Source organism: Gossypium hirsutum, chromosome D10, assembly GCF_007990345.1.
Source record: "Gossypium hirsutum isolate 1008001.06 chromosome D10, Gossypium_hirsutum_v2.1, whole genome shotgun sequence".
Taxonomy (NCBI): Eukaryota; Viridiplantae; Streptophyta; class Magnoliopsida; order Malvales; family Malvaceae; genus Gossypium; species Gossypium hirsutum.
In genome coordinates, this window is record NC_053446.1 from 42,505,237 (window position 1) to 42,577,325 (window position 72,089).

Genomic DNA, 72,089 nt, shown 5'->3' on the forward strand with positions numbered 1-72,089 from the left:
TGTATGAAAGGAGTAGACTAGTTACAGATTAAGAGAAAACAAGAAGAAGTCGAGTGCTCTTACCGATTTGTTAGAGAATAGTCGCTACATCGAGGACACAATAGTGATAGGGGAATGAAGTAATCTTCCTAGATACCAAGATGATAAGGGAAATCAGTTTAGAAGAGAAAGAGCAAAAAACACGAAGGAATGGTAGAAGGTATATTCGGTCAGCAACAGAAAAAGAAGAGAAGAGGACTAGCCGAACACACACCTTGCACAATTCAGAAAAAAAAGAAAGAAGAGAGATACGGTAGACTTGAGTAGAGAAAGAAATTACAAACGAGAGAAAAGATAGGAGACACTTGGAGTAATTTCAGCCAAAAAGGAAGGTTGTCAAAAGTGGAACAGAAGAATATGCCAAAAACTCCTACCACATTCGCCCGAAGAGAAGAAGAAAGAAAAAAAATGGAATGAAGCATACCAAATTTGAAGTACCACTCTGGCCAAAATTTTTGAGTGTCAGAGTCCACTTCCTACATAACACTCCCTCTCCCCTCATCTCCCTTGATTTTCTCCTAAAATCCCTCTTCAAATCTCTCCACCTGATCACAACTCCCCTCAACCACTCAATTTGAATTCTACTCAACCAATTCAGTGTTTTAGTCAAACTCCAACACTCCCCCCACGGCTCAACAGCAAAATAAACACTCCCTTGCCGCCAGCAAGATTCGAACCTTAGACCACTGGCATAGGTAACACGCCACTTACCCCCTAGACCAGCAGGCTTTTTATGTCATGCTTCGCCCATAATAATTTAAAAGCCTACTAGCCATAGGCAAGGGTTTCCTTCCTTAAAAACAAAATTTTTTGCACAAGCCCAGGCTTGAACCTAAGACTTCTCAGACACTCCCAAACACACCCAAATCACTTAACCACTGAAGCAAACAAGTAGTTGCATTACAAACATGCAAAAATAAATACTTGGATTTTTAGGGCGTTACAGTTGAGGAATCAGATTTGCAAATGGAGTAGCAGAATTTGTGAAGTCGAATGGAATTTAGGTGGTACCATCACTAGAAGGAGAACACCTTCTCTTAACATGATGGGAGTGTTGTTGCATTAGAGCTTTCACCTGTATCTCATATTTTTTTAGTAAACATACAGACTAGATTCATCAATAGCCATACCATCTAGCTTTGCCCCGTTTTCATTAATGTCAGCTTGAGGAGATGAAATTCTATCGATAGCAGCATTTCTTGAGTCATAAAGGCATACAATACATTTGTGCTTGGACTCACAGTGGCCCATGAAGTGTTAGAGTTAGAATAAGGAGTCAGACAATTTCTACTTGGGAATTGTTGAGATGATCCATGAGGACTAAAATTGTCACACTCAGTTTCCTCTAAGTTTGGAAATTAAAGAATAATTGAGGGGTTAAGTTGAAAGAAGCCATAAGTTGGAGGCCTCTAGTAAAAAATCAGGAAAACTTAGTGATTGATTTTGGGACGTGGTTGAGACTCAATTCTGGTTTGGTTGGATTAAAACTAGCTGGTTCGTTAGTGGGAGAAAAAAAATTATCAACGGATGATTTCTATAGGGTTGATAATCGAGCATAAAGGGCTATAAATAGCTAGGAAATAACTTCTCGGGGAGAATTCTTCTAATTTCTATTCTATTTCTTCTCTTCTTTATCTTCTTCTTTGGTTGCTCCAAAGAAGAGACACTCAAGGGAAGCTCTACATGGAGCGATGATCATGAGGTTTGAGTTGGAAAAGTGGAGAATCTGGTGAATTGGTAAGGTTTTAAGTTCTTTGGTGATTGTATGTTTAAGAAATAAAGTTAAGAATTTACAAAATCTTGAGGGGGTTTTATGTGTTTCTGGTAATTTGAGTTTTAAAAAAAAATTCTGAGCTCAACTCATAATTTTGGGTTATAATGCTTAGTTGCTAGCGAAATGGAAGCTCTAGCGTTTGAGAAAGCTAACTGTTGGAGGAAAGAGTAATCAAGTGAGTTTCTTTACTCTATTTCTGGGATGTTGTATGACTTGCATGAATCTATGCTAAGACCAAAATGAGTTCTATGATGATGTATGATCTCTATTGTTTAAGCGTGATATATATACACATAATCAAGTAGGTAATTCAATATTCGCAAGTGTGTCTTTAAGCATAAAACAAATGTGGTAACACATAGTTAAGTTTGGCGTGCCCCATTGTTATTATGTTTTCATGCTCATGTGCTTATGCTTGCGTGCTTATAAACTGTGGAATATAGAGGGAAATTATTGACAAGATAGATGAGGATAAGACTTAGGAATGGGAAGTTCGTTAGATACCGCCATGCTGTGTTGTTGAGTGCAAATCGTGATGTGTGAATCTCTAGGCCTTATGGAGGGAACATTGTGGTGTTTGAGCATCAAGTTTAGCAATGGTGAAATGGAAGACTGAGTGAATGGATAGGGAAAATGGAATTCCTGTTACATACCGCTATACGGTGTTGCTGAGTGCAAACTTTGATGTGCAAAGCTCTAGTTCTTGTGGAGGGGATACTTCGTTGTTTGAGCATCAAGTTGGATATGAGATGGATCAATATTGATGATTATTAGGTTCAATAGCGCAACACCATGATGGCATTCAATAGGCTCTATAGGGTAACACTGTGACGACGATAAAGACCTATGGGGAAACAATTCAAAAGAGGTCTGATGTGTAAGACCATAACTCGACCATGACAACCAACAGAGTCCATCGGTATAGTAAACACGAGGATTATGATGTATAATAAACATATGGAGCTTATAATCTCGACTATGGCAACCTAGAGAGTTTGCCAGGACATTAAACATGGGGATTATTGGTGTAAGACCTTAGCTCGGCTAGGACAACTTATGGAATTCACCGAGACTTTAAATGCAAGGTAGTCCACCTAGACATTAATCACCGGGTGGATTACTAGGACAGTGATTATGGAAAATTTATAAACATGGAAAAAGGTTTAGAGGAAAATGTCAGAGTTGTTGAGCCATAGCTAACAAGTGGATTCTGAGGAATCCTTCAAACAAGGAAAATGTAACAAAAATAGGATCAATTTGCTAGATCAAAAAATAAAAAAGTAGTAGGGCACGTGGATGGTAACCCAGCAAGATTCAGACATGGGAAAGGACCAGTAAAGCATAGATTACAGGCAAATGAAAGAGGACCCATTCGAGGATCGCAGTTAAGGATCCACCATTAACAAACACCAAAAGGTGCTTAGAGAAACTTGGTAAGGTAGGGGTTTAATCATAAGTGTTCCAGATAGTCTATTAGGTAAAGAGAGGTTAGCTAGAACCCATTGAAAGAAAGAGGTATGAAGAAAGAGAATTCAGGTGACAAATACATCTATCAAGACTATTCCTCTATAATGAAAATTTATTGCAAGATATCCACCAAGGAAATGTTCCATAACAAACCTTCATATAAAGGAAATCGAGACATAGAACAGTTATACATGTAATAGTTTGATAGAAAACTGTAAGTCCAATACAGATGGATTTCTTACACCTTAAAAGTAAGGTATCGTGAATAAGCAGGGTTACAAGAAAGTAATACAGTAACATCTTGACTCGAGTAAAAGGGTAGAAGTGGGTAGGATGAAATAGGGTTAAGTCTATCAAAATGGCATGGATTTACACTAGCAGTCTTTTTAGGGGACTGTCAGCAATTACGCCAGTGTTTTATGAGAATAAGAGAATTAACAAAAAGGAAACCACATAAAGGAATATTCATTTAGGAATGTAAGAATCCACAAGTATGATGAAACGACTAGGAATCACCACAACATGTTGATCGGTCATAAACTGACCAAGTAATGTTTGCTAAATGATCGATCTGCCAAGAAAGAAACACGAAAATGTCTCAAATTCTACCACCTCGGATGAAGCATGAAAATCTAAACCAAAAGATAGTAGCATGTTTGTTCACTTTAAGTTAAAGCCTTGCCAAGATGGGGTTTAGTTATGTTTTGTATATATAACATCAAAGAAACTCACTAGGTTTATTCAAACTTACAAGGGTTTGACCTGTGCTTGCAAGGATCCCAAGATACGGAACTTGAGAAGGGACTAAGCCAGACCGTGTTAGATTAAGGATCAATGCCAGTAAGGTGTCATAAACATAGGAAATGGGGTAAATTTAGAGGCTTCGCCTCGGGGGTAGAATGTATTGCATTTAAATAGTTCCCTTAGAATTTGAAATTGGGGACAACAAATAGTTTTATTTTAAATTAAATTTTCTAATGTAAAGAGTATTTATTGTTACTCAATCAAGTCAGTACTCAAGCAATTAAGTTTAAAAACTTTTATTAGTCTAACCCAATTCATTTTAGGCACCCTATACCCGGATTCAGTGATTGGTTCAGGTGAGGGTGTTATAAAAATTCTCTAGACTAAGAACATCATTGGGCTCTAATTCAAAAATTGGAATAATATTGGGCCAATCAAGGGCTTCAATCTCAATAGGGTTAGTTCCAACAATCAAGTCAATATTGATTTCGTCAAAAGAGCCTTGAATATTTTGGTCATCAACATAAATAATAAAGTTAAAAGAATTTCTCAAAAAAGAATTTCAAAAAACGGCAGTGTAACGCCTTCGATCGGATCCAAATCTCGGGTCTTACGTCCTTATTACAGATATAACTTAAAATTTATTTATTATTCATTAATGTAAATTTCTATCTTTGTATGACAAACTCTCTTATTGTTGTACATTGTATGGTTACTTATACATTTATCCTATGTACAGATGACTATTTATGGCTACTACAAAGTTCCTTGTAAAAAATTCCTTTACATACTTGAAAACAAAAAAAAATTATAATCTTGTAAGAACTTAGTGAGCTAAACCTTAAGATACCTTTTGCATTCATTCTACATTGCACATGTTGTTTTGCGCATCCTTGTAGTATTCTTGGCCTTTCTAACTTTTCTTTTGGAATACATTACTAAGGCTACCCTCATTCTTCCTTCAGAACCATTTTTCTTCTCTTGAGCATACTATACTTAACATCTCTTTACCTTCTATATCCTTTCTTAGATATTATCTTTACATGATCCTCAACATCTTCACTTACCTTATTATCAGACTTAAAACCTTATTCCATAATTACTAGTCTTATCATGATCTTCGGGCGGGGTAGACTGTACCCAATCTTTAACTCAGAATTCACCCATATATTCCTTACTTTATGGCACTCTCTATTCTTACTCTTATCTCATATCTTTGTTTCACCATGTAATCTATCACACACTAGCCTTTCTACTCATCCCTTGTAACTATACAAGGTTCGCCATTCATTCGGTGTCTGCCCAAAGGTGTTGTCTTTAGATAGTCATCATTAGATCTATTTTTCATATTCTGTCACAAAGCCATCCTTTTAACACAGTTTGAAACAAGGCATTCCTTTAATAGAGATGGCCAAAAAGGCATCTTTTTAACAGAGATAGCAACAAATGAATTCTTTTAATAGAGATAGCCATAAAGGCCTCCTTTGAATAGAGGTAGCCTCAAAGGCATTCTTTTAACAGAGATAGCCATAAAGACATTCTTTTAACAAAGATACCCACTGATGTGATCCGGCCCAGGTTAATCGAGTCGTTTCACAAAGTTGCCCGATCGTCGACGAGAAGTTCGTTCGAAATTGTTTTAAGATGAAGATTGTTTTCAGTTTAAGCGGAAGACTTTTAAAAGGGTTCAAAAGATAGGCTAAATTCGGATATTTTGTAGGTTCGGTTTAATAAGAAAAGAAATAAAGTTTATATTTAATAAATAGGATGGAGATGAAAAAAAAATGAACTTAAGTATTAAGAACGATTCAATACTATGTAAAGTATTGCCCCGGGACTTATATTGCTTAAGGTGAAATTTGTGGAAGGATAGAAGCGAACCTTGACCCAATACCTATATAGAGGTAAGAACCAAAGGTATAAAAATATGGTTGAACGCCACACCGATTCGGTGATAAGTTCAATGGAGTTCGGATTGACACCACTAGCAAGCTAGATAAGTCGCTTCGAGACTCGAACGAAAGAAGAGAGGAGGTAACCTCACAAGAACAATAGTTCATTCAAAAATTTGACAAAAAGTCCTCTCACAAAATGAAATAGCAAACTATTTATAGACTAAGTACTAGCTAGCCGAATGGTCATCTTCATGGCTAAGCAAATTAAGCTAGAAAATTCTAGAATTGAAGCATTAAGTTGTTGTAGCTAAATTCAGCTGATTGAAGTCCAATAGGCAGCTTCTTGACTAAGCAAATGAACTTGGAATGCTTGGAAAGGTGCATGGCAGCAGCTAGGTTCGGCCAATGAGCTTAAATGAGCTCATTAAGATGCAACTCTTGGCTGAAAAAATACCAGCATTAAAGGAGAACGTGAATGGCCAAAATAAGTGTGAAAAGTCAGCCTTGAAGAGTCCTTTAGGTGTGAACATGGCCAACTGAATAGACATGGGTGTGAACTCCAAGTGTGAACGGCATTATGCTGTTTTGGGGAATGAATTCGGTCAGCTGAACATTCACTTGAAGATCCATGTATGTGTCATCAAGTTCATTGAATCTGATGTGAATGCACCTTGCTAAATGTCTCTTCCAAATTCGGCTCACTTGAGGGCTGATGAATGCATGGGATGCCAATAGCTTTGTCTAGATTCGGCCAAGGTGTGAATGGACACTTCAAAAGATATCTTTTGGCCGAATAGGTGCATAGGAAATTCAATGGTCAGCCACCGATGCATGTAGGTGGATATTCATGCACTCTTCCATTCATTGTATTGAATCATTCATGCATCATCTTTAAGGCAACCATTCGTTGTAGGTAGTCATGCATGTACCCGAACATACATTGAACCAGAAATGTTCATGAATCCTCATTAATTGTGTTCCCACATGTGGATGTACCTACAAAAGATATAAACAAATTAGATTCAAGGTACATTCAGCTTAAATTAAATAATATCAAGACATATTTAACAAATTAAAATAAAGACATAAATAAAATATAATTAATAATAAATTCGGCTAGCTCAATGATAGTCAAAATTCTTGATGAGCTGAATTGAGCTAGAAAATTCAGTTATGAGCTGTAGTAAAAATAATTAAAATAAAACTATCACTCAAATTATTCAAATAATAAAATTAACGAGCTGGAAAGAAGCTAAATTGAGCTCGATTGAGCTGACTTGAGCTCGAGTGAGCTGGAAACGAGCTAAACGGAGCTCAACGAAAAGAAATTGAACTATTTCAGCTTGCATGGATTTGCAAGCAATGCTTAGGGAGCTGGTCCAAAAGTGTGCCCGAGGCGTGGCCGTATCATCCCCTCCCTCTTTAAAGCGATTTGTCCCCAAATCGAGCCATTGGTTCATTCGATCGCAGCAACTTTTACTTAGCTTTCCTCGGTCAAACGGGATGGATTGGAATTGGGACAACTGAAAGGAATAACCATGAGTTAACAAAAATGGTTTCAAATAAATTTGTAATCCAAATGCAAGCAAAATAGAATAAGAAAATCCCATGGGAGTGGACGGATGCAAAACAACATGTTCACAACCATGCAAACAAACTAATGTACTCGTTAATGCCTCGTCAATTATTCGAAACGAAAATGAACATGTTCTAAGGCATTCAAATGTCTCAAATCGTTTCCACAAGTCATAACCAATATGTGAATAACGAATCAAATCAACAAAACAATCTTTGGCACCACCTAAAGAGAACAACGATGTTTCAAAAAGTTCATGAGCCTTACCTTTAAAAGTAGTAAAACAAAGATCATTTTTAAATAAAGCTGAACAGTTAAACACATCACAATTTAAATTCCTTGCAACAACCAATTCTTCAACAAAAATTTTATTACCAACCGAATAGGGCAGAGAAATTTTAAAGTTATCGTAAATCATACCTTGTTTACCTCGAGGGATGGAAAAACAAGGATCATTTTTACCTTTGTCAATCATCATAAATCTTCTCTCCTCGGAAATGTAGTCTAGTCGAATCTCTGTGGCTGAATTAACCTTAACGAAATGAAATGCGAACTTCAAATACAACCACAAAAATGGATTAAGGAATGAATTTAAATTGAAATCAAATTTTTCATACCTCAGTTCCTTATTCAACACCCAATTATCAAAACAATAGAAATTGTTCACACAAAATTGATGAAGCTTGACTTTCCCATAAAACGAACCAAAATAGATTCCGGGTTTAAAAACTTGATTTTGAGTATTCATGCCAAAATGTAGCAAAAATTTCATTAAACCAAACACGTTAAACCAATGGGATTTTTGCATACACAGGGACAAACAATTAAAACTTTTTACATTCATCAATTCATACTTGCACAAATTCATGGATTTTCCACAAAGCGTTAATTGGTGCACAAAATTGTCACAAATGAAGAATTTAATCGCCTTTCGTGAAAAACCGTCATCACGCAAAATTAAACCTTTGGTTTGTTGATTGGAACAAAAATCAACCACATTCAGGGAGTAGCAATTAATCAGACCAAAATAAGGAGAGCGTTTAGAAATTAAGTCACTAAAAAGTATTTCAATAATTTTCAAACCTGGGGGTCGTGACTCGATCGTTAACATTTCCTCACCTCTCTTACCTTTGAACTCTTGAGGCACGTTTTCATCTTCAACCTTACCTATACTGACCATATGAAAATGTCTTTCATCGGAAAGGTAGTGAAGTTGAAAATTATCGTTTGATATCTCGGGCACCTGGAAAGAAGAAACAGAACAAGAACAAGTTTCATATGGATTAGTCGAAATGCTCCTCACTTTTTCTGGTTCGTTTATCTCTTTTTCTCTCGTTTCTTTTCTAATCTCAACTTCTTTTTTTCTCTTTTCATTTCCTCTCTCATTTTCACTTTTATTTTCGACCTCACTCTCTTTTTGGATTTCTTTTTCTTTTTCAATCTCTTTTTCTTTTCTTTCGATTTCTTTTTCTCGCTCGTACTCTTGTACAATCTCAATTTCTTTTTCGAATTCTTTCTCTTCATTTTCTTTTTCTCTCGCTTTTTCGATTTCATTACAATGTGCAGTCGACACGAAAGAATCAAAAATATAATCATTTGCCCCGAAGGAAGAGAAAATATTTTCATAGGCTTCTCGTCCATTTCTTCGGGAATAATCCTCCGGGAAGGACTTATTTGAGTCATACGATGAATAACTCATCCTCTCTCGTTTGTCATGTCGAGAAGTTGCAAGCTCTAGGTTGTCGCGTCTTGAATTCCTTGACGAATAGGAATCCCGATAAGAATCTCTTAGCGAGTAGTCTTTGGACGCGTATCGCCGTGATGATCTCAACTCCGTTTCTCGACTTGGTGGATTTTGTTTTCGTCTGGCTCTTTCCTCCACTCGATCCAATCGATCATGCAATTTATCAAAATTTGATTTCACAATTCTACGTATCTCTTGCTTCAAATATTGGAAATCTGATTCAGAAAATTCTTGTGACATTTTTTTTTAAAATGATTAAAATAAAATAGAAAGTAAATACCTCACCACAAAAAATCTCACGTTTCACTCACAATGAAAATTGGATAACACTCCACTCGTGTTTACACTCTTCTAGGCTTTTTCTTTGATGTAAAAACACACGTGCCTTTTACCTCTCGACCTCGTCTCACAATTTCGTAATTCGTCTCGATAGACTTAATTTGCTGCTTGAGGGTCGGTTTCAAAATAGGTTACAAAGGAATGATGTGGGTGTAGGGTAGGCTAAACAAAATAAAATCAAGGCTAAGTGTGGCGTTGGGATGGTAAATAATGGTAGGAAGGGAAACTTGATGATTGGAGCAAATAAGAGGGAAAAAAAATAAAAAACTCGCAAGACTTTTCACTTTTTTTTAACTTGATTTTTTTTTTGCTCACCTTTTTTTTTTGCTCGATTTTTTTTTTCACTTTTTTTTTTGAATTTTTTTTTCAATCAATTTTTTTTTCGAATTTTTTTTTTTGATTTTTTTTTGTTACTCCAATACAATAGTAAGCTAAATACAAGGAAAAAAAAATTTAAATTACAACTCAAACTTTTTTTTTTGATTTTTTTTTTCACGTTTCGAACCTATTCCGAGCTTGATACGAACATCGGTACTCCTCGTTTTAGTAGCTCTGATACCAAATGATGTGATCCGGCCCAGGTTAATCGAGTCGTTTCACAAAGTTGCCCGATCGTCGACGAGAAGTTCGTTCGAAATTGTTTTAAGATGAAGATTGTTTTCAGTTTAAGCGGAAGACTTTTAAAAGGGTTCAAAAGATAGGCTAAATTCGGATATTTTGTAGGTTCGGTTTAATAAGAAAAGAAATAAAGTTTATATTTAATAAATAGGATGGAGATGAAAAAAAAAATGAACTTAAGTATTAAGAACGATTCAATACTATGTAAAGTATTGCCCCAGGACTTATATTGCTTAAGGTGAAATTTGTGGAAGGATAGAAGCGAACCTTGACCCAATACCTATATAGAGGTAAGAACCAAAGGTATAAAAATATGGTTGAACGCCACACCGATTCGGTGATAAGTTCAATGGAGTTCGGATTGACACCACTAGCAAGCTAGATAAGTCGCTTCGAGACTCGAACGAAAGAAGAGAGGAGGTAACCTCACAAGAACAATAGTTCATTCAAAAATTTGACAAAAAGTCCTCTCACAAAATGAAATAGCAAACTATTTATAGACTAAGTACTAGCTAGCCGAATGGTCATCTTCATGGCTAAGCAAATTAAGCTAGAAAATTCTAGAATTGAAGCATTAAGTTGTTGTAGCTAAATTCAGCTGATTGAAGTCCAATAGGCAGCTTCTTGACTAAGCAAATGAACTTGGAATGCTTGGAAAGGTGCATGGCAGCAGCTAGGTTCGGCCAATGAGCTTAAATGAGCTCATTAAGATGCAACTCTTGGCTGAAAAAATACCAGCATTAAAGGAGAACGTGAATGGCCAAAATAAGTGTGAAAAGTCAGCCTTGAAGAGTCCTTTAGGTGTGAACATGGCCAACTGAATAGACATGGGTGTGAACTCCAAGTGTGAACGGCATTATGCTGTTTTGGGGAATGAATTCGGTCAGCTGAACATTCACTTGAAGATCCATGTATGTGTCATCAAGTTCATTGAATCTGATGTGAATGCACCTTGCTAAATGTCTCTTCCAAATTCGGCTCACTTGAGGGCTGATGAATGCATGGGATGCCAATAGCTTTGTCTAGATTCGGCCAAGGTGTGAATGGACACTTCAAAAGATATCTTTTGGCCGAATAGGTGCATAGGAAATTCAATGGTCAGCCACCGATGCATGTAGGTGGATATTCATGCACTCTTCCATTCATTGTATTGAATCATTCATGCATCATCTTTAAGGCAACCATTCGTTGTAGGTAGTCATGCATGTACCCGAACATACATTGAACCAGAAATGTTCATGAATCCTCATTAATTGTGTTCCCACATGTGGATGTACCTACAAAAGATATAAACAAATTAGATTCAAGGTACATTCAGCTTAAATTAAATAATATCAAGACATATTTAACAAATTAAAATAAAGACATAAATAAAATATAATTAATAATAAATTCGGCTAGCTCAATGATAGTCAAAATTCTTGATGAGCTGAATTGAGCTAGAAAATTCAGTTATGAGCTGTAGTAAAAATAATTAAAATAAAACTATCACTCAAATTATTCAAATAATAAAATTAACGAGCTGGAAAGAAGCTAAATTGAGCTCGATTGAGCTGACTTGAGCTCGAGTGAGCTGGAAACGAGCTAAACGGAGCTCAACGAAAAGAAATTGAACTATTTCAGCTTGCATGGATTTGCAAGCAATGCTTAGGGAGCTGGTCCAAAAGTGTGCCCGAGGCGTGGCCGTATCACCCACAAAGGATTCCTAATAACAAAGTTCGCCACAAAGGCTTCTTTACAACAGAGTTCGCCACAGAGGCTTTTTTATAATAGAGATCACCACAAAGGCTCTTTTATAACAGAGATCACAGCAAAGGATTTCTTATAGTAGAGATTACCACAAACGCTTCATTTTAGAGATAGCCACAAAGGAATCCATTCAGAGTTCACAAGAAGGTGGGAACTGTTACGGTATGCCCAAAGACCAATCATGAGATGATTGTAATAACATACTTATTTTACCTCATTTATTAATATGAGGCATAGCCATTATTATTTCAGTTTGTTTTCTGTGTATATAAATAAAATTTTTTCTAAAAATGTAGGCTAAATGTTGTAGGTGTATGTATGAGGTCTTGGGTTCAAGTCCCACTTTCTGGAAATTTTTTCTATTTTTGATCCTAGCCTATCCCTTGGTGATTTGCCTTGTATTCTATTGTTAGTCAAATAATATTAGAATGAGCCTGCTGGTTCGAGTGGTAAGATGTTGGCTTGCCTTAGGGCTCGTGTTCAAATCCCCATATGAGTGTGAATGTTAATTTTTACGTTGATTGTGTGATAGAGGTTCGGTGGAAGTGAAATTCTAAGGTAGTTAAGAGTTAGTGGGTCGATTAGTTAGTGGGATAATGTGGGGGTTAAGATATTGTGGGAGTTAATTTAATTTTAATTTAATTTCTCTTTTCCTAAAAAAAAATATTTTCCTCCCCTAGTTTTGACATTCTTCTTCTTTGTTTCTTAAATTTTTTTCATGTTCTTCATTTCACTCCTTTCTTTTGCAAAAATTCTACTGTTGCTCTCCTCTTGGATTCTGATTATCATCCCTGTGCTTTTGGTGTTCTTGATTTGTGTTGATTAGGTAAGTTTGTGTTACTAGTTCATTTCAGTTTTATGTTGTGGCGGATTTCAATTTTGTTTTATGGAATCCATTGATGGTGTTCGTTAATTCTCGTTTAGGGGAAAGGCAAGAGGCAAGACAAGAAAATAAGGTTCGACGAAGGCCAAAATTGTGGCCTATCGATGCCACACAGGTGTGTGCCCGGCCATGTGGCTCACCATGTGTGACACACAGCCGTGTGAGGGGCAATTTTATGGTCATGTGAGCCACACGTGCTATGTTAATTTGGACGTGTGGGCCACATAGGTGTGTAGGCTTTGGGCCACACGGGTAAGGCCAATTTAGGATTGTAGGTGACACAGGCGTGTGGGCCTACACGGGCATGTAGGCCCAAAATTTTGACATTTTCCCTAGGGTCGCACGTGTCGTTCCGATCAACTGTGGGCCTTCAGTGAGGTTGGTAAGGGATAACCAAATTCTAATGCATGATATCTGTTAATTTGATAGACTGGTTGAGTTTAGAAAAATTGATATATATGTCTGATTGATTTGTATACGAGAATGTTAATTCTATTATACTCGTACATCTGTATTCTGTATTTGTGTATGGGAAGGGATTTGTAAATGTGGAGGAAGTGTTCTGTAAGGTGACATATCGCTGATATACTGGCAGCTTGTTTGCATACTGTTCCGATAAGTGTCATTTAGACACTATGTGGTGTGTAGGGATGGGTGAGTGTTTTATACCCCACATGGTGTGTTGGGATGGACGGATATGGTATGTAGAGGATAGGGGGTAGAACTTTGTATATCTGTACGTTCGAAAAATCTAATTCTGATATGATCTGACTCTGTTAGGGACTTATGTCTGCTTCTGTTCTGAAATACTAGAAATATTAATTTTATGCATGTATATGTTCGTGAGTTACACACTTAGTTTTTAAAAACTCAATACGTTTGTCTATTCTGTTCAGGTGATCCTCACACATAGGAGGGTCGGTGCAACGAAGGCTCAGTGTTGACCACTAGTATATAAACTATCTTTTAATTATCGTCATATTTTATAATTTTGTTTTTTTAGAGTTTTGTAAATTTTGAACTTCCCAAACTTTTGGACAATTTTTTTAAAATTTTTGGATTTGGATGCATTTATGATTTCTAAATTGCGATGATTGAAAAAAACCAGATTTTACGAAAACAAATGTTTTTTTTAAATACGAACTGGTTTCCAAGATAATAACGATTTTTAAGATTTTCGATACAAATTATTTTCAGTAATGAATATGTAAGTGAATATTTTTTGCAATGTTCGAACTCTTTTTAACAAGTTACGATACAAGGTTTTTATCGAAGTGACAATAGTTTCGAAACCCTTTCTCGTAACCCTCCCTGATTCAACCATAACGTCTAGGCTGGGTTTTGGGTATTACATTTAGTTGTATCAGAGCCAAGTTGCAAAACTTGGTAAGTTTTTTTTGAGTAAATTATGCGGTACATTGAGTCTACGACCCCGATCTTGTAAGTACTTCTAAACTTAGAAATACTGTAGTTAGAATTGTCTAAAACTATACTGACTTAGTTAGAAACTAAGACTTCTAAAATATTTTTGAAACTTCTGATACATGTCTGAAGCATAAAACATTTGCTAATAAACACTGAAATTGATACATAAAATTTTGTAATGTAGATAAAACTTGAAACGATGAGTGCTCGTGGAACTCATGGTTGAGGTACTCATAGGCGCGGGGGTTACTGTAGGGGGACTCGAGCTGAGTCTTCTTCTTTGGGGAGTATGCAAAATCTAGATACGAGTGAGACGCTGGTTTCACCTGCTACAAAGCTTAAGGCTTAGCTTCAAGAGCTTCTGAATCGTGGATTCATCTGTCCTAATGCTTCTCCGTGGAGGGCACTGATTTTGTTTATGAAGAAAAATGAGGGTAGCATGAGGATGTGCATCGACTATCGAAAATTGAATAAATTAACTGTGAAGAATAAGTACCCAGTTTAGAGAATCGACAGTTTGTTAGATAAGTTTCATGTGGAATTTTAGAGTAGTGCTTCAGATACTTCAAGAGAAATAGCTCTACGTTAAGTTGAGCAAGTGTGAATTCTGGTTGAGAGAAGTAACATTTCTGGGGCACATGGTTTCTACTGAGGGGATCCGAATTGAACCTAAGAAGGTTGAGGCTGTGCCTGATTGGAAATAGCCTAAGAACGTCTCTAAGATCTATATTTTTCTGGGTCTTGTGAGTTATTATCGGTGGTTTGTTGAAGGGTTCTCGTTAATTGCAACTTCTCTGACTAAGCTTCTACGTAAGAATGTCCCTTTTGTCTGGACTGATGCGTAACAATCAAGCTTTGAGAAGCTCAAGTCTGTTCAGACTCAAGCTCCTATTCTGATAAAGCCTGAATCTGGTAAAATGTTTGTGGTTTACAGTGATGCGTCGTATGTCAGTTTGGGATGTGTACTAATGTTAGATGGTAAGGTTGTGGCTTATGTGTCCAGACAGCTTAAGTCACACAAGGGGAACTACCAAACGCATGATCTTGAGTTAGCTGTCGTGGTGTTTGCTTTAAAAATCTAGAGGCACTATCTATATGGTGAGAGGTGTGTCATCTACACCAATCACAAGAGCCTCAAGTACCTCCTTACTCAAAAGGAGTTGAATCTTAGGCAGCGTAGATGGATTGAGCTGCTTAAGGACTATGATTGTATGATAGAGTATCATCCTGGAAAGGCCAATGTGGTGACTAATGCTCTTAGTCGTAAATCAATGTCTGATTTGAGGGCGATGTTTGCTCGCCTAAGTCTATTTGAGAATGGGAGTCTGTTAGCCGAGTTGCAAGTTAAGTTGACTTGGATTGATCAAATTCGGGGTAAACAGTTGGGGGATGATTCTTTGGTTCTGCATTTTCGTCAGATTAAGAGTGGCAGTACGTCAGATTTTAGGCTGAATAATGATGGGATTCTGTGTTTCTAAGGATGGATTTGTGTACCGAATGACTATAATTTAAGATAGTTGATTCTGATGGAAGCGCATAGTAGCCCTTATGCTATGTATCCCGGTTGAAATAAGATGTATTAGGATCTTTATGAATTGTATTGGCGGTCGGGTTTAAAACAAGAGATAACAGGATTCGTTGCTCGTTGTCTTACGTGCCAGCAAGTTAAGGCTGAGCACTAGTTACCTTCAGGTTTGCTTCAACCCGTTAAGATTTCCTTATAGAAATGATAACGTGTGACGGTGGATTTTTTTAGTGGGTTACCTTTAACACCTACTAAGAAGGATTTTGAATTGTTCATCATGGATTGGTTGACCAAGTCCACCCATTTCATTCCGGTTTGGACAGGTTATTCTCTGTAGAAGTTGACCAAGCTCTACATTTCTAAGATTGTGAGACTTCACGGGGTTCCAGTCTCGATAATCTCTGATAGGGATCCTCGCTTCACTTCTCAATTTTGGAAAAAACTTCATGAAGCTCTCGGTTCGAGATTGGACTTCAGTATTGCATTACATCCTCAGACCGATGGTCAACCTGAGAGGGTGATTCAGACACTGGAGGATATGCTTTGGAGTTGTGTGATTGAATTCTGAGGGAGTTGGGAGGATTTTTTCTCGTTAGCTGAGTTTGCCTACAATAATAGTTTTTAGTCTAGCATTCAGATGGCACCTTACAAGGCTCTGTATGATCGTAACTGTCACACTCCACTATGTTGGACTGAGTTGGGTGAGCGACGGGTTTTAGGTCCTATGTTGGTTTCTGAGACTGAGAAAAATTTAAACTTATACAGGATCATCTTAAGGCGACTTCTGATAGATAGAAGTCCTATATAGATATGAAAAAGGGGATATCAAGTACTCTATGGGTGACTTTATTTACCTTAAGGTATCTTCGTGGATGAAAGTTCTGCGGTTCAGACGTAAAGGTAAGTTGAGCCCTAGGTTCATTAGGCCATATCGGATTCTGAAGTGTGTGGGACCAGTCACTTATTAGTTGGAGCTACCTCTATATTTAGACCGTATTCATGATGTCTTTCACGTCTCTATGTTGAGGCAGTATCGGTCTGATCCATCTCAAGTTGTTTCTGTTGAGGAGATCGAGGTTAGACCAGATTTGATATTTAAGGAGGAGCTGATTTAGATCTTAAACCAAGATGTCGTGGTTTTGAGGAAGAAGGCTATTCCATTGGTTATGGTTTTGTGGTAAAATCATGGCAGTGAGGAAGCCACATGGGAACCTAAGGACTCGATGTGTCAGCAACATCCTTACATATTTGGATCTAGTAAATTTTGAAATCAAAGTTTCTTTTAGGGGGTAGAGTAGTAACACCCTGAAACATTTTTTTTCTGTGAATTCTATCACAAATATGTATCTAGTTCAGTGGTTAATTGTTCTAGGTGTGTGTATGAGGTCTTGGGTTCAAGTCCCACTTTCTGGAAATTTTTGCTATATTTGATCCTAGCTTATCCCTTAGCAGTTTCGCTTATATTCTATTGTTAGTCAAATCATATCAGAATGAGCCTGTTGGTTCGAGTGATAAGATGTTGGCTTGCCCTAGGGTCTCATGTTTGAATCCTTGTATGAGTGTGAATGTTAATTTTTGCGTCGATTCTGTGATAGAGGTTTGGTGGAAGAGAAATTTTGAAGTAGTCGAAAGTTAGTGGTCGGTTAGTTAATGGGATAATGTAGGGGTTGAGATATTGTGGGATTTAATTTAATTTTAATTTCATTTCTCTTTTCCTAAAACAAAAATATTTTCCTCCCCTAGTTTTGACATTCTTCTTCTCACTTTCCTAAATTATTTTTTTTGACATTCTTTCTTTCTCTCGTCTCTTTTGCAAAAATTCTATTGTTGCTCCCCTCTTCAATTTTGGTTGTCGCCGTTGTGCTTTTGGGGTTCTTGATTCGTGCCGATTAGGTAATTTGTGTTAGTTGTTCATTTCAGTTTTGCATTGTGAGGGATTTCAATTTTTTTATGGAATCCATTGATAGTGTTTGTTAATTCTCGTTTAGGGGAAAGGCAAGAGACGGCAGGTGCTCTCTCGTCAATTTGAGTGTTGTGGGTTCGACTTGTTGGTGGTAAGTGATTTATATGTAATTTAGTTTTGAAAGGTGTTTATCAGAATCAATTCTTAGTTAAATTTATAAACTGGTTGCTAATTGGTCATTAGGATGTTGCTTCTTAGTTTTTGGAGGGCTCGGGATTACTGTAACATCAAAATCGAATCACATGTCTAACGAAAACACAATAAAGCAAAAAAGCCAAAAACATAGCTTGTAGACACCAAACGGCCGTGTGACGGGCAAGTTTGTGGCGGTGTGAGCCACACAGGCTAGGCTGATTTGGACATGGGGCCATAAGAGCCCATGAGCCTACACGAGTGCGTGTGCCACACAGGCAAGGACAATTTGGGCATCCATGTGGTCCCAAAATTCTAAAATTTTCCCTAGGGTCGCATGTGTCATTCTGATCGACTGTAGGCCTTTTGTAGGGTCGGTAAGGGTTAACCAAACCTTGTGCATGAGATTTGTTAATTTTATAGAATGGTTGAATTTAGGAAAACCGATATGTATCTCTGATTGATTTGCATAAGTATGTATGACATCTTTATACGAGCATGTTAATTCTGTTATACTCGTACATCTGTATTCTGTATTCTGTATCTGTGTATGGGGCGAGATTTGTATATGTGAAGGAAGTATTCTGTGAGGAGACGTATCTCTGCTATATTGGCAGCTTGTTTGCATACTATTCTGATAAGTGTCGTTTAGACACTATGTTGTCTGTAGGGATGGGTCAGTGTTTTATACCCCACATGGTGTGTTGGGATGGACAGATACGGTATGTAGAGGATAGGGGATAGAACTCTGTATATCTGTATGTTCTGAAAATCTAATTCTGATATGATCTAACTCTGTTAGGGACTTACGTCTGCTTCTGCTCTGAAATACTAGAAATCTTAATTTTATGCATGTATATTGTCCTGAGTTACACACTGAGTCACATCTGTTTGTCTGTTATGTTTAGGTAATCCTCAAACATAGGCAGGTTGGTGCGACGAAGGCTCAGCAATGACCACTAGTAAATAAACTATCTTGTAATTATCGATCATATATTGTAATTCTATTTTTTTTCTTTAGTGTTTTGTAAATTTTGGACTCTCCAGACTTTTGGACAGTTTGTTTTAAATTTTTGGATTTGGACGCGTTTATGATTTCTAAACTGCAATGATTGAGAAAAACCCGATTTTACGCAAACAAATGTTTTCTAAAAACACGAACTGGGTTTCCAAGATAATAACGGTGTTTAAGATTTTCACTACAAATTATGTTTTAGTAATATATATGTAAGTGAATATGTTTTGCTAAGTTCAAACTCTTTTTAACAAGTAACCATACAAGGTTTTTATCGACGTGTAATAGTTTCAAAACCCTTCCTTGTAACACTCCCTGATTCGGCCATGACGTCTACGCCGGGTTTAGAGTGGTACATAATGTCCTGAAAATAATATGATTATTCTTAAAAGATCCTTAGTTGAGTATTATTGTGGGCTTGGACAACAATAATGCATTAAGACTAATGTGTACTTGATTGATGATAAAGTGTTGTGGTTGACATGAGATGTCAAAATCAATACATGAGTATGTGTGTTAGAGAACAACATATTGAACTGACCCGCTATGAGTATGTTTCTTGAATTGTTATGTAATAGTCACAACATTACTCATAGTGATTACTATGTATATGATCCTCAGGCTTGAGATCATCATTATCCTAACATCGTGAGTCGTATAGTTTGATACAGTCAAACGTCCACCAAAACTAGTTGTTCTATAAAGGTTAATGTTGGATATACCACAATTTATGTAGTGGGATATGGCTGATCAATATAGAATTTGTCCCTCCTACATAATGGAAGTAATATTTTATGCCACTTGATTAAGTGAGACTAGAAATGCACGACCATGCTCGAATAAGTTGATATAAGATATCATACTTATTTGTTTTTCATAGTCTACTCAAGATATCAAGAAACATTATATGGACTATGCAAGTGTGACTATTCCATGACTTGTGTCCATTCTAGATATAAAGGAAAAAAGGACTTAATACATGAAGGGTTAGTCACATAGAGGTTATGTTGAATCATGACTTTTTGTAACTTAGGTACCAATGATGCATTGCTAGATGCCACACATTGTTTATGATATTAGAATTGTTCTAGTATTACTGCTAATGTTACAAGAACCTACACGATTACACCCTATGGTTGAAACGAATGAAATCCAAACATAGTTGGTATTGTGTTTAACTATCACATGAATTAGATTAATTATAGAATTACTTTAATTGGACCGTTAAATATTGAACGACTTATATGTACAAGTATGTTGTACACATAATGAAAAATATGATTAAATTAATATATAAATTTGATTCGTATAAAATTTAACTAAAAATAATTTACCGCAATCCTTGTTATAATTATTGCAATTATAATTTAGGATCGAATATTTTTATAATTACTGTAATTATAATTTTTGGTCAAACATTATTATAATTATTATATTTGGTTAATTATTATGATTTGATTTATATAAAAATATCAACTATTCCTGAATTAGGATATATAGGGCTTTTCAAAATAACCTAATATACCCGAAATAAGGTGTGTGTGTGTGAGGTCTAACAGCCGTCAAGTGATTTTTCTTACTCTGAAAAAGTTTTAGAGAGTGCTTACCATTTGTTGTCACACCGGGTGGATTACGTAGAGGCCGAAAAATTTCGTAGCAGCTTGGAATTGACATACAATTGTGTAATATGTTTCTTCGATTTTTTAGATGATTAAAGGTAATTGTTCATATCCTTTTCACCCTGAGTCGTTCCTTGTACATGGATCCCTGGATGTGATCGTAACCTTTCCTTTACATCATTGCTCACACGAGCTGTGGGTCGGAATGTAAGCTACACAATACTGCTCACACAAGCTGTGGAGAATTCACAACAAACGTAGGACCTCAACCATCGGAGGACATTCAAGACCAACACCCGAAACATGAAATCCCTAATTATATGCCATTTGTATCCTAAGAATTCTTAAAGTTCAACTTGGACTCAATATCTGTTAATTCATAATAGTATTGATATGTTTATATATATCGATCCATTTGCATTATAAATAACATAATAAAATTCAATTTAAATAACATAAACATGATAACCATTCATACGAACTTACCTCGACAGTTCGGAGCGTTGTAGTTTAATCGAGCTAATCCGAAGATTTTGGTTTTCCTCGATCTAGGTCCTACGTGTTTTATCTTGATCTAAATAAATATTTTCATTCAATTAAGTGCTTCTAGAATTCAATTCAATCCATAATTCATATTTATGTAAAATTACCAATTTGGCCCTAACATTTTAACTTTTCACAATTTAGTCCTCAAGCTCATAATTTGAAATCTAACCATTTTAATCCCACTTATAGGCTAACCAAATTCTTTAGGGACTCATACCAACTCAATTAAACCATCATTTCATAAATTTAACATGAGATTTTACTATTTTCACAAATAGATCCCTAAATGCAATTTCATCAAAAATCACTTAACAAAACTTGTTTATTTTTCAAAAAAGATTCATAATCTATCATTTAAAATCAAAATTTACTAAGAAAACTCCATAGCATAACCCTCAGCCTTTAAATTGTTTACAAATTAACCCTCAGGCTAGCTAGACTAAGCTAAAACGGACTCGAGAACATAAAAATCATGAAAAACGGGGCTTGAATACACTTGCATACAAGGAAATAAGCTTGAATGAATACCCTAGCTTACTCAAATGGTGATTTCTAATGGAGATAGGATGAAATGAAGAAGATGAACATGATTTCTTAGGTTATTTTAGTTTTATTTACTAATTTACCTTTTTGCCCTTTAAAAATTATCAAAATTTCATTAATACCTTGCCATGTACATCCACTATCTCATATAAATGGTCTAATTACCATTTAAGTCCATTAAATTTCCTTTCCATAGTCTTTTAGCCCTTTTAACTAATAGAACTCCACTTTTATAGTTTTTACGATTTAGCCCTTTTTACTTAATTAATTAAGCAAACATCAAAATTTCTTAACAAAATTTGATACGACCTTACTGTAATCCCATAGACATTTAAATAATAAAATAATAATTTACTCATCAGAATTGTGGTCCCAAAACCACTGTTCTGATATCACTGAAAACGAGCTATTATAATTCATATCAAAATAATGCCATGAAAATTTTTTCTCTAATCTACTGCCCAAAGAATCATTACGGTGATCTGTCTCTGTCGATAGCTAGATATTAAGCTAGAAATCTAAGTTAATGTTTGTCTACAAAACTCTAGATTAATAACCATAATCAGTGTTCTTCTCTCTACAACTCGCACATCTATGTCTAAAGCTCTACGAATATTTTGTCGAGTATTCGCCTGCATCAAACAATTCAAGATCCATTATATTTAACCTTTTCAGAATTAAAATTATATCTATTAACACAACACACAATCAATTATGTCTAGGGCTTGTATACATGTATTCAACATAAGTATGAATTGAATGAAACAGTGACATAGACAATCTCAAATCATAACCATTAAAGATAACAAAACATTCACCCAAATAACTCCAACCTAGAAAAGATTTAGTTCATGGGTGGAAAAGTTAACACCAAAATAAATTCATTCATCAACATTCTCAAACAAGTTTGAATCACAGAAATCAGGAAGATAAAGCAGAAATTCAGGAATTTCTCGCCACACTACAGCTCCTTTCTGATCTTCAAGTTGCTCGTGAACCGAGGGTAGATGTCTCTTCCCTTTCTTCATGCCTGTACTCTACTCTCTTAGCTACTACCCTTCTCTTTCTCTGGAATTCTCTAATGGACTTCTGCTCTGCGCAGAGGGAAACTTTTGTCACCAATTTTTCTCATGCTGATTCTTCTCATCTCATTTTCTTCTTCTCTCTCCTTTTATTGGGTAGATCCATCCCAACTCAACACACATTTTTCATTCCTTTTTTCAAGTTGGTTTAGTTCAAATCTTATCTAATTTACTCTCATCTAAATCCAAGTTAATTACATAGATCATATATGTCTCACACTCTTGATTCAAAAGCTTATTAGCTCAAACTAATGAAACAGTACAAGTGGAATCACTCGATTTCATGCCTTTAACTTTTATAGTCTCGCATTCATGATAAAAATGTTACCTAAACTCATGTTTGAAAGCATCTCACGTGTTAATGGGAACAACACCTCGTGTTGTGTCATTGCACATTTGATGCCACCAAAATACTGCAACATCAACCAAGTACTTAGAGGTAGTATTTACCTTGGTTGGATCATCTTCTACACCCAAGGCTGAGAAACATTGCTCCAGGCCCTACAAAAAATTATCCACGTCCTTGGCATCTCTCGAACCCTTGAACTCATTGGGCTTTGGGATGTCCAACCGAAAGCATGTGATGCCACACATGCCTTCCCTCGATTTAAGTCTCGCGAGTTTCACCTTCAGGTTAACAATCTCATTGCATATGGCCTCCACCAAGGCCTCCAAGACTTCATTTTTATGAGCCAGGTCACCGAATACCACATTAAAGGCCCCTTCAAACTCTCCGTTAACCTCTTCCTTAACCTTTGCATGAGCTCCACTCTACCCACCTCTAGTGCGTCCACACGACCTTGGATGTCCTTCACCCTATCGAGGACTCTTGTGAAAGCTTGCTCCACCTTACCAAGTCTTCCTTCAATCGATGACACCACATGTATTGACTGTCTCCGTAAGGCGGCCCTATAACCCCTTGTCGAACACCCTCAAAATCTTGGCTTAAAATGACCTCCTTTTAGGACACCATCTCGAGTGATTTGTTACTTGAATCGATGCTCTAATACTATTTGTCACAGACTAAGATTTTAGCTCAACACACCATGCGACCTTAGACTTGGGACTTAAGCCAACATAGTCTAAGTAAGCCTTTCGAAACAACCAATGATGAGAAAGGCACTTGAAGAACTCGATTAAACAAGACAAGGTGTGGAAGAATGCTATGGTAGTATATTAACTCGAAGGAATATGTACAACAAAGCTTTACAAAGGAACACTCTAAGTACGCCTAAGTTTCATAGTTCTCACCTCACATGGATGCTACTTATATCTACCACACTCTACAAATGCTTGGGAGGGTGCCTTCCATATATATAGGTAACCCTAAGTTGATCCAATGATTAATATTGTCCCTAATGGACTGCTAAGATAATTTCTAGTCTAAAAATATCTACTAAGGTGGTTTAGCCTCTTCTAAGGTGGTTTAAGGGCCTTCTAGTCCATTCTCATGCTTAATAGCCCGTTCCAAGTGCTTCTAGCTGATTTTGAAACCTTCCAACCGGTTTGGGCACTTTTCTTGCACGTCCTAGGCCCTTCCCCTGCATCCTAAGTTGTTCCTGCATGTCTCAGGCGGTCCTAGTGCACTCCAAATAGTTCCAGAAGCTTATCTACACGTTTGGACCCTACTTGCTCGGTTCTAGGGTCCCAACAACTCTCGTTTCTGGTGCTGTTCTAGGGCTTTCTCTAATTTAGAAGGTTCCTTAAGTTGCCTTACTTATTCGGACGCTCCTCTAAGCTTCTAAAGCCTTCCTTCACCTCTAATAGCTCTGACACCCTTATTGGAGGCTCGAACCCTTGATTTTTCAAGAGCCCCTTCAGTGGCTTCGTCAATATTCCCAGCCTTCATTAGCACTTAGAGTTGCCTTCCATGGTCTTAACAGTGACAATTACACAACTTAAATTACTATTTAGTAATAACCTAATATATAGAAATGAATATTTTTTTTAATAATAAATCAAGCTAGTGAGCATACTTGAATTATCTATTTACAATTTTTGGGCTAAAATTATTGTAACAATATGTCGTTCATTAATTAATTAATGTCCACTCAATCATAGCAAAAAATTCCAAAAGAAAAAAAAAACATGTGTAAAATTATGGTTCACTAAGTAATTGAATTGAGTTTTGTAATTGGAGTAAGATCTTTGATTTGTCTCATTCGAATATAACTGGAAAAAAGTAGCTGTATTTATGTATTGTTAATCCCGAAATGGTCGATTTCCCGGAAGTTTCATATGAAAATATTGAACTAATCACATGAAATATCAACAGAAACAGACTGGAAGAAGTATCCATTTTTTTGGGAGGACTTTTTCAACAATTTCTCCTTTATTCTTCTATTTTTTGCTGACTTTTTGGAATTTTTTGACGAATTAATTTGTGGGGGGCATGTATCAAGACTGTTTTTCTCTATATTTTTCAAACGGGGGGTCCATCAAAACAAGGATTGATTGATGTTTTATACTTAGATTGATTATTTCGATAAATTAAAAAATAATTTAGAGCAACTCTTATTTCTTAATATTATTTTTGGGGATGTTCATGGCCTTCGAAGAAATAAATTAAAAACGTCGTTTTCGAATTTGAGTGTAGAGACTGAAGACTAGTGTCCACGTCGAACTGGGCTTTTGGGTTCAAGCAGTAATTTCTGATTAACCCATTAATTTTAGAAATCATTTCACATGACCAATCGTGATTTGGTTTTGTTAGTGACAAGGATATGCTGAAGGTTGATTCTGTCTTCCTCATAGTTTTCTTTTTATATACTATGTGTATTTCTATCTATAATCTTTTGTTGAGAAAAAACTTATTTAAGTAAATTTGAACTCATATTTTTTTATTACTATACTAATAATGATATCAATTAAATTAAAACTTAATTAACCTACAAGATGAACAAAGAATTATCAGGAATCCTTTGGCTTCTTTCAATTTTTTTCTTATTGCGTCAGACCATGCAAAGGGTAAACTATATTAGAATAGTAAAACTTTGGTATAAAATTTAATAAATTGTAAACAAGGATTTTTTATATAAGATTATTAAGAACAAAACGAGACATGGAAGTGTACATGAATCCATCGATATCTTTAAATATTTAAATCTCGTGGTTTTAATTTTCCAAATTAACACAAAAGTATTTAGAGAATGTTACTTTCCCTTTTTCTAAAGATGAGATGTAAAAAAAATTATGTATCTATAATTTAGGGAGCATAACTCTAATATATAATTTTTGCACATTAATTTGAATTTCTAATTAACCCATAATTCATTAGAAATTAATTACTAAAATATCTACACATATTTGACCTATACTTTATTTAATAAATGAAGCGCAAGAAGACTTAATAAAATTAGACCAATTTTAATTTGGACAAACTTATTATGATAGTATAGTAAAAAATAATATGTAATTATTCTATATTATCTAACAAACTATTCTTTGTACATGATTAATGGGTTATTATCTTTATCTCAATAGGAATATGACTTCGAGTTTTCTTTTTTTATTTTACATGTCCATTTTACAGTTCATATTCAAGATTTTTAGTTGTCCTTTTTAACAATATTATCTCTAATGTTTGAACCTTAATTTTCTTGAATGTTGAATATGCCTTAACTATTACAACCAAGAATTATTGATGAAGAAATTTTTTTTTATCTTGTTAGATACTATCATCAAGATTAATGGTTACCGATTAGTTACTTGCATCTTGCATGTCGGTTGTCCATCTTGCAAAGTTTAGACCTCGAGCTTTACTAATTGTTTTAGGCTTGAGACATATTCCCTTAAGCTTGAACAGTATTCTCTTAAATTGGTATGATTATTAAGTTGTATCCTCTATTTAATGTAATTGATTACATATATATTAAAAATATTCTATTGATTTTATCAATTCTCAAAAAAAAAACTTCAACCATATTTCTTGAGAATTTATATTTATCGGTTATTATTTGTTATATAAGTAAGTGAGATTTTATCACATATTTTAAATTTTTTAAATATAACTTAATAATATATGATAAAATTTCAACTCTACTCATTAAGTTAAAATATTCCATCCCAATATCCATAAACGTGGATAGCTATTGAAAAAAACAAACTTATCTAGAATATATACTTATCATCTAGGTGGTCAATAAATGTCGGTCATTCGTTCATTTGTTTTTATTGATTGATTTGGTAAACTTTGAGTCCTTTTGGGTAGAAAGAGAGCATCATTTGCTTCATAAAGCACATACTATAGTCTCTTGTTGCAAAAATTTCTAACAAGTTGCAACATTTGTAAATCAAAGTGTCGTCCTAATTCATCTAACTTATTATAATTTCAATATTAATTGAATTTATTTAATTATGCTCTTTTCTACTTTTTAAATTTACTTTCTTTACTTTAAAATTTAAGTTTTAATTTCTTTATTATTTTTATTTAATAATTAAAATCTAATTGATAACGCCATAAAGAATTACATTAAATTAGATTATATTACATTTTTTAAATTAAAAATTCGGTCAAGTGATCAATTTAAAGTCATGTAAATAAAAAAGCTACCCTTCACTCTACTTTAAAATGGTGTTGAAGAACCTTACAATCCCATATTCAAAATTGAAAACCTTACCATTCTAGATTCAACATTTTTCTTTGCTTACTTGGCCTCTACACATATAAAATTTGACAAAATGACAATTTTTTTTAAAAAGCCACATACTCCAATTTAACTGGATTCTTTTAACAATGTTATCAACTAGAATTCAATTATTAAAATAAAAGTATAGACAAAGTAAATTCTTAATATTAAAAGTACAATGACTAAATTTCATATATATGAAAAGTACAGAGATTGTGAGCATAATTATCATGAATTTTTCAATCAATGTTTTTAGGATAATTGACAATCCAATTCATAGGACAATCCTTCAAAATTAAGCAAACCAGTTGAAGAAGTTTTTGAAAAGAAATTAAATTTGGAATTCTATGTTAACCATAAAAGTAGGAAAAATCATATTAACCGTACATATTGAAAATAGTCTTTTAGAAAATGATTTATGGAAAATGAATTATTTTTTAAAAAAGCTAATATTTTCTAGTGTTTAAATGATTATATGTTTCTCTCTCTCAATTAAGAGCATTTCCTCTTCTAGTGAGATTTTCCTCATTTTTCGAGTGTTCTCTAAGTCTCTTTTCAGCTTTTTTTTTTGGTATTTTCTCTTATCATGTATTGTCTTTCTTTGGTTTTGTTTTCTTTGGATATGATTTTTTCAAGGATTTATGTTTGTTTTTTGTTTGCAATATTGTGTGATTTGTTGTGTTTAGAGAGATTGAATCTAGAGTTGGATCGATCTTTAAAGCTTTTGAATTTGTTTTCCTCTAGGTTTGATCTTTGTGAAATTAGGTTTCATTAATTCTCAAAATTTAATTTGTTCTCCTCTAGGTTTGGTCTTAGTGAAATTAGGTTTCATTAATTCTCAGAATTTGAGTTTGTATCTTTTATTTTTGTGATATTGTTGTTATTAAAGTTTGAGATCTGATCTACTACTATTACTTTTTTTATATCTCAATTGATTGAGATCCTATTTTTTGCATCATTATGGGTAGAATGGAGGATTTAGAGATCAGATTGGAGAAGGTGATAAGCAGAATCTAAATTTGATTAAATATGATGTTAGTGGAAAGATTCATGTGGATAGGATTTTGTATAGGCAAGGTGTGTTGACGATTTTGAGAGGGATTTGGAATGAAAAGATTATGTCATGTATTAGAGAGGTTAGAAGAAATGTATATGTGATTTCTTTTTCTTTGAATTTTCATAGGGAGAAAGCATTAGAGGATGGTCCTTATTCTATTATGGGTCATGGTTTTAATATGAAACAGTGGAAGACTAGTGTGGCAGTTGAGGAGGTGGATTTTTTTAAAGGTTTGCTTTTGGATTCAGGTGCACAAATTGCCTTTAAAAATTGTTACAAAAAATTATTGAGATAATTGGAAATAGGTTAGGGAAGTTTATTAAGGTTGAAGATCATATGGTGAAATGGCGTTTAGGTAGGAGTTTTTTAAGGGTAAGGGATCAGATAAGGGTGAGTGAAGCTTTGGTGGAAGGTTATTGGGTTTCTAGAGTTAATAAGGAGAGAGTTTAGGATGAGCTTAGATACGAGAAGTTGTCAAAATTTTCTTTCAGCTGTGGGAAGTTAAGGCATGTTCAAAAGCAGTGCGATGGGCTTATGGAGATGTCTAAGAGAGATTCAAGAATATGGAAGTATGGGATGAATTTGAGGGTAGGATTTATCAGAAAAGGTTGGAGTGAGGAAAAAGATATAGAGAATAAGTGAATGATGAGAAGGAATAAATAGGTGAAAGTAAGAAAAAAAGAGTGTTGGTGGTGAGAAAACGAGTGTGTGACTAATTTTAATATGGATAAGGGGGAGGATTTTTGAATCAAGAGAGTGACAATGGAAGTAAAATGCGTAATGAAGGGAGATTGGAGAAGGGGATTTCTTTAGAAGTGCTTGGAGGGGGCAGTATAGATAAAGAGGTTGTTGATGAGAGTGGAGGTGGCAACCGTGGTTTTGTTGATAGGAAAGTGAAATAAGGGAGTAATGATTTGTTTAAGTAAAGACTGTTTAGTGAGTGTCCTTATATTGTAGAGATGCATTTAGATGATGAATATAATAAGCGAAATGTGAGGACAAAACATTATAAGGGTGCTGAGCAGCTATACAAATTTTATTGATAAAATAGAGTGTTATTTAGAAAGTATAAAGAGTTGTAGGGTGAAATAGTGTTGGTTTGTGGGGATAAAATCAACTTATGAGAAATTAATGAAGGCTTCAAAGCATGTATCAATGCCAATTTCTTTAATATTCTTTTCACCCCCACCTATATTATGGTGTGCAAAAGAGTTATTGACAAATAAACCTCGAGGATAAAATGAAGCCCAATGATTGTTGATGTTTTGCACTAACAAAACCTGTAACATCTCAAGATAGTGCCTGGAAGTTTAGGCCTTACAAGTGAGGATTCGCCAATGTATCGGCGAACTAAGGGTTCGCCAAAAGAATATCAGTAAGAAGTACGCCAAGCAATGTACACCAAAAGATGTGGTAAAGGGGTTTGCTAGATTCATTGCAAGTTAGGTTCATTAGTTGGTTTTGTGAGCTAGGGTTTGCCAGTCAAAGTCGATTCAGACTTAAATTAAGAAATTAATATATTGTGTATCTAGGATACTTTTCGTGCAGGTAACCTTCCTCTAAACCGACTAGGGTTTCCTAAGTCAAGTAAAGTATCCTAAGAATACTAAGACACTTAATGCCTATAAATAAGCCCTTTTTTCCAAGAAAATTCCTTCATTGTTTATTCTATTGTCAAGTCTCTATTCAGAACCAAGTTTGCAGCAAACAAGATAAGTCTCTATTCTGTTAGGTTTGATTGCCTAGAAAGCTAGGTTCGGTTATGTGTTAGTGTGTGTTCTATTTGTTTAGTAATTTGTGTGTGTATGTTACGAACTAGCCGGACCATCCACTAGCAAGGATAAAGGCAAAGCAAAACTTGTTTAAAATTCTCAACTTTTAGGTGAGTGTCTAGTGATAGCCATATGTGTGTTAACTATTATGTTTTTCAGTATGTGTGTACTGTTATGCTTCCAAAAACTTAAGGTTTTAAACTAAGCTCCAAGAGTAAGTTTTTCTATAAACTCTATTTTTAATTTATGTTTTATAGGTGCACCCATGTGATATTATATTTTAAAGATCTGTTTTTAAAGTACAGTTTTATAAATTGTGTTTTATGAGCTTTTGTGAGAGCTCTATATGAACAGGTGTTTTTAAGCAGGCTCCCTTTGCGAGCTCTATGTGATAAGTTTCTATACGAGCTCCTCCGTGAGCCCTTCTATTGGATATATTGGTATACCAAAGGATTGTGAGTACTCACCTAAAAGTTTTGTGATTTGGACTTTGAGGCCTTGGGACATGTGGAGAGATAAGGGAATGCCGAGCAATGCTCCATTCAATGTGACATGTTGGCATATAACAGAGTGTTTAGCTTATGCTACACTTATGGGACATGCTAAGGACTCTATGAGTCGTTCTAAGGCATTACAAGGAAATCCACATATCTAACAGATAAGATAAGACAAGTTATGACAAGTGTTGAGAAAATGTTTTATGTTCTTCAACGATTTTGATAAGACAATTATAAGATCAAGTTTCATGCTATATAAGATCTGTTTATAAAAAAGAATAAGCCAAGTTTTGAAGTATGATTTTCAACAGGCACATTTGAAACTGCTTTACAAACTTATATGCTTTTTGACAAGCAGGATTTGCGAACTGGCTCTTGCATCTTCAATGCAAACCCAACACACAAAACTATTTCCAGACTAAGTTTCTCTCTGTTTTAAACTTCGTATTTTAAGCATACTCTGATGTTTTCTGAATATTTAATGAGTTCTCAATAAACTCAACCACTCCTCTCTTACTTCACAGGTAAGTAGGTTGCAGATGGTAGTGGTGAGGTAGATGACTTGGCGAGGCACATCTCTAAATAGATATCGGTGAACCTGGGAAATAGGTGATAAGGTTTTATTTATGTGGGTTTAGATTTATCATAAATTAATTTTGTTGTTAAAACAACTTTCTTAAAGTTTAAGTTTATTTTGTTTTGTGAATTGTAAAGTTAAACCTTTGTTGTTAGTTTCTTCTCAGCATGAATAAAATTTTGATGTTTCTATACTTCTCCATGCATGCGTACCATGTATTCTTTCAATTTTGCCAAAGTATGCATTAATATCATATGCAAGCCAATTTTATTGCAAAGTGTTATTTTCTCTGACTCTTTTATGTTTGCGACCCTTTTTGTGCATGCAAACCCCTCGGAGTATTAACCTTGCTATTTAGCGAACCATATTAAAGCATAAGAACCCTTGCATGAATGAACTCTTTTATTACAAAGCCTGATTGCATGTGAACCCAAATCATTTGTTTACATGCGAACTAGGTAGTTTGTGAACCTATGTTTTTGTGTGAACTCATGTTGAACTTTGCTGTTCCAACTTATGTATGCGAATCTTCCTCTATTTGTTTGATACGCTCGTATGTTTTACATTCTATGAGTGAAATTATTCCACCGCTATGCTATGACTTATCACAATTTATGTTTTAAGTAAGCGGTGTGTTGTATTGGAGGTTAGGTTGGGAGTTGTTAGAGAGTCATTTTAGTGGCTAATGTAGCTCGTCAAATTTAGGTTGAACCAACTTGGCTAGGTTTGGGGTGTTACAAAATTAGTCCATTGAGCATTATCAGAGCATAACAAGAATATCAATTTCTATAAAGAATTTTAGCAGTAATTCTTTATAGAACAATCTAGGAATATAAAAGATGGTGGAAGAATAGAAAGAAACTTTTGTCCTGTTTTCTGATATGTCCTGAAAATGAAATTTCACTCCTATTTATAGGAAGTCTCATGTCTCTTCATAGGGATGTAGCCATAAGCATAATTATTCAATAGATATCTACTTGAATAACTATGACCCTTTATTATTAATTAAGTGACATAACTTTTGGTAACTTATAACTTTTCATTTGCAACTATTGGAACACTATATATTTTGAAAATGTTCCAACAATCTCCCCACCATTTTCAAAAATTTCTAGATTTTGATATTCTTGGATACTTAGTGAAAACATGTTAAATTTAATCGAAATTGCATGATAGACTATGTTTCGACTATCTATTCCATTTGATTAACCGAACACATTTCACACAATGATTTCAACACTAGTCAATGCACAATATCCAGGGACACTATTATGGCAATATGTGTGTAACCTCTTTTTATGAGTGTTGTCAAATCCAAGCCCTTGAGCTCCTAGAAGCGGTGACACTTCCATTCACATAGGTAGATCCCATCAAGAGTGTTCCCATAATTATAACACCCTAACATATTTATGCTAGGGGTCTATTAAGAGTATAATACTCATTCTTCCCCTTATCATTACAGATGCCTAGCATTTTTCCATTAGGATGATATAATATATTTTTTTTATAGTGCTAACAGTCACATTTTGATGATGTATTTTGTCTCATTGAACTTGAGACTTGACATTGTACCAAGCGTTGAGTTGAGATTCCATCATGGGTGACTCAAATATTATAAGCTTGTACATTATCCCTCAATTTCCAAAATTTCAACATAGTTATGTTAATTATCCATATCACATGGTGAAACTTTATATTTATATTTGTGTTTTGAAAATTCACAAGACCAATATCCCCACCTTGTTCAATTACCCATTCTTTAGGAAAAGAATGCTATCAAGGGTATCTTTTCTACAATTATCACTTTATGTTTTCTTATAAGCACGATTTCATATTTTGCTACTTTATTTATTTCTTAATATCCAAGAAATTAATTTGACATTTAGCAAATATATGAAATCATACATCATGCCTTTCACAAAGTTATTGTAAAGAGGCCTCGAGTCCCTTAGTGAAACTTGACAACATAGTTGCTATTTGTCATAGCTTCTTTTCAAAGTCAATACATGACTTAAAAACCTTTTTGCATTAATAGCTAAATAACATTATTTTTCTTAACACACCTTGTATATACAAGGGTGTAACATATATAGTCATATTAGAGGACCATTAATTGTCCAATCGACAATAAATCACACATTTATTCACCCATCACCATGGACATTATCAATTATTTTCTTACTATGATCAAAATCATGTCCATCACCTAAAGGGGTCAATAGCATTCATATTATTATTTTGTACTCAAGAGATTTTTTATTCATGACTTCTAAAGTAAATTTCAAAATTTACTACATCTCAAAATTTTATAGAATCATGAGATTATAGATCATATCCAAGTCATGTGTAGAAAACCATATGCACTATCATAAATCTTGAATTGAGGGATTTGAAAGGCAATTTTACCTTAGTTAGAAATAGTGGACGAGTAAGTACATGCATTTTTGGTTATTTTGTAGGTTTAATGAAAGGGTAAATAGGTAAATAAATAAAGATAAAAAAAGTTGATAAAACATAAGAAAACATAATTTCTTTTAGTCCATCTTCTTCCACCGAACTTGTAACCACCATTGTTGAGAAATAAAAGCTTCAAACTATAGCAACATTCAGCCATTTGCATGTAAGTCAATATTTGTTCCATTTTTGTTAATTTTCATGTTTTTGGGGTTGTTTTAGCTTAATGTATTTAATCCAAGGATTAGATTATGAAACCATCCAATATTTTTGAGGTTTTCGTTCTTGATTTTGAATAACCTTGATGCTAAGTAATTTAATATTAAGCTTGTGGTTGAGTTGGATTAGTTTGAGATGTAATTTTGTTGGTTAGTTTAAGTTTAAGGGCTCATTTGTTAAAATAGGATAGTTGGCATGAAATTCTTAGAAAATATGATAATTGTGGACTATATAAGGACCCTATAAAATTTAGTCAAGCTTTGATTGGGTTAATTCATCTTAAATTGGAAGTATCAGCTTTAGGGACTAATATTTACAAATATAAAAGTGTAGGGTTAATACGTAAAATAGTATTAATGAGTTGATTATATGAATTACAGTGTTAAAGATGTTTAGAAGGGAAAAGTAATTGAACAATCATCATCAAATACCGGTAGTTGCTGCGAAGGTAAGTTCGTATTCTTTAAATTCAAACTACATAGATCTCGATAATTACTTTCATTTATGTTTATTATATGTGTAAATGATTAATAGCTTGAATGAAATTGTATGAAAACAAAATATATTTTTATAGAATAGTTGATAGAATTGAACATTGATGATTAATGCAAAGAATTGAATTATGAAAAGATGGAATGTGGATTATGTAGTTCTCACATATAATTGTTGGATTCACCGACCAGTGCTGGGAAAATATATATTTGTCAAATATACCGACCAATGCTAGGCACACATACAATTTTCGGATACACCGACTAGTGTTGGGCACACATATAGCAATCAATTGTATCGACCAGTGCAAGGCGCATATTCTTGTCGATTTTACCAACTAGCGCTGGGTGCATATCATTATTACAGAATTATTCGTCAGGCACAAGATGCAAAAGTGGTACGTTATAAAGAATGTTACATAATCAATTTGAGATGTTTGGCATTAAAATGGTAACAGTGCATCATTTAGTGACTAGTAGATTGGTCTTGTGAAGCTTAATTAATATATAATGTTCTTGTTAATTTTAGATATCATTGACATGTATTAGGATTAAATATCCAAATTATTGAATTACTATTAAATCATACTCAAAACTCAAATTGTTACTGTATGTAGCTTAGGTACGACACTAATCAGTTTACGCATCAACTCGAATCCAACTACAAATCCCGACTTCTTGTGTGGTGAATCTCTCTTTTTGGGTTTTGGCATGTACCTAAGGTATTTTTGTAGTTGTTGGTATTTTGCATTTTCGTTGGTCTTATAGAATGTGTATGTAACTAGGATGTTAATATTCTAGAAATGGTCATTTTGTATATAGTTAGTTCTTTGTGAAGACTACGTATATAGGATGCTTTTTTATATGAAACTTGGATATGTTTTGTTTTAGTTTACAAATACTTGTGTATATGTTGATGATATATGTTTTATGGATTTGGTTCTTTTTGGAAGTGTATGTTATAAGTTATAAGTTATTTTGATTTAGGTTGATGTATTGTATGATGTGGTTGATAAGGATGATGGTTCTTGATGTTTGAATCAATGGAATGTTTTGGTTAAGTTTGAATGCGATATGTGATTATTGAATTGTGGTGTCAATGAGGGCACATTGTTTAGGCATATAGGTTGTATGTATTTAACATGTTTTGACTTGTTTGAAGGTGTTTTCGGTTATGTTTAAAGGTTGGTTTTAGGCTTGGCTTGATACCCAAGATACGTGTAAAATATGTCTTGTTTTAGAAGCAAATTTTGACACACACGACTTGGGACATGGGCTGTCACACGACAATGTGTCTATCCATAAGGTCGTGTGTCTTATTATTTTTAGGTGTAGGTTTCACACGGCCCAGCACACAGCCTGCAACATGGTCGTGTGTTCTAAAATTGTTTGTCACACAGTTTCAGACACCACTGGATGACCCAACATCGAATGCACACACAATTTGGCACATGGCCTGCGACACGATCCTATGGGCTTAATTCAAATATCCATAGAGGCAAACACACGAGCAAGGACACAACGATGTGTCTAGACTTTAAATGTCCACACGGTCTGGGTTGTCACATGGCTTGACCACGCAACTGTGTGACCCCTATTTTCAAAATTTTCAACTTATTCCAAAACTTTCTGATTTTTTTTTGAATTGATCCCAGAATGTTCCCAAAATACTTTTAAGGCCCCATGGGCTCAAGTTAAGGCCCATAAGTGCATTTTTACAATAAATCAAATGTGTTTTTGATTGTTGAATTATATTTGAATAATTTTCTCTGTTTAATGGTAAAAGTTTATAATTGTATTGTAAAACTTCATAATCATAATCTGGCGAAGGAGACGGGTTAGGGGTGTTACATTTCACAAAAACAAATTTAGATTTTTAAAAGGAATATATTAGTAAACGGTATCTAGACAAAAAAAGAGCTTCTCGACCTAAAATAAGAAAACAAGTTTGTATCATAATATGAACGAGATTTTGTACAGCTTAGTATGTATGCTCGCGAAATTGTACCGACGGAAGAAGAGATGTGTGTTTGTATTGAAGATGGACTAATTGATGTTATATTAAAATGTCGGTTGGAGCAATGGAAATACGGGAATTTATGGTTCTATCTGATTGAGCACAGTAAATGGAAGAGATCTGTAACAGTAAGAGAAAGAATGAAATGAAATTTCGTGACTCTAGTAAAATAAATTTATTTGAATCGTTTTCAACTCCACTCTCAAAGAAACAAAGAGAACTTTTAGTTGCAATCTCACATCATTTGGACTCATAGGAAGAAATAAGTTGAGACAGAATAATTCAAGATTCCAGACGATGCCATTAGTCAGTGTTGACAGTGTCCATAATGATGATAAATTTGTATTTGATCATTGTGGAAAGTTCCATAGAGGTGTATATCGAGCTATGACCGGGGCATGTTTTCGATACTGATATTCAGAACATTTTATGAGAGAAAGAAGTCAGGTATTAATAAAAATCAAGTTGTTAGACAGATGTCTGTTACTTAGAGAGGTAGATGGCCAGGACAGAGCAACAATGCTGGAACTACTCGCGGTGGAACAAAGTATAAAACAGAGAGATCTAAGACTAGGACGTCTCCTATAACACATGTCGTTAGAGCCAGAGAAGATGCTTCTGCCCCAGATGCTAAAACCGATATTTTTTTCTCTCCTTAATATTAAGGTATACGCATTGATATACCTTGGATCGACTCATTCTTACTTTTGAAGTACTTTAGTATCTAAAAAGAACATACCAGTAACACAGACTGAATTTGATGTTCACGTAACTAAACCATTGAGTCTAAATGTCATAGTCAGTTCAATTTGTACAAAGCGTCCACAGAGAATTTAGGGTTGTGATTTTTCTTGCTATTCTAATCCTATGAGCGTTCCATGAGCTTGATGCAGTACTACGTATGGTTTGGTTGACTCTACATGAAACGATAGTAAATTCTAGTTAGAAATTAATTGATTTGTGATATCAGATTTAACGAGTTAATTACTGTTGAGTCAGACAAAATTGATTGTGTTATAAATGGCATACCTGTGATTTCTGCTCAAAGAATGGTTTGTAAACGATGTAAAGCCTTTATAGCCTACATTTTACATATACGAGCATTAGAGTCAAAGATTAACCAGTTACGGAGAGACAGAATTCATTGATATGTTTCCTGAAGAACTACCCGGATTACCATCAAAATGAGAAGTTGAGTTTGCTATTGAGATAATGCCCGGAACTACTTCGATATCAATTACTCCATATAAAATGGCTCCGACTGAATAAAAGAGTTAAAGGCACAATTGCAATAGTTGGTTGACAAAGGTTTTATACAAATGTGTAATGTAGAAAAACGGGATTGTTTTATGAAAAAGAAAGACGAAATTATTAGAATTGTATAATGATTACATATAGCATATCAAAGACACCATGAAGAACCATTATTTGTTATTTTATAAAGATGACTTAATTGTTTAGTGAAAGGGGGACTACTGTATTTTGTGTATTGATTTTTTTGACTAGATGGTTGTTAACTTAGAGTTATGAGACAAATGTGTCGAAGATTACTTTCCAGACTTAATATAAACAATGTAAGATTGAGATAACACCACTTAGATTACCAATCGCTTAGTCGCTTTATAGATCTAATAGACAGCATTTGCTAGTTATATTTGAACAAAATTGTTGTTATGCTATCGATGATATTCAATCTGTGTGAGGAATGAAATTGAACATGATCATCATCGGAAAATAGTGTTATGAATTTTACGAGAGAAATGGGTGTTTATAAAGATTAATAAATATGAATTCTGATTTTGAGAAGTAAATTTTTCTAGATCTTTTAATAACCACTGAAATATTTGAGTTACATCAAATCAACTCCTATCAGTTACGAACAAAGGAATCGCGAAAATTATTACAAAAGTGTATTGTTTTATAGGATTTATTGTATATTATAGATGATTTGTTAAGGCTTTTTTATGATAGCTCTACCATTAACAAGGATTTTGTAGATAAATGTCAGTTTTCTTTGATTAAATAATTGTCAATAAAGCTTTGACAAGGTTTTCTTGCTATGGTCTGAGTCAGAGCAGGTGACTAGAATTATTGAAAGGTTATGAACGAATCATCGGTTATCATCCAAGTAAATTTTAATATGATGACTAATTTGTTGAGCTAGAAATCTCTAAAAGTTGTGAATATTTACCTGATTCGAGAATTTAATAGTTCTATTATCGCTGAGCTGAAAGTTAAACTGTTACTTCGTTAGAAAATTGATATTTGCAAAGAAACAATCTGAATTTATTAGCTAAATGGGAGCAAATTTAGAATGGTTAGACTATTGATTTTTGTGTTTGTAGTAATGATAGTTTGTAATTCCGAAATCGGATTTGTGTACCAAACAATTCTGAGTTGAAAAGAGATATTCTACGGAAAGCCCATAGCAGCATTTATTTAATATATTTGGGAGGCAAAAAAATGTATAATGACTTAAAACAAAGTTACTGGTAACCAGGAATGAAATAAGAAATATTTAAGTTTGTATCGAGATATTGGTATGCCAGCAAGTAAAAGTCGAGCATCAGGTTCTGTCAGGTTTACTACAGCCTATTATGATTCTTGAGTGTAAATTGAAACGTGTTACGATGAACTTGTATCTATACTGCCATTAACTCTGCAAAAGAAATATTCAATCTGGGTAATTGTTGTTAGATGGACGAAATCAACACATTTATTCCAGTAAAAATTGATTACCCGTTTGGGAAAATTTTGCTGAGTTGTATGTCGTTGAGATTGTTTTAAAAGTTGTTTTAAATCGTCAAAATTTTTTTGTGGATTTCAAAAGAAAAGATGTCGAGTTTAGCCTGGTGGCAGAGTATTTTGAAAAGTCTCCCAGTACAAAAATTTTTACAATTTGACAAAAAAGGAAAGCTTAGTAAGAGATTTGTTTGAAAGTATGAAATTATTGAAAGAATTAGTCTGATAGCTTACACACTAGCATTACCTTCGGAGCTAAAAAAGATTCGTAATATTTTTCATGTATCAATGCTATGACGGTATAGATCAATTTTTTTACATGATTACTTCCAATGAGATAGAAATACAGCCTGACTTGTTATATTCAGAAGAATCAATCAAAAAAACTTAGCATTGAAAATAAAAGAACTATGGAATTAATAAGTGTCATTAGTGAAAATCTTGTGAAGTCAACATGGCACAAAAGAAGTTAATTGAAAAACGGATAATTTATTGAGACCACAGTATCTGAACCTATACTACGGTAAAAATTTCAATAATGAAATTTCCTAAAGGGGGAACCTGTAACAACTCGTTTTTTAGTGGTTTTGGAACCACAATTCCAATAAGAGTTTCAGTAGATGTAACGCCCCAGAATTTTTTTTTTTGTTCTTACGAAGGTGTGACACAACTGTGTATTTGCTTCAGTGGTTAACTGTTCTGGGTGTGTGAGAGGTCCCAAGTTCAAGCCTGGACTTGGGCAAATTTTAGTATTTTTATGAATAAACCCTATCTATGGTCAGTAGGCTTTTAAGTAAAAGTTGGAAAATAATTAATAGAATGGGCCTGCTAGTCTGGTGGATAAGTGGAGTGTTGGTGTGAAGGAGCACCTGTGTTCAATTCCCTATGATGGCGTGGAGACAGTATTTTTGTTCCAATTTCGGCTAAGAGTTGTGTTGGGGCAAAATTCTGAGTAGTTGTGTTTTAGTGGGTTAATAGGGAGTGGTTTTAAGAGATAATGGAGGAGAGGTTATGAGAAAATAATCTAATTATTTTTTTCTTACAGAAAAAAAGTAGAGTTTCAGTTTTCTCTCCAATTACCCAACTTTTTCTGATGTTTCCTTCTTCTTTTTTCCCTTCTCTACCAATTCGTTTCCCTAGTTGCTGCCGAAATTTCCATTATTTTTCCCCTTTCATTTTTTTCTTTATTTTCCAATTGATTTGGTTGTTCATCGTTGGTTACGTGTGTTCAATCAGTAACAGTTTTGTCTATTTTTAATCGCTCCTAGTTAATCTCTGAAAGGGAGATTCCTTTTTGATGTTTAAGAGTTAATCAAGGGGCTGGTGGTCTTGAATCGACGTCGTGGTTGTGCAAAGTCGTGGTTAATCAAGTGAGGTAAAGGTTTTGTTAGGTTTTTAGTCGAGTTCCTTCCAAAATTGGTTGATTAAAAATGAATTAAGTGATTAATCTGGAGATTTGTTGGTCGATTTTTAGGTTCTGGAGGCTTAAGAGTGCTTACGCATCAGAATCGATACCAGATGTGTACCCAAATCACAGAAAATTAGATTCGTAAAAAAGCTAAAATTTCTTGCTGTCGAGAAATAAGAGAAATAAGAGAAAATGATGCAATAATTTGTAGAGAAAGGAAATAAGGGTGTTATAAACTTGGAAATCAACATTCTGCACTGAAATAGTTTTGGACAGCAGCCATAGTCTAACTTTGGAAAATCATCAAAAATTGTGAAAAGAATAATTAGGGGCCTAAATTTATACATTTAAATCCTTAATGAGTCTATTTTTAATAGAAACAAACGGAAACATCATCCAAATTTATTACTAAGAGATAAATATTTTTTAGTAAGAACAGGTTGAAGCTGTCAAACAGCATAATAGGGATAAATTTGAAGATTTTACTATTCTTATTTGATAAGCTATAAATTTGAAAATTTTATGGTAGAAAGGTATTTGAGTCTAGTTTCGAAAACGTTAAGCGGATCTTAATTTGGAATTCTGTAGCTCAAGATATAAATAATTTAGTGCCAATGAGTCAAGTAGACAGCTTTGAATGAACATATAAGTAAATATTGAAAACATATATGAATATTTAGCTTGCATAGGTTACATTAAAATGAATAACACGGCCACAATTTGGGCCAAGTGGGCCCATTTTTACCGGAATGTTTCTAATGTTGCACAGGTCGCCCAAGTTGACTGTGAACCTACTGTAAGGTTGGTAAGCGCTATTTAAACCCCCAAATGTGTGAAATTGACTGAATGATATCTGTACTGAGCATGTTAATATCTGAACCGCATATATGTACTGAAATTACATAATACCATATCATCCATTGTATGTTGCATTGCATTGGGTTGGGGTTGTTATTCGGAAGAACTGTACTGAAAGGCTTTAAGCCTAATTTACTGGCAGCTCAGTTGCAAACTACTATTTTGTGCCGCATTCGGTATTACTTGGAGTGTAGGGTTGGACGGAGATGGTGTGTAGAGGCTGGATAGGTAGGATTTCTCTACTACATAACTGTTACTGCTACTGATACTGTGATGGGCTAAGGCCCTACTGCATTTTTGACACTGTACTGAGATGGGCTAAGGCCCAAACTGTCATTAATACTGAAAAAGGCTTAGGCCCAAGACTATTCAACTGTGCACTGTGAATACTGATTCTTTGTTTGTTTCTGCTGGATTACAGACTGATTTTATGTAAACTCACCCTTTTTTTTTAATGTATACAGGTAATACCAGACTTAGACGGATTGGTGTGACAGAGGACTCAACGGTGACCACAGTAATTTTTGGACTTCATGGTTTTCAATTTACGTTTTTTGATTTAATTATTATTGATTATTTGCGTTGTAATTTAAGGACCTTCTGGGACTGTGGTTTTAAATTTTGGGTTTTTATTGATTTATTTTACTTTATGGATTTATACCTGCTGGTCGTCGAAAATTCAGTTTTCAAAAAGTTAAAGTAGTTTATAAACGCATGATCACTTAGACTATTTTATTAAAGCTTCCACAACGAGGGATGTTTCAAAACAAATGTTTTAAATGAATAAAGACGACTTCCTAAGTTCTAACAAAGGTTTACTAAAGATAATAATATGGAATGTTTCAACATAATAACGAGGTTTCAAAAACACTATCGTGTGACATTACCAGATATGGCCATAACGTTTACGTTGTGTTTGGGGTGTTACATTTAGTGGTATAAGAGCCAGGTTGCAAAACTCGGCTGTAGATTATGGGTTTTAAATTTCGTCTTTGAAAACTTAGTTTTTAAATGATTTGAAATATTTCTACTAGATATGTGGTGCACCAAGTCTCCGACGTCGATCCTATAAGTGTTCTAAAACTGATACATCTATGATATTCTGAAAATGATATATGTTATGATATTCTAAAACTACTACAGGTAGTATATTGTGAAAACACTCTAGATGGTGTATACTGAAACTGTAGCAAAACTGATAGAGACTGCGAGTTACGAATATCACTCTGAATTACTGAAACTGTTAACATAAAACATCTACTAGTAAATACTGAAACTGAAACTGATGCATAAAAACTCGTAATACAGATAAATATGAATAGACATGAGTGCACGAGGTATTCGTGGACGTGGCACTCAAGGCCGAGGTAGAGGCCGTAGGGGGTTCGATCTGAGTCCTTTTCCCTGAGTAATATATTGAATTTGGATACGAGTGACATGCCAGTATCGCCTGCTACTGAGACTGAGTTTCATTATCATATGGCTGGGGATGACGTATTGTCCCATGCTATTTTGAGGATATTAGAGAGGGTCGCTGGGGCAATCTGTTAGATTTAGCAAACTATATAGAGATGTTCCTTTAAAGGTTCAAGGGACGGTATTTCTGGATGATTTGATGGAGCTTTCATTTGGGGAGTTCGATATGATATTAGGGGTGAACTGGTTGGTCAAGCATCGTGTTAGTTTGGACTGTGTGACTTAAAGGGTCGTATTGAGAACCGAGGAGAGTAATGAAGTAGTTATGATTGGGGAACGTCGAAATTACTTGGCTAACATGATCTCTGCACTGGTAGCTGAGAAACGGGTTCGTAAGGGATGTGAGGCGTATTTAGCCTACGTAAGTGTTTCCACTTCTGGGGACTCTACTGTAAAGGACATTAGAACTGTAAGGGATTTTCTGGACATCTTTCCTAAGGAGCTATTGAGTTTACCTCTAAATCGGAAGTGGAGTTTGGGATTGAGTTTTTCTCTGGTACAGTTCTGGTGTCTATCGCTCCCTATCGAATGGAACCGAAGGAGCTTACGGAGCTTAAGGCTCAAATTCAAGAGTTATTGGATCATGTGTTCATCCACCCTAGTGTGTCCCCGTGGGGAGCACCGATACTGTTTTTTAAGAAAAATTATGGATCCATGAGGATGTTTATCGACTACCGACAACTAAACAAGTATCCACTTTCGAGGACTGATGATTTGTTTGACCAGTTTCGAGGGGTGTCTATGTTCTCAAAAATTGACTTGTGTTCTGGGTATCATTAGTTGAGGGTTAAGGAGGTTGATGTGCATAAAATAGCATTTAGGACTCGCTATGGTCACTACGAGTTCCTAGTGATGCAATTTGGACTGACTAATGCACCGCCAACTTTCATGGATCTGATGAACCGAGTGTTTCAGTCCTACCTGGATTGGTTTGTAGTGTTCATCGATGACATATTGGTTTATTCGAGGACTGAGGATGAGCATGATTAGCACCTTAGGATTGTTCTTCAAATTTTGAGGGAAAAGCAGTTCTATGCTAAGTTCAGCAAGTGCGAGTTCTAGTTACGTGAAGTAACATTTCTGGGTCATGTGGTGTCTGCTGAGGGGATTCGAGTCGATCCTCAAAACATTAAGGCTGTATTGGATTGGAAGCAGCCTAAGAGTGTGTCTGAGATCCACAGCTTTTTAGGGCTGGCAGGTTATTACCAACGGTTTGTGGAAGGATTTTCACTGATCGCAGCACCCTTGACTAAGTTGCTACGTAAAGGTGTACCGTTTGACTGGACTAATGTACAGCAAGGGAGCTTTGAGAAGCTTAAGATTGTACTGACTGAGGCTCCTATTTGGTATAGCCTGAAACTGGAAAGGAGTTCACGGTTTATAGTGATGCATCACATGTCGGTTTGGGATGTGTGTTGATGCAGGATGGTAAGGTGGTTGCATATGCATCTCGTCAACTTAAGACACATGAGGTGAACTATCCGACGCACAATTTGGAGTTGGCCGCTGTAGTTTTTGCATTGAAAATCTGGAGGCACTATTTGTATGGTGAGAAGTGTATCATCTACACTGATCACAAAAGTCTCAAGTATCTCCTTACTCAGAAGGAGCTGAATCTATGACAGAGAAGATGGGTTGAGCTGCTTAAGGATTATGACTGAACCATTGAGTACCATCCTGGCAAGGCCAATGTGGTGGCCGATGACCCACTAAGAAAGATTTAGTGTGGGTCATCATGGATTGATTGACTAAGTTTGCACACTTCATCTCAGTTAGGACAAATTATTCTTTGCAGAAGCTGGCAAAGCTCTATATTTCTGAGATAGTGAGACTGCATGGGGTATCGGTTTCGATCATCTTTGATAGGGATCCTCATTTCATGTCTTGATTTTGGAAAAAGTTGCATGAGACTCTGGGTTCAAGGTTGGACTTCAATATTGCGTTCCATCCTCAGACCAATGGTCAGCTAGAGAAGGTGATTCAGGTACTGAAGGATATGTTGAAGAGCTGTGCTATTGATTTCCGAGGAAATTGGGAGTATTATCTGCCGTTAGCGGAGTTTGCCTATAATAATAGCTTCTAGTCTAGCATCTAGATGGAACCTTACGAGGCACTATACGGTCGTAAGTGTCGCACTCATTTATGGTAGATTGAGTTGGGTGAGCGACGTGTTCTGGGTCTTGAGTTGGTCTCTAAGACAGAGGATAAGGTTAGATTGATTCGGGATCTTTTGAAAGCGAATTCTGACAAGTAGAAATCTTATGCGGATTTGAAGAAGCATGAGATCGAGTATTCTGTAGGGGACTTCATTTTTCTCAAGGTCTCACCATGGAAAAAGGTACTGAGGTTTAGTCGTAACGGCAAGTTGAGCCCTAGGTTTATTAGACCTTACCGTATTCTGAAGCGAGTGGGACCAGTTGCTTATCAGTTGGTGCTACCTCCGGTGTTGGATCGTATCCATGATATGTTCCATGTCTCTATGTTGAGGCGTTACTGCTTTGATCCTACTCATATTGTCTCTGTAGAGGAGATTGAGGTTAGGCCAGATTTGACCTTTGAAGAGGAGCCTGTCCAGATTCTAGATCGTGACGTAAAGGTTCTGAGGAGGAAGTCTATTCCTTTGGTGAAGGTTCTATGGTGTAATCATTGCAATGAGGAGGCCACGTGGGAGCCTAAGGATGCGATGTGTCAACAGTATCCTTATTTGTTCTGATTAGGTAAATTTCGAGGTTGAAATTTTCTCTTACGGGGGTAAAGTTGTAACGCCCCAAAATTTTTATTTTTGTTCTAGCGAAGGTGTGACAGAACTGTGTATCTGCTTCAGTTGTTAAGTGTTCTAGGTGTGTGAGATGTCCCAAGTTCAAGCCAGGACTAAGACAAATTTTGGTATTTTTATGAATAAGCCCTATCTTTAGTCAGTAGGCTTTTAAGTAAAAGTTGGTAAATAATTAATAGAATGGGCTTGTTGGTCTGGTGGATAAGTGGAATGTTGGTGTGAAGGAGGTCCTGTGTTTAATTCTCCGTGATGGCGTGGAGACAGTATTTTTGCTCCAATTTTGGCTAAGGGTTGTGTTGGAGCAAAATTCTAAGTAGTTGCGTTTTAGTGGGTTAATAGGGAGTCATTTTAGGAGATAATGGGGGAGAGGTTATGAGAAAATAATCTGATTATCTTTTTCTTTCAGAAAAAAGTAGAGTTTTAGTTTTCTCTCCAATTACCCAAACTTTTTCTGACATTTTCTTATTCTTTTTCCCTCCTCTGTGATTCTTTCCCCTAGTTGTTGCCGAAATTTCCATTATTTTTTCCCTTTCCGTTTCTTTCTTTATTTTTCAGTTGTCATCGTTGGTTGCATGTGTTCGGTAAGTAATGATTTTTTCTATTGTTAATCGTTCTTGGTTAATCTCTGAAAGAGAGATTCCTTTTTGGTGTTTAGGAGTTAATCAAGGGGCAGGTGGTTTTGAATCGACGCTGTGGTTATGCAAAGTCATGGTTACTCAAGCGAGGTAAGGGTTTTGTTAGGTTTTTAGTCGAGTTCCTTCCAAAATTGCTTGATTAAAAATGAATTAAGTGATTAATTTGCAGATTTGTTGGTCGATTTTTAGGTTATAGAGGCTTAGGAGTCCTTACGCATCAGAATCAATACCAGGTGTGTACCCGAAATGTAGAAAATCAGATTCAACAAAAACCCATTTGCTGTCGAGAAATAAGAGAAATGAGAGAAAATGATGTAAAAAATTGTAGAGAAAAGAAATAAGGGTGTTATAAACTTGGAAATCAACATTCTACACTAAAATAGTTTTGGACAGCAGCAGTAGTCTAACTTTGAAAAATCATCAAAAATAGTGGAAATTAAGTTAGAGTTTGAATAAAATACGAAATTAAATTTTATTGAGTCTAGTTTTTCATGGAAGAAACAGTGTAAGAATGAAATTTTAAGTTATGAGATATAATGAATTTTGTGAGACAAGGTCAGAATGGTTTTGGGTTCCCCTGTTTTGACTTTGGAAAATCATCAAAAATTGTAAAAAGAATAATTAAGGGCCTAAATTTATAAATTTAAATCCTTAATGAGTCTATTTTCAAGATAAACAAACGGAAACATCATCCAAATTTCGTAGTAAGTGATAAATAATTTTTAGTAAGGAAAGGTTGAACCTATCAAATAGCAAAATAGTGATAACTTTGAAGATGTTACTTTGATAAGCTATAAATCTGATGACTTTATGGTAGAAAGTTATTTGAGTCTAGTTTCGAAAACATCAAGCGGATCTTAATTTCGAATTCTGTAGCTCAAGATATAAATAATTTAGTGACAATGACTCAACTAGACAACTTTGAATGAACATATAAGTAAATGGTAAAAACATATATGAATATTTAGCTAGCATGGGTTACATTAAAAATGGATCACATGGCCAACGCCAATTTGGGCTGAGTGGGCCCATTTTTATCGGAATGTTTCTAAGGTTGCACGGGTCGCCCAAGTCGACTATGAACCTACTGTAAGGTCGGTAAGCGCTACTTAGACCCCCTAAATGTGTGAAATTGACTGAATGATATCTGTACTGAACATGTTAATATCTGAACCGAATATATGTACTGAATTTGGAAAATAGCATATCATCCATTGTATGTTGCATTGCATTGGGTTGGGGGTTGTTACTCGGAGGAAGTGTACTGAAAGGCTTTAAGCCTAATTTACTGGCAGCTCAGCTGCAAACTACTATTTTGTGCCGCATTCGGTACTACTTGGAGTGTAGGGATGGGTGGGTTGATTATATCCCCACATGAAGTGTAGGGTTGGATAGAGATGGTGTGTAGAGGCTGGATGGGTAGGATTTTGCTACTGCATAAATGTTACTGCTACTAATACTGTGATGGGCTAAAGCCCTACTGCATTTTTGACACTGTACTGAGATGGGCTAAGGCCCAAACTGTCACTGATACTGAAAATGGCTTAGGCCTAAGACTATTCAACTGTGCACTGTGAATACTGATTCTTTGTTTGTTTCTGTGGGATTACAGACTGATTTTACGTAAACTCACCCTTTTGTTTTAATGTACACAGGTAATCCCCAGACTTAGACGGATCAGTGCGACGGAGGACTCAGCGGTGACCACAGTAATTTTTGGACTTTAGTTTTCAATTTACGCTTTCTGATTTAATTATTATTGATTATTTGGGTTGTAATTTAAGGACCCTCTGGGACTTCGGTTTTAAATTTTGGGTTTTTATTTATTTATTTTACTTTATGGATTTATACCTGTTGGTCGTCAGAAATTCAGTTTTCAAAAAGTTAAAGTAGTTTCTAAACGCATGATCACTTAGACTGTTTTATTAAAGCTTCCGGAACGAGGGATGTTTTAAAAAAATGTTTTAAATGAATAAAGACGACTTCCTAAGTTCTAACATAAGTTAACTAAAGATAATAACATGGAATGTTTTCAACATAACAACGAGGTTTCAAAAACACTATCGTGTGACATTGCCAGATACGGCCATAACATCTTGGCTAGGTTTGGGGTGATACAGTAGATATATTTAATTAATATTTATGAGTTAAATATAGTATAAAAGTAAATCATGATTTAATAGATTTTCTTAACTAGCCAGTTAGTTAGGGTACAAATGTGCGTACCAAAAGTTAGTAGTTTTGGGAAATGAGGTATCGAGACCTTATTTTCCTAAACTAAACTTGCAAATATTTTTATTAAATATTTACGGAGTTCTTGTATAAGTTGATTGAATTTTCGTTTGGTAATTTTGGTGACTTGATAATTAATTTAGGAAAAAAGACTAAATCGTAAAAATCGTAAAATTTAATTAGTATTAATTTTTATTAGTTAAATGGCTTAATTAGTGAATGATTAAGGATCATTAAGGAAATTTAATCTTCCCTATTATTAGTGGACAGTTAATGCTTAATTATTGATGATTTTTATATTAAACTTAGAATTAAAATATTAATAAAACATGTTAAAATGCTATTTTTAAAGGTTAAAACATTAAAATATCATTGTCATCATCTTTATTTTGGTTTCTTTGACTGAAAAAAAAACATAAAGAATCCATTGTTGAAGCTAAGGTTGGGCCAAAAACATTAAAATATCCTTTTTTCATAAATTTTATGTTTTTGAAATTGTTACAACTAGGTCCAGTTAACCTGTATCTCCATTTTCAAAAATGGTAAAGGTTTCTAAAGTTTCTATTGATGAAAATTGAAGTTTTTTATGTTTAATAGTTTGATTATAAGCTTAGATATGTTTAAAGACTAATTTGTTAAGTAAATTTTGTTACTTTAGTGTATAAAGACTAAACTGTAATAATGTAAAATTTGTACTAAAATTTCTAAAAATTATGTTTTTAGAGGGATGACAGTGATGAAATTTTAATTGGATTGATAATCAAAGCTTGAATTTGAAAAATATAATAGTTTCGATTTTAGGAACTAAATTGAACAAAACGTAAAATTTTAGGGAAGTTGTGCAAAATGAATAAAAGATATTATAATCATGAATTTAGATGGTTTAAAGTGATAAAATTTGATAATATGAAATGAATTATTATATAGATCAAGGATTGAATCGTACGGAAGAAAATCGAGGAGAAACAAAAAATTACAGAGTAGTCCCTACAAACAAATTTGCTTAATGATTCTATTAGGTAAGTTCATAATGTATTAAATTTTATTTATACATATTGTTTTTCTGTTGAATTATGAGTATATATTGTTAATATTGTGAGTCAGAATTGAAAAGTTATAAACAAATACTAAGGTAAGGACCTGATTGAGAATTGTTGATTTCATGTGAAACATGATTTATATGGATTTCTGAATAATGTGACTTGTTACAACATGCATACTAATAACATGGAAGTGCCACTAAGGTTTATAACAGCTATGACATTTCTTTTAATGCCTGTTTGAACGTGGTAAATGATTAGGATACGATTGGCATGCCACTAAGGTTAGAATGCGTGTTTGTACAGGTTTTCACTTTGGTGCCTTTGATTGCACAACCGTACCTCTATTTTCACTTTGGTTCCCTTGATATCACTACAGTGCTACTAGTGTGGTGTTGTTACCCGAGTATCTGAATTATTTTTCTATAGTTCATCGGGCTACTATTAAAAGAAAGTATATGTTTAAAAGTTAACTGATGAAATTGAATGAATGATGAGTATATGTTTAAAATTTGTTTGGAAACGATATCAAATGACTGGAAAGTTTATAGTTTATATGTATGAAATGCTCGCTTTGTAAATGTGATATGTGGTGACAGGGCTTTAATGTTTAAAAAAATGGTATTTGATTGTGAATATGAATTTGATATAATCAATTGGTTAATATGATTAATTTATTGAATATTTCTGATTGAATGATACGCAAATATGTCGTACTGAATGATTGAGAGATTATACGATTGATACTTGAAATTCTCACCTTACTGTTGTAAATGTCTTGACAGGAAATCATATTAAATTAGTTATAGTTGTTTACTTAATTGTAAACTTAGGTAAGAGGTTTGTTTAAGTGCCTATGAACTTACTAAGCTATATAAGCTTACTCTATTTCATTTCCTATTGCTATAGTTGACACTTTCTTGAGCTAGGCAATTGGATCAACTTCAAGGCTCACACTATCAAGCTTCAGTCTCGATAGATTTTGACTCGTTTTATTCTGATTTTGTAGCATGTATATAGGCTATTTTAGGTTGATGGTTTAAAGTTATAAGTTGAAGTTGTAATATGTTATAATGGTTGACATGTATAAGTTGAATTTAATGATTCTTATGGTATGCATTTGGTAAATGATGATAGTCTATGTAGTGATGATTTACTTATCTTTGAGTCATGGTAGATTATGAATTGATAATGTTTGAAGAATGGTTGACTCTTAGATGTATGATATAAGGTTAGTTGTTGGCATAAGATTTATATGGTCACTATTGATAAGTGAATAACATGTCTTATGTTTGTTAAAAAGGTAAGATTTGATATGTTTATCATAGCAAGAATGCACTAGTTCATTTTAGAGTATAATGTTTTGATGAATCAATGGAATGAACCTTATTGGTATTATAATTGTTGAATGTCTTGGTAATGATTTCTAATTTGTTTGTGATGGTGACAAATGGCATGTTAGATAGCCACTTTAGGTTGTTTTGTATCATAGTTTGGACTAAATTTTTGAAGTGTTTTAGGCAAGAATATCTTGTGCATAAACATTTGTTAGGTAATGCTTAACGGTTGGATTGTATCTTTTGCAAAATGACCATTTTTGATATCACACGGTTTGTCACACGGCCATGTGTCATACACGGTTGGTTGACACGATAGTGTGCCACTGGTAATTTACATACAGGAATATTGACAAGATCTCAATCTCTCATATGGCCCAGTCACACGGTTGTGTGAATGTTTGCAAAATTTTACAATTAAGTCCACACAGCCATAGTTTGTTATACGGCCGTGTGACCCTATGTAACACGGCTGTGTGGTTCAGCTCCACATGGCCTCAGCCTGTCACATGGCCATTGACCCCTATTTTGCATTTTTTGCATACTTTTTTGAAAAGTTTCAAATTAGTCCCTATTTAGTTCTAAATCATTTTTAGAGTGTTCGTAAGCTCTTTTTAATTTTGTTCTTGTACGAATACATGTTTTAATTGAATAATTGATAAGTGATGATTGTTTTCAAGAATTTATGAATTGAAACTACTTGCTTCTATTTGGTTATTTAGCGTAGCATCTCGTAACCCTAAACTAGTTACGGTGACAGGTGAGGGGTGTTACAAAACACATGATGGGAAAGATACAATGAGATCTAGATGCTCAAGATGCTAAATACAAACAATAGGATGCTCTACCTCAGACAATCTTAGAGCACTTGAATGCTCAAAATGAATGTTGTGTTGAGGTTGAACACTCAATGCCTAGAACAGACAAAACATAAGTTCAATTTTTTTATTCCCACTCAGAATATGCATTTGTAAAGGACATGCACTATTCTGAGAATTTGTAAAGGACATGTCTGAGATTTTTATTCCCACTCAAGTGCATGTCCTTTACAAATTCAATTCTGAGAATTATTTGAATCAGACATGCACTATTTGTAAAGAATAATCCCAATAATAATCTCACGAGTTCTGTTCCAGGCATTTGTAAAGGACATGCACTCAATCAAAATGCCTGGAACAGAACTCGTGAGATTGAGTGCTTCAAATGTAAAGGACATGGGCATTACAGTAGAGATTGCCCTAATGCAAGGCTTCTCCTCATCAACAAAAATGATGAATATACTTCTGATTCAAATAATTCAAACATGACTGAGTTTATCGAAAGTCGATTAATGGTTTTTTGAAAGTTTGGTTATCGATTAATTTGGTTCGAAATCAGGTAATTAACCTAATTAACCAAACTTTCAAAAAACCAATATTATATATTATATATATCAAGCTTAGCTAGTTAGCCCATTGCCCACCCAATCCCCAACCATCGGCCCACCCAATAAACCCATTCTAATATTAAAAAGCCATAACCCACTAACCCAAACCTAATAACCTTAACCCAACCCGAAAATCCCTAACCTAAAATAAAACATAATACAAAAATACCCAATCCTATAACCTTAATCACTAATTTGTAATATGAATCTCTTTCTCATTTATCTTCATCATCAATTCATCACTCATCTCATCAAAATCTAGCTTCCTCTAAAATCTCCCTACTACCTAGTGTCGACAGACACCAGTCACCACCGACCACCATAACCCAATGCAGTGACGCACTTTCACCATCTAGCCACTTCACTCACGCACCTACTCCATTGTAGTCACTCACATCATTGCTAGAACCCCTTTTTCCTTTAGGTGTGATGTTGTTAGTTGAGGTATTTGTTAGGTAAATCTAGTTTCTTTCTTGTTCAAATTGTTTGTTAATTGAGGTGTGATGCATATGCTAAAGAGATTTGATTAAGGTTAGACTGGGTGGCCTTTGCCTGGTAGTCAAAAGAAGAGATAACATTAAGTTGTAGTTCTCTGCTCACTCTCTATCTCCAGCATTCTTCGCTTAATCACTGATAAAACCAAGCCAAGGAAAATTTAAAAACCTTTTTTTATTTGGTTATTAATCCATCTTTTAGAACTACCCCAGTTAAAAACAAAACCTTTCGTTTTTTAGATGTCGCTAATTGGTTGGTTCAGTTTTTTAATAAACAAATTTCATTTTTGATTGTTTGATATATTTTTAGTTAAATTAATTTTATGATTTATCGTTGACTTGAAAAAAATGCAACTTTCTATCTCTTTTTCGTTTGGAGCTGGGTTTTTAAAGGCATTTTGACAAATGCTTTAATGTAGTATTTTATTATTTGGTCAATTTTTATTTTTGCATTTAGAAGGTCTCTATGGTTAGGTTTATTTTTCTTCAATATTATAGCTAATAATAATAAATTTTCTTCTTGTCCTACAACACCCAAAATCTACCCCAATTAGAAAAAGAGAGTGAAAAAAGAAGAAGAAAAAGAATAAATAATCATTAAAAGAAAATAAAAGAAAAATATTAAATTTGCTCAATAGAAAAACTAGAGACTAATTATAAAATTTAATTTGAAATTCATTTGAAATGATTACATTAACATGCCATGTCAATTTACCATTAACCATAACGTTAATAATATTGATAACGATATATATTTTTTAAAAGTCTTATGGTCAAAATATAATTTTCAGAAAATATAAATAAATAAACTTGTAATTAACTCATTCCTATTATAAAATAACTAATCTTTTCCTTTTTCATCTTTTTTATATAAAATATTTCATCAAAAAGTATACTAATAAATCCTTCCATTTCATGTTCCCTCTATAATTAAACATGGATTATGATGAAACTTTTATTTGTGACACCACAAATCCGGTCGAGACGGCCCGACCCAAATTTCGAACATCACATTAGCCACCAAGGTGACTCTCCATATAAAACTTTACGAACCACACCTACCAACCTTACACACAATGCATTTGTAGATTATTTCATTTAGGAAATTAGACCTAAGTGCATGTTTTTTTCTAAATTAATCATTTCATTCACACAATCAAAAAGTCTAAGGCGTACCTTAATACTCGACAGTCTCCCTTAGCTACAAAAATTTGTTAGTTCATTTCATTATCATCACATTAAACAAGTAATAAAACCATCCAATCAAGCAAGCAACTATAATGTTCAAAAATCCAAAAAAGAAAAAAACAAACAATCCATAATGTTCGTTTACAACCCACTGAAAATTTTATTTAAAAGTCTAAGTCTAATTCTAGTACTAAACCCTTGGAACGACCCACATTGCCTTCAATTCGGACTTTAAAATCTCAACACACATACTTTAAAAATACCTTGCGATGAATCACCGATTTACCACCCTTCTCGCTAACCCACAAACTATTTATCTGCAAGGTAAAGTAAGGAGTGTGAGCTTGGTAAAGCTCAATGAGTACAAATGTATACAACACAAGTAAACACACCAAACATGTAAGGATTTAAACATACTTGAAAAATTCACATGTAATACAATTTTCATACACAATACAGTGATATATTGGTAGTTCGTGAATATGAAACATAGTCAAATTATATACTCATTAGATAAACAGATCTCCAAAACTCACCACATGACTCATAAAGTTGTACGCTATCTCCATGTAAGTGTAGCACGTATGCTCACACTCTCCAAACACACCACATTATCTATGATGAATGGAGCTATGCTCGGCATTCCCTTATCTCTCCAACGCTATCTCTAGGTCACAATGCTCAACACATGATAAAAAGGGGTTAGTACTCACAATCCTATGGTGTGCTAATGATATCCAACGATTTCAAGTGTTCATATTGCCAACATATCTATTTAATCACATTTTATTACACAATATAATTGGCTTGTATTATTGTTGAGTTCGCACTTAGCATTTCATAATAATATAATTTTGCACTAATCAAAATTCGCAATATCATAATTCACTTACAGGTACGTTCATCCATATATGTGCACTATCAATAAAATTCACATGTTATAAAAATTAATATTATAATATTTATTTTTATATCTGTTCACAATCATTACATAATTATATACGAATATATATTACATATATATGTACCTATTTAGTGACCTGTCACGTCAAATTTTAACATACATTAAAAGTCCTGTAATTTATATATTAGATAAAACAATACCTATAATTATATATATTATATAATAAGACCCATGTATATGTACATAGTAAGACCCACGCATAAAATATAATTTATGTATAACAACCCACGCATAGATATGTATATTATATATTATATATATAACACCAAAATCCATTAATATATATTAAATGTAAAATAAAGCCCATATATATGTATATTATAGGTTCATACATTTTGCACTATTATAATCGCACAGTGTATATATTCAACAACTCAACCAAAATTGCAAGGATTTGCACAAGGAAGAGTTCGCATCCTACAAGTGGGGGTTCCCAAGCCACACTTCGACTCTCTAGATTTCGCAATTCACCTATAGCTCACCACGACTCGTCAAACTAGACAACTTTTTGCTTGCCTTTATCCTAGTTTATTGAGGCTCCATCAATGTTTTTAGCTTCACCACAAAAATATACATATTACTAAGCATTCAAAAACAGTCTAACCTATCTCTTTGTGTTCATACAACGGCTCTCCACTCACACATACTTATTCGGCTTATTTCATACAACCTATTTCGCTTAATTTCTTTTCTCTTTTTCTAAATTTAATTAAATCCTTAATTTCTACCTCCTAACCCCGTAACATGTGCCTAATTATAGATCTAGACCGATAATTCAACTCAATTTTACTAGACACTACTTTTCTCGAAAACCACCATTCATCCTCATTCTCAAAAGACAACCATTTAATCCATACAATTACTTAAAGATTTTGATAAATTGAATTTGTAAACCTCTTAATCTCGTCAAAAAATATTGAAAATCATTTTAAAAACATCTTCTAGCTCTTTATTATGAGATTCATCCTTTTTTACACAAAAGATAACTTTAAAACCATGGATTTTTAATTTTCTTGCTTAGATATATGAAAATTCAAATTAAAAACACCTAATAAAAATTTAATACATAAGAAAATAATAAATTTACCTTTAATTTGAAAACCTCCACGAATTTGCACCAGTTGAGCAAAAATGAGCTAAGTTTTGGTGAGAAATTAAAGAAGAAAGAGTGATTTTCTTGCAAAATTGAAAGAATAAAGAGTGATTGGATGCCAAGAAAATATGAGCGATGTAGAAATTTTTAAGAGAAAATTTTCTAATCTAAATCTAGCAAATTTTAAAAATGAAAAAGAAATGGAGAGAGCTTGGGCGGCAAGCGGCTTTTATAGCCAACCAATATTTTAAAATTCGGCTATTTGCCCTCTAGGTCCTCTCCTATTTCTCCCTTCTTCTAATAGCTTCATTTTTAATTACTAGCCTTAATTTACACATTTAACCTCTACTTTAACTACTACACCAAATTAGTCTCTATTATTATTATTATTATTATTATTATTATTATTATTATTATTATTATTATGCCCCGATTATTAATACCATAAATATTTAGTTTAATTATTATTTTTACTATTGTTAACTAATTATTTATTTAATCCTATTTTAATTCCTATGACACAAAATTTGATTTTTTTCTCTCAGATTCATAATCTAATGTCCAATTCTACCAACCCGATTTTTGGGATGTGACATTATTTCTTTGTCTTTTATTATAGCTTTAATGCTTATCTGAACATTGTATAAGCTAAATTATAGATACTAGAATATAGAAAAGTATGCCAACAACAAACAAAATATTAAATTTCGTGAATAAAATAGATACTAGTCATAAATTAAATTAAGAGAATGGAAAAAAGGGATACAAAATGCACACAAATTAAGTTCAAATTCGAAACATAATGAAGAAAAACACAACAAATCACATTTCATTATCAAGCAATGTCAATAGGAAGAAGCAAAACTAATCGCTTGGTTGTAACAGTAACCATGTTTATTGTACGGATGATTGCTATGCAAAACCACTCAATCAGAACAAAAGAAAACAAACCAAAACACTCATTCTTTGCATCCATGTATTGAATGATATGCATTATTAGTAGTAGTAGACTTGTTATTTATTATCAAAATTTTTTCAATCTATCACACATATTGTTTTAAAGGTTTGACATGTCTACAAATAAGAAATAAAGTAAAGGGTCACTTCTTGTCATTGATATCTATGGTATTGTTTAAGACTTGAAATAACAGAGTTTCTTGACTTAGAGAGACTAATTACATGAATTTAAATTGTCTAAGCCTAATTTTTTAGATATATTGGATGTTAAATTTTTTAATCTATTGTATATTTTTAAAAATTTAAGGTAAATGGTGATGGAATTTCCCAAATTTGGATGGTCTGGAAAATTGCTCGAATGAATTGGATCATGTTAAAACGGTTCAACGGATGGAAACCTCGACCCATAGTATTTGTAGCTAAGAACCTTAACTATATTAAGCTAAAACCTGTTAACTCTTGAACCTACTAGAACCTTTGTATAAATGAAATTGCCACACCCGGGGATGGTGAACGGAGTGATGAGACAATGAATGCCATAAACTCGGATAAGTTTGATAAGTTTGGTTTTTAGTTCAATGAAGAACCCAAGAGAAAATTCTCACAAAATATAGTTTAAATTCAAAAGTGAAGTAACCTTCAAAATGTCCAATTACATGACTTATATAGTCCCTAAAATGACTACTCATATTCGGCACATAGATGTTCACACTAGTATTTAAAATGTTCACACACTAGTATTAAATTTGATTCTTGAATCTTGGTAAATTCATGCATCAGCTGAATGGACACCCATTGGTGCGTGCATGCATGCTTAGCCATGAATAATTATTTAAGTTCCATGAATGATCAGCCTTTAATTCCCCCTTGGCCGAATGATAGATACATGAGACATGCATCTTCTTTAATTGAAGCTTTAATAAGTCTTAAACACATCAATAGGTAGCGTGCATCTAGTTGGTTCATTCCCTAATGTCAGTGCATGTTTGTGTTGGTTCATTGACCGAATTAATGTGTCTTAACTCCCTTAATTTTGTACATGAATTCTCTCATGCATGAAGTAAATGATTAGCCACATTCTCCTCTCCTTACCACCGTCCAAGTTGTTGGAAAAAATGGGTTTGCAAAACGCAATGGAAAATAAATATAGGTAAAAATCAGAGTTTTAAAATTTTTCCAAAACAAGATATTGGTTATTATATCTAAAGTAATAAACACTTAATCAAAATTGTACCTTTACAATTTTTCTAGGATGAGCGCTTCGATCGAGTAGCCTCCTTCGCTATCCTAAAGCTCACATCTGCCAAATGTGGGATCATTCTGAATCTGAATTTTATTCACAAAAATTACCAGTAGGTAATTTTGCAATTTCTCTAAACTTTTGAGTCAAGTTTTAAATCAAAAAAATATCTCTAAAAATTTTCTGGAGTAATCTCTTTACTGAATTTTCTCTCTACAACTTTCTCTTGAATTCAAGTGTGTTTAAAATAATGACCCAAGGCTCTATTTATATTAGGAGAGTTTAAAGAGTTCAACTATGATTAAATTTAATTACTTTAATACCAAATGTAATATAATACTCCTTTTGTCATATTATTGCCAATGTAATCATGAAAAGCTAATTTTTTAGGAATTTTAGACCAAGCTTCTGATAAAATTTGGTTTTCGCCTAACCCAACACAACCCTTCGATATATGTCTTACTGGAAGTATCCTTGATCCCATTGATAACGAGTAGGGCAAAATAATTCGATGGGGGTAGTTGCTGAACCATACCACATAGTTTCAACAACAAAAAAAGCTGCAAAAAAATAATAGCCATACTACTGGAAAGGACGGTTTCAATATTTTTATATGTAATCCTTTGCATAAACATTGGGGTAGGTGGCCACTAAGATGGAATAAGCCCGCTAATATGCACAATGTCCCTACTGCAATATGATGAGAGGTTATTCCTCCCAGAACAAAAGGATCAAAACCTTCCACGCCCTACGTCGGATTTACAAGTTGGACCTTGCTAGTTAGTCCATAAGGGTCCGACACCCATATTCCAGGACCATACAATCTTGTTACATGAAATGCACCAAAGCCAAAGCAAGCCACTCCTGAGAAAAACAAATAAATTCCAAAAATCTTGGGCAAATCCAAAGAAGGTTTTCCCTCATTTTCCATTTATTCTATTCTATCATATTTTCATTTACTTATGTCTAAATGGAGTCAAAAATATATTCTATTTATCTAGTTAGCTAGAAATGCATTTTTTTTCAATTGAAAATTCCCAATAATAAAAATTCTTCTTAGAATTAAGGGATAGGTTCCATGTCAATGGAAAAATACCTCATTTGTTGCAACACTCCTTTAAACAATAAATAAGAACTAAGGGGTTCTCTTGAACTAAGAAGGGGAAAGAAGAAAGAGAGTCAATGTGATAATTCCTCATCCTCAAATTAATCCTTCCCATGGATTATTGTCCTAATGAATAATTAATTGTAAGGGTGAAATCTTGATAAAATTCGAAAAAGTGAGGAGTAAGTCCCAAGCCATAAAATAAGAAAAAAATACTAAATTCTCATGCTTATAGGATTAATCAAAGGGATCCGAAAATAAGAGTGTCAATGCTACAACTAGCCCATAAATTGTTAAAGCTTCCATAAAAGCCAAACTAAGCAATAAAGTACCTCGTATTTTTCCCTTTGCCTCGAGTTGTCTCGCAATACCTTCTACAGCTTGGCCCACAGCAGTACCTTGAACAACTCTAGGTCCAATAGAAACAAGCCCGACAGCCAACCAGCAGCAATAAAAATCAGTGGATTCATGATAAGTTCCTCATACTAAAATAAAGAAATGGTTAAAGATACAATCATCCAATGAATTTTGATTTAATTATATTATTCCATCAGTAAGATTCAACCTGCCGAAGTAACTAAGAATTCTGGATGGAAGTGAAAAGGTTATTGAACCGTCAGAACTATTCGCTAGATTATTTTGAATCTGCACATGCTTTGTTCTTCCCTTTATTTTTTCCAACCCATTCTTTGCTTTGAATTCTTCGTTTTTGTCTTTATTTTATCTCTTTATTCATTCAATTCAGAGTTAAAGACGAAACAAAGGAACTTCTATTCTTCTATTGGAATACCTAACTAAATCCACAATAGTAGGTTGGATTAGATATATTTTGAGCTCGTATATAATTAGTCAATATCTAATATCCCATATACATGTGTTTCTTACATAACGTAAACCAACTATTCATGTCTTAGATTCAATTGGATTCTAGAATTATTCCTCAAAGGATAGACAAGAGCTGTCTTATAGCCATTAGATTCCATATACCTAATTTTACCCCTAATATTTTCCTAATCATTTTTTTATCTACAAGATAAATATTAGATTAAATTTAATATTAAAACTTATTAAAAAATAGAATGTTTATCTACAAGATAAACATTAAATTAAATTTAATATTAATATAATTACTTAAATATTAAATTAATAAAATATTATTTAGATAAGTATTAAATTAAATTTAATATAAACTATTAAACTAATCTTATTTTTGAAATAATTAATTTCAAATCAAATTCTCTGGTGGAATTCCATTAGGAATGTAACTCTTCCACTGCTCAACCACTGATGACCAACCGCTGTCGACCATTGGGATGCTACCGTCACAACCACCAGCACCACTATGTCCAATGATGCAGGTTCGACACCCTTACGGCACCCTGAGTCGGTTCGGCTACTATCAGTTTGGTCTGGGTCAATGATGACCCGACCAGTCTAGTCTAGCCATCAATTAGACAGTCAGCTTGATTTCACGTACTAGACCTGATTCAACTTGTTTTTGGGTCTTGGTCTCGATTTTAGGCTCTCGGACCCAATTTACGATCTCAAGTTCAATTTTCAAGTTCAATTACCCATTGGGTCAATTGTCTGACTTGAAAATTAACTTCCAAAAATATCATATTAATTTTAATTAATTTGATTAATTTAATTTTACTTGATCAAAATTAATTTTTCCAAAAATCACTTAGATTTTCCAAATTAATTTTTCAAGAAAATTCTTTAATAAAATTCTCTAGTTGAAAAATTTTTATGACCACCTAATTTAATTTCACATCGAATAAATCGACCCAATAAATTATTCCCAAAGTCGTAGAATTTTCTTCTTATTCAAATACAGTCTGATCAAGATTTTGTTGAGCTAGCGGAGGAACCAATCGGACATATACAATTAGGCTCTAATGATTGCAATTATGTCCAGAAGCATCATTCTGATAATTCACAATTACTTAATCACAGAGTCAATCCACAAGAAGTACCATGATTGAAAACTCCTTATTGTATACTCATTACAAAAGTAATCCATCCAAATTCTTTGTCCAATCACCTCGTAATGTGTGTGTTACACTCATATGATATCCTTGATTCCCTTGAGTTAAATCTATTAAAATTTTGTTAAGAAATTTTGACGTTTGCATGCTTAATTATGTAAAAAGGACTAAATCGTAAAAGGTGCTAAAATGGATTTCCATTAGTAAAAAGGGTCAAATGGCTATGAAATTTAACTGTGAGTGGACTTAGATGGTAATTAGACCATTTATAATCTTAGTGGACTTTTATGGACATAAATTAAGTGATTTTTAAGTTATAAACTAAGGTTAAATTAGTAAATTGATTAATAAATCTAAATTGACTAAATGAAAAATGGTATCATCTTTCTAAATGAAACTCACCACCAAAAATAGGGGAAGAAAACCCCATTGAAGAAGATTGAAAGTTGAGTTCTTTTGCTTGCTTGTAAGTGTTTTTACTCTCATTTTTAATGATTTCTATGTTTTTAAAGTCGTTATAACTTAATCTAGCTAGCCCAGGGATTAATTTGCAATAGTTTTAAAGATATTGGATTTTTCCATGAATTTTCTTGCATCATTTTTTATGTTTGATAGAAGATTATGAGCCCTTATTGCTAAATAAACAAGTTTTGTAAAGGGATTTTTTATGAAAAATTCATTTACGGACTTATTTATAAAAGTGGTAAAAAATATGATAAATTTACGAAATGATGGTTTGTATGGGTTGATATAGGTCCCTATAGAAATTGGCTAGCTTGGTAAAAGGATGAAAATGCTTAGATTGCAGTTTATGAGCTTAAGGACTAAATTGTGAAAAGTTTAAATTATTAGGGAAAATTTGTAATTTAGCAAAAATGTGAAATACGGGCTGAATTGAATGATAAAGGAATTAAATGGATTGAATTTGTCTATTTAAATCAAGATAGACCACGTACGGATCTAGATCAAGGAAAAACTGATCTCGTTTCTACGCCCTTGTTGTCGAGGTAAGTTCGTATGAACTTGTGATAGTTTTAATGTTAACTAAATTGAATGTTTACTATGTTGTTTTAATATAAATGAGTCTAAATATAAATGTATTAATGCCACAATGAATTTACGGATAACGAGTCCCGTTTGAATCTTAAGAATTCTTAGGATACAAATGACATGTCATTAGGTGTTTCATGTTTCGGGTGTTGATATTGAATGTCCTACTGATGATTGAGGTTCTACATTTTTTGTGGATACTCCACAGCTCGTGTGAGCAGTATCGTGTAGCTTACATTCTGACCTACAACTCGTGTGAGCAATGATGTAAAGGAAAGGTTACGATTATATGTTTAAGTACACTTCGTATGAGCCTTCCTGAGTATCCGATGATATTCTAAATGGTTCAATGGGCATGAAGATGAAGGAATGGTAAGTTTTCAAATGAACTATATCATGTAATTATAAAAAGGATTGAAATCGTAAGCTTCAATGGAAGTATGCTTATGTTGATGAAAATGGTGAATTCAAATGAAGTATATTCATGTATAATGGCTTACCCTATGTTAAATTCAAGTGAATTATGTTTGAGTGCACTAACATGTGTTGTTAATGGTGCTTAGGCTTGTACCAAGCTTGTGGTTGGATTATATTATGCTTATTCTTAATGTTTATTAATGAAATGCTAGGTTATGTTTCATGTTCTATGAACTTACTCAGCGTTATGTGCTTATGTAGTTTTCTTTCCTATGTTTTAAAGATAATCGGAAGCTTGATCGGTTTGGAAACTCATCGGAGATCTATCACACTATCCAGTAGAATTATCGGTAGTTTTTGATGTTTTGGTTAAGGTTATAATGGCATGTATAGGTGGATTTGTATTGGTATATAGTTTAATGTTAGTTGATTTTGGCATGTATAAGTTTTTTGGTACCATTTGATGTTGGTTTGTGTCATTTTGGTACTTATGATGCATGAAAGGTGTGGCTCAAATGGTAAGTTATTTGAGGTATGGTTTGGTAAAAGTTGAGTAATGTTTGATAGTAGAAATGTGATCAAATATATGTACGTGTTGGTAAGTTTGTATGTTTTCTATTGAGGTGCCCTGTATGGCATATTGGTTGAATGATTTTGAACTTTTGAAATGGTCATTTCATTTTGATTTTGATCATGTTTTGATGCTTTAATTAGGTGTTTTAAAGGCTTTTAGATGGTTGCTTGAATTGGTAATGGAAATGGCTTGATTTTAGGTAAATTCATGTCCACACGACCTGCGATACGGGTGTGCGACACATAGCCAGGCGACACAGCCGTGTGTCCCCTATATGTAATAATGCATACAAGTCAGGCTATTACACAGGCTAGCACACGGTCTAGGACACGGGTTTGTGAAGCTATTTTGAGAGTTACACGGCCTGACACACAGGCTTGTGGCTTAATAACCCAACTCAGAGAGTTATACAGGTGAGGACATAGGCTGGAACATGGCCATGTGTCCCTATTTCGATTGCTACACGGCCTGAGACATGGGTGTGTGTCTCAACCGTGTGAGGCACACGGCCGTGTGACCCCTGCAGTCTAATTTTTTCTAACTTTTTCATGAACTTTCCAAATGTTTTCAATTTAGTCTCGAATTGTTTCTTAAGTATTTTTAGGGCCTTAAGGGCTCGATTAGGGACAATATGTACATAAATGAATGATTTATATCATATTATGTCAATGTATGAAATGTATGATTTAATGTTTGAATTGTACGGTAATGCTCCGTAACCCTAGTCCGGCGATAGGTACAGGTTAAGGGTGTTACAAATATCATCATTGTCAACAAATGACTATGATAAATTACTCGTTTGAGAACAAGCAACCTATGGCCATGTTCCATATTTATCAATCCATACAATGCAAATGAGGGGATATCATTAACTCTTTAATTGAGCTAAGAATTCCACTATTGCTATGAAAGCCATGCTATACACAAGTCATGTACCCAAAATACTGGCTATGGGCTCGATGATCTTTAGAGCATAAGCCTCCACTTATATCAAAGCACATGAGTTGTATATGCATGGTCAGTGACTAACTCGGGATTTAGGTATATCACACCATGAACGTCACAAGCGAATTAATTCATAAATGGATTCAGAATTAATTTATCTTGGGTCCAATCCAATGTATCATTCTACCAATGAATACATCTATGTCTCTACTCATGGAGTCAACTACTTCGATAGCCAAGAATAACCATCTCCCCAATTGGAATTGTAGACAACATAATAGTTCTTCTCAATATTTGAATCAAATGCTCACACTGATTCTTTTACAGGATTACGGACTCACTTAGATTATCTACTGAATTAAGTCATCTTTCTCACAATGTAAACGTTCTTTCCAATGCCATTTATCTTCAGTTTGAACTTTAGACAATCAATGACCTAATATTTGTTTGTCACAATTTCGCTATGCATGAAAAATATATAAGACATAAATAAAAAATACATAATAGTGAAATGTTAAATTAACTTTATTTATTTATCATTCAAATAAATAGAAAACAGTTACATGTTTACTACAATATGGGCACATTTCCCAACAATCTCATACTTGCCCTAATGAAGCAAATGTTCATGTTTCGCATTCCCATAACCTCGATGTGTTTGTTAAAACTCTTAGTTACAAGAGTCTTAGTAAACGGATCCACAAGGTTATCTTCAGAAGCTACTTTCATCACATCTACAATTCCTTCGACTACTGCCTCTCGTATCAAGTGATACTTCTGATCAATGTGTTTCATCTTCTTGTGACTTCTCATTTCCTTGGTATTAGCTATTTCAGCACTGTTAACACAATACAGTGTTATAGCTTTTTCCATACCAAGAATAAATTCAAGTTCGGTTAAGAACTTTCGAAGCCATATTGCTTCTTCTGTTGCCTCAGAAGCAACCATATACTCGGCCTCCATAGTAGAGTCAGCAGTGTAAGTTTATTTTACACTTATCCATACCATGGCTCCACGGCGTAGAACAAATACATTTCCCAATGTTAATTTCCTGTAATCTTTATAGGTTTAGAAGTCTAAGCCTGTGTATCCAACAAGAGTAAGGTCCTCCCTAGAATACACAAGAATATAATCCCTGGTTATTTTAAAGATACATTAATATATGCTTTACATCTTGAGAGTGCCTAAGACCTATATTCGCCTGATATCGACTAATCGTAACTACTATGAAATAGATATCTGGACGTCTGCAAAGCATTGCATACATAAGGATTCCAACTACCAAAGCATATGTAATCTTACTCATATGCTCTCTTTCTTTCACTGTCTTAGGACAATCATTAAAAGAAAGATGAAAACCTAGAGCAGTCGGCTGAACTTCTGGCTTTGCATCGGTCATTGTAAAATGTTCCAGTACCTTATCAATGTATGAAGCTTGAGATAGGGATATCATTTTATTCTTTTGATCTCTAAGGATTTGAATTCCAATAATATAACTAGTTTTACCCAAGTCAGTTATGCTAAACTATTGAGCTAACACAGTTTAACCGATGACAATTTTCCTACATCGTTTTCGATAAGTAGAATATCATCGACATACAAAACGAGGAATGCCACCTTTTTGTCCCTTATGCGCTTGTAAAGACAAGGTTCGTCAACATTTTTCTCAAATCCAAAAGTTTTGATCATTTGATCAAATCTTTTATTCCATGAGCGGGACGCCTACTTAAGTCCATAAATGGATCTTAGCAGTTTGCTAACTTTTTGGTCCTTTCCTTTGCCAACATAGCTAGTGGGTTAAGCCATGTAAATGGTCTCATCAAGATAGTCATTCAAGAATGTTTTCTTGACATCCATTTGCTAGATCTAGGAATCGAGAGCAGTGGCAATAGATTAAGAGTATACGGATAGACTTGAGCATGGCTACTGAAGAAAATGTCTCATCGTAATCGATGTCTTTTTTCTATGTATAGCCTTTCCCTACAAGTATAACTTTGTGTGTTTCCACTTTCCCTTTCGCATTTCTCTTCTTTTTGTATCCATTTACACCCTATGGGTTTAATCTCAATCGGTAAGTCTACAAGTTTCCACACCGTATTGGATTTCATAGAATCCATCTCAGCATCCAGGGCCTGTTTCCAAAGCTTGGAATCAATGTCCTCCATAGCCTCCTCATAAGTGAGTGGATCATTATCCTCTTGATTGGCTTCAGTATTATAAATACTACTATCATAGATGAATACGTTTGGTTTCTTAGAAACTCTCCCACTATGACAGACTCCCCTATATTGTTGATCGTTTCCAGGTTTTTCTACAACTTTCTTGAGAATTGAACTCGATGATTGTTCTAACACTCCCGAAAGTTTCTCAAGTATCATTTTACTTTGAAACTTAAAGTTATTCATGTAGATTTTCTCAAGGAAAGTAGCATGAGTAGAAACTTTAATCATATTATCTTTTCAATTGTAGAATAATCTTCTATTTATTCATTTTGGATATCCTACAAACATGCACAATTCTGTCTGTGCATCCAACTTCTTTGCATCCTTATCCAGAACGCGTGCTAGACAACCCCATATTCTAAAGTGATTTAGAGCGAGTTGTTTTCCATGTCACAGTTCATAAGGTGTCTTACAAGAAGACTTGGTTGGCACATCATTCAAAATATAGCAAGCCGTTTGTATCGCATATCCCCAAAAGGCAATAAAAAGTTGTGAATAGCTTAACATTGAATGAATCATGTAAAGTAAGGTTCTATTCCTTCTCTCGGCTACATCATTCTGTTGTGAAGTGTCTGGTGCATTCAATTAGGATAAAATTTCATTCTCTATGAGGTATACTACGAACTCATCGGATAAATATTCTCCACCTCGGTCAAACTGAAGATTCTTTGTGGATAAATCTAATCGGTTTTTCACTTCCGCGCAAAACTTACAAAATTTATCAAAGTTTTCACTTTTTCGGTGCATTAGATACACATATCCATATTGAGAATAATAATCGATAAAAGACATGTAATAATCGTAACATCTTCGGGCACTGATGCTCATGGGACTACTTACATTAGTGTGCATGATAGTACTAGAAAGAACATATGTTTTCTCCCTATTTCTTGGTTAATTTGTTCCCATTTAGTTATCCTTAGCACATATTTTAGCATTTTCAGTTTAGTAAATTGCATTCTATAACTCAGTGGATCCTAGCCTATTTTATCCTTAATTTTTGTCATATTTTGGTACTAATGTCGTTCCCTGAGTAATTCCAGATTGCGTCCAGAATTGTCGCCGTCTCTGACAGCTGTCCAGATAAGAACAAAAATACATGAGTTGTCCAGTCTGGTATAACCAACCTGTACGTACAAAGACAGCATGATTCTGAGGAAATAACACCTGTGCTATTTTGAAGGGCATAAGTATTGACGTGAAAAGAAAAGAAAATGAGAGCTTTTTCTTGACCATCATCTTCCTTAACCTATCTTAGGGGGAAGCTTGCGGCCACGGCGGCTTAAGTCTCCCCCGGGTGAGTCAACATGAAAATGATGCAGACCAGCTCCTGACGAGAAGTCCTGAGTGTGACACAAGAGGGAATAGAGAGATTCAAGTCGAGTTCTTCTAGGAATATTATTCTCTACTTGTTTCTTTTATATTTCTTTCTAAACGCTAGTGATTACTCTCTATTTCATATTTGTATGAAAGTACACATGATTTCTAGGTTAAATGTTATTTTATTCAATCTTTTTTCTACTGTTTAATCTGTGAGTTTGAATGTTTTTAACACGGAAATGTTTTTGCAGTCACTGACACTAGAAGGTGTAGTGACAGTTCGAGCTAACAAGCATTACAACAAAAGTTGAGTAAGGAATAGAGGAATTTAGTCTACTTGTTTTTAATAGTGTCATATTGCCACCATCGAAAGGTGGGTTTAGTGTGCATTTTTAAGTCTCAAATTAATTAGAGGAGTGACGCTTGGTAAGAGATACATTGAAATTTATTGCATCGACAATCACCTATCCTTTTATACCTTGTGAACACTTAGTATTCTGCCAAAGATTCATGTTGGGGATCCCAGTTTATCATCATCATATTTTATTTCATTGTTTTCAAGATATTGCATTGACAACTATCCTCACAATTCATCTCGTTTATATCCAGTTATTATACCGACATTAATAGATAAAAGACACCCATCCCTGTGGGATCGATATCTGATAGACTCACGTCTGTCTACTATACTTGCATCGATAGTGCATGCTTGCACGTTATTGCTATGACGTTAAACAGCCGATCATTGTACAAGTTCTAAAGGTTCATTGGCCCTTGAACCTTTCGCATTAAAAGACCTCTTAGTCATTTTACCTTCCAAGCAAGATTTACATTGTGGAAGACTAACTTCTTTAAGCCTACTTAAGGTATCATCTTTCACGAGTCTAGTGATTCTTTCTTAGTTAATATGACTAAGTCTTAAATGTCATAGGTATCCCTCACTAGAGTGAGAAGTTTTAAGTTTTTTATTCACTATTTCAGTTTGAAGCATCAAGTAGTTATTTGGTTTGATAAAGTAGAAATTGTTTTTCATCCATCAATTACAAATTAAATAATGATTTCTATGAATAGCAATCCCTTTATTGAATGTCACGGTATAATCGTCATAAAATAAACATGCTACAAAATTAAATTCCTCTTAAAATGATGTACATAAAATACGTTCTTTAAAACAATCTTCCTAAAATTATCAAAGTGTAAAATAACTTCTCCTACTGCTTCGGCTGAAACATATCTATCATCTCCGGTCCGCGACGAGAGGCTCCTGTCACGCAGACTTCTCTTTTCGTTGAACTCGTGTAAAGAAACACATACATGGTTAGTAGCTATAGAATCAATAACTCAGTTGTCAATTGATTCTTCCACTAAGCAAGCTTCAACCACAAAGAGTTCCATACCTTTCCCTTTTTGGCTAGGTAATCCAAATACTCCTTGCAGTTTGAATTGAAATGCCCTTTTCTGTTGCAGAAGAAACATTTGATATTTTTAAGATCTTTTGACTTCTTAGCCTTCTTCCTATCCACATGAGGTAGAACTAAAGAATTAGTCAGTTTCTTCTTTCCCTTAGTTTTTTATTTCCCCTTAGAGAACGAAGGGCCCACAGTTAAGTTTGCCTCAGGTTTCTCCTGAACTAGATTACCACCATTCAGCATCAATTCATAGGATTGTAATTCCTTCATGAGCTAAGTCAAGGTAAGCGCCTTGTTCCCAAAGTTGTAAACGGCCCTAAAACTAGCAAACTCCTTGGTTAAATATTTGAACACTATTTCAGTTTTCGTGTTCACATTTAGTCCAGCCCCATTGTCCTCCGTTTTCGCAAAGAATCCTATAAGCTTAAGCATATGTTCTTTGACCGAAGTGTCAATTTTCTGTTGAGAATTCATCAAATTTGTAATAACGGATTATCGAGTCAATATAACTTGGCCTCCGAGCAAATCCTCCAAATTTTTCATGATCTTTTTGGTAGTACGAAAATTCTCATGTTTCTTTTACAACACACTACTCATGCTCGCTAACATATAACATCGAGCAATCGAGTCAAAATCTCTCCAGTGATTTCTCGCTTTGGGCTGAGCTTCAGGAGGGCACTCCAATAACAGATGTGTGTTTCTCACAGCTCAGGATGTGAGAATGCTAATAAGAGGAGTAAGAGACATATTTGAACTAAAAAAAATAAAGATTTCACTAATTACTATCTTTCTATTAAGCAAATATGTTCACTTCAACAACATATCAATAATGCAGTATGACATGTGTCTTGTATTAAAACCTTAAAAAAAGTACATTGCTACGATCATTCTCACATCCATCAACCATGTCACCTTGGGGTTCCATGATTAACTAGCAAGAACATGGATTATATCTAATCAGTTCATGAATCTTAATCTCAAGACTCCACACGAACTAACGATCATTTAACGTTTGGCCATCATCTCTAGCTTAAATACCATTTCTTGGGAAACTATTTAATAAGAGGTGATCTTGAGTGTGTAAGCATTAACTTAACACCCATCATGAACATGCTTTCATTTGTGAGTCATACTGAGACAACCTCTTTAAAAATCATACATGACTAGTTGTCTTTAAAAAGAAATCTCATCTAGTGAACCCACATGACAAAGTTTACCTTTGGGTGCGGCCAAGGTAGGAACCGACTTGAAACTTTATCATGCTATCACTTAAGGACCATCAATGGAGGTCATAGGTCTTGTTCAATGACCTTCTCCCACTGAATATTTATAAAAAAAACATACAAGGTTTTTTATCTAAAATTTCAAGAATGATCATACAATAGGCTTGTGGCATTCTTACCTAATCTAAATGACATGCTTCCAATATATGCATGGCATGTTATGGAAATTTTATAATATTCACATTCATTCGCAAGAATCAATCAATCATAAAAATAAACAATTTTGATTCTCCACGGTTTTTTATTTAAGGGAAAAATCGAAGAAGTGAATGTGAACTGTGCACCAGGTAGGGTTTTAGGAAAGGAAGGTGAGTCAAATTTAACCACTTAAAAACCAAGTCTTTCCTCGCCAGGGCCAATCCTCGACATGCACCTTCTCATTACCACACTTCTCACAGTTATCGAATAACCTAAAGAAGTGAATAGAACAATACAACACATGTATTTTCTCATTACCACACTTTTTATTTTTAATAGATCAACTGTGGATCATCTCGTATATATATCACAATTATAACATTACATAATATAAATATTATAAAAAATTATAAAACAAATATATAGTGAGATAAGTAATTAAAATAAAATTGTCAGCCAAGGTTTCCACAGTTCTATTTCTAGAAAATAAATGGAAAAATAACATTACATAATTTTTCACCACAAGGCATTCCTTGGGTCTTCGACCGCCATCGCATATTTTCCTTGTCATGGACTCCTTTTGGAAAAATTACATTTAACTCCTATGTCCATTTCTAGCTTACAAGAATTTTACGAATTTTAAAAATATATATAACCATACATGTAGATGATAGTCCATGGTCTATTTCTTAAGAGCCACAACCTCGACAAAAAACAGTTATATAACAAATATATAATATCTATAACAGCCCATTTTCAGTGAAATCAGAATATTGGTTTTGAGACCACAAATTTAACGTCAAAATATTTATTTAATTAATATTTTTATTGTCTTTAGCATGATAGTAGTACTGTTTAAAAATTTTGTTAAGAAATTTTACCGTTTGCATGCTTAATTTGATAAAAAGGATTGAATTGCAATAAGTGCAAAACTTGAGTTCTATAAGTTAAACGGATCTAATGGTTGTGCTACTAAATGGTTAGATGGTTTATGTTGAAATTAAACCATTGATATCATGAGTGGACAATTATGGGAAATTTATATGTGTTTTTAAAGATTTTTATTTAAGGTTAATTTGGTAATTTAATAAATGCATAATAGTAAAATGGCTAAAAACAAAGCCATCATCTTGTTATGCTCATCCTTTCAACCAAAAACTAGGGTAGAAAACTCAATTAAATGAGCTTGAACTTTCGACTACTCAAGTCTCTTGCATGTAAGTCTATTTCATCCTATTTTTAATGATTTCTATGATTTTGGAGTCATTGTAGCTTAATCTAGTTAGACCAGGGACTATTTGCAAAACTTTTAAATGTCTAGGGTTTCACAATAAATGCATTTTAGGTTTTTTATGTTTAATGGAAGAAAATGAATCATTGTT